Source organism: Haliotis rubra, unplaced genomic scaffold (genome assembly GCF_003918875.1).
Source record: "Haliotis rubra isolate DU_JTF1 unplaced genomic scaffold, ASM391887v1 Scf1274, whole genome shotgun sequence".
In the NCBI taxonomy this organism is placed as follows: Eukaryota; Metazoa; Mollusca; class Gastropoda; order Lepetellida; family Haliotidae; genus Haliotis; species Haliotis rubra.
Window position 1 is genome coordinate 27,030 of NW_025765197.1, and position 72,089 is coordinate 99,118.

General features: G+C 40.1%; 2 protein-coding genes and 2 long non-coding RNA genes across 4 annotated transcripts; 2 read left to right on the plus strand and 2 right to left on the minus strand.

Moving 5' to 3' along the window:
* Nucleotides 1-5,655: 5,655 nt before the first annotated feature.
* LOC124266716 lies at nucleotides 5,656-7,274 on the minus strand. Its single transcript, XR_006895824.1, has 3 exons — nucleotides 7,211-7,274; nucleotides 6,038-6,202; nucleotides 5,656-5,797 (listed from the first exon to the last, which is right to left on the minus strand). It is a non-coding gene; the product is annotated as an uncharacterized LOC124266716 (long non-coding RNA).
* Nucleotides 7,275-16,292: 9,018 nt separating this feature from the next.
* Nucleotides 16,293-32,057, plus strand: LOC124266712. Its single transcript, XM_046701509.1, has 8 exons — nucleotides 16,293-16,389; nucleotides 23,175-23,365; nucleotides 24,105-24,213; nucleotides 26,269-26,388; nucleotides 28,004-28,176; nucleotides 29,169-29,448; nucleotides 30,997-31,179; nucleotides 31,627-32,057. The coding sequence occupies exons 1-8, from the start codon at nucleotides 16,353-16,355 to the stop codon at nucleotides 31,692-31,694; spliced, it is 1,161 nt and encodes a 386-aa protein (XP_046557465.1). The 5' UTR covers nucleotides 16,293-16,352; the 3' UTR covers nucleotides 31,695-32,057.
* A 4,592-nt stretch (nucleotides 32,058-36,649) lies between these two features.
* On the minus strand, nucleotides 36,650-51,492 carry LOC124266713. Its single transcript, XM_046701510.1, has 8 exons — nucleotides 51,360-51,492; nucleotides 44,717-44,907; nucleotides 43,853-43,961; nucleotides 42,000-42,119; nucleotides 40,446-40,618; nucleotides 39,180-39,460; nucleotides 37,447-37,629; nucleotides 36,650-36,997 (listed from the first exon to the last, which is right to left on the minus strand). Exons 1-6 carry the CDS (start codon nucleotides 51,454-51,456, stop codon nucleotides 39,320-39,322), a joined length of 831 nt encoding a protein of 276 aa, XP_046557466.1. The 5' UTR covers nucleotides 51,457-51,492; the 3' UTR covers nucleotides 36,650-36,997; nucleotides 37,447-37,629; nucleotides 39,180-39,319.
* A 6,242-nt stretch (nucleotides 51,493-57,734) lies between these two features.
* LOC124266718 lies at nucleotides 57,735-59,562 on the plus strand. The gene is made up of 3 exons (XR_006895826.1): nucleotides 57,735-57,849; nucleotides 59,134-59,298; nucleotides 59,539-59,562. It is a non-coding gene; the product is annotated as an uncharacterized LOC124266718 (long non-coding RNA).
* Nucleotides 59,563-72,089: the final 12,527 nt, after the last annotated feature.

Below are 72,089 nucleotides of genomic sequence, written 5' to 3' on the forward strand. Positions count from 1 at the left end.
ACGTGTAATCTAACACAGTTTGAAACCCAGACATTTTGTTTGACTTTGTCATGTTGTAACCGTGTGAATGCATTATTTACTGGTAGTGGTACAAAAATGTAGATGCTAGTTAATGAGCAATAGCAGTTTTAAGTATAACATTCCGAACTAAAAGACTGTTTGTACAGTTTCTACTGTCGTTATATTGTATAAATCTCCACGAAATGTAGGAGTGCATGAAATATGAATGTTGTCATCGGTCGTTCGAATAAAGAGAGCTTTGAAGAAAACACGATTGCTGGACAACGTGATTTCATAAACAAACCCATCAATTGATTCCATTTATCGGGGCATGAAGCATAGTCGCCTTTAGTGTCTAGCATGGTGGCTAAAACCAATTCCTACTCGCATCTTTACAAGTCTGAAATAGGTCTTAACACTTTGTTTGGGTCTCAATGAGACTCTTCTCACTCTAGATGCTTGCCGTAAGAGGCAACTAACGGAATCGGGTGGTCAGGCTCGCTGACTTGATGGAGACATATAATCGTGTCCAAGTTGCGTAGATCGATGATTGTGGTGTTGATTGCTTCGATTGTCTGTTCCAGACTCGATTGTTTACAGACTGCCACCATAAAGCAGGAATATTCCTGAGTGCGGTGTAAAACTAAGCTCACTCACTCACTCACTAATCTTTTAAATCTGCAGGTATAGTCCTACTGACATGTATCAGTACTTGAAGATGGTCGTTCAGCCTTTGTACATTTCAATTGGAAAGAGATGAGATTATATTTGCCAACATAGACAAAGCGACCTGCGACTTTTTCACTTTGATGTAAACAAACCAACGTCTCTCAATAGCTACTGAAAGTTTTATTGAAGGTTTAGTTTACAAAATTTCCGATAGCAGCAGCTGGTTGATAAGACGTTGTAATAACTGTTGTTGCTGTTGTTGTTGCTGCTGTTGTTGAACGGGCAGAGCTGAAAACAAGCAAATATCAAACCAAAGTATATTTGTCCCTCATGTGGAGCGCGCATTACATAAACTTTTTGTTTATACAGGACACTTCATCACCCTATGCCAATGAATACACACGGGTGCGATGGATCGATATATACCCAAATATATGTGTATTGACTATTATAACTTGGTAAATATATCTTCAATGATTTCCTGGGCGTTGGGGTAACCTAGTGGTTAAAGTGTTCGCTCGTCACGTCGAAGACCCGGGTTCGATTCCCATTATGCGTACAAATGTGTGAAGCCCATTTCTGGTGTCCACCACTGTGATGTTGCTGGAATATTGCTAAAAGCGGCGTACAACCATACTTACTCACTCACTCACTTCACTGGCTTATACTGACGTCAGGTAATAAGAGCACAAGACACAACTTACGGAAACAGGTCCTGTTGTCGAAGGATGGCAGGGATAGGTTGGGGTTGCACTGACAGCTGAAGGACCCGGGAGTGTCGACGCATGTCCCACTGGGGAGATAGGTGCGGAGATTGGGCTCATAACTCACCCCACAGAGGTAATTATTTTCTGAACACTCGTCAATATCTGAAACAAAGGAATACACATTCATGAGTTTTGCTTGGATTGTTGCATACTGTAGTGATGAGAAATGTATTCCCTTATTTACGTTTTGGATAAGTAAAGGCTGTCAAATATACTTGATATGTTGGTTTACACATGTTGTGCTACTAAGTAGACGAAACTTTATGTTTGAAGAAGTCTTATGCATTTATGTTTTGTGTGCATCAAAAGCATTGGTCATAATTCCAAGGGAGCATTGTAATTTGAAAATAACTACAAATGTATTCCTTAAAATATTTGATGTTGCAAATGTGCACTCTCGTGGTCTTATTGTGCGTGAGGGCAGAAAATAAATAGACGTTTTGACTGCATAGTGAAAGTAGTACCGGTAGGTAATCAAATGGCAATATTTCTGAAACAGCCAATCAGCTGTCAGTGAAAACTGTATCCTTCGTTGGGAGGTAACAGAAAATATGCCATTAGAACCTGCATCTCAATTTTTTTGTGGCTAATAGATATCCACCATCACGACATTCACACACTTCGTTATCATAACAAAATGCATGTGTTTGAATTGATTCTTGGTTGTTCCTCAAATGGCGAGATTATGTGTGACTTACTGGAGCATACATTCGGGTCGATTAGAGTCGTCTGAAAACCTGTTGTACAGCTGCACGTTGGGATAATTGTAACTGGTGGCAGGACACAGACACCATTAAGGCAGCCAGCAGTGTCGCACAGAGCTGTCAACCAATCAAAGTACAATCTTAACTCACTATACATTTCTTCCTGACAAATCTTTCAAAGCATTTCTCCTGAGATCACTTCCTAACATGATAATGCATTTGTAACAATTCGTAAATGAACATTACATAAAAAAAAAGAAATAAATACATTATGTTTTACATTCACCTAAGTACTTACGTTTCACAGACAAATTTGCAGTTTGCAGGTTCCAAAAACAGTTGACCCTATCATATGAATGTATGATTCACAATGTACAACATACACTGTACCTAATGCTAATTCACAATTAGAAAAAACCATATAATCTTTTAATGACAATTATGTATATATAGGACTTGACAATGGAAATGTATATATCGAACTAAAATTAGTGGTCCCCTTGAGTTCCTTGTAATCGTAGGTTACTGTGATATTCCTATTAACATTGAGTTCTCGATAATACAGCCTCTAAAATAGACTAACACACAGTAGAGGAAACCTATAACACACTTTGAGTGTAAATGACTACCACTTTGTATAATGATACAATGTTGCACTTACTTTGAGCAGATGTTGACGGCAAGTATACCGCCAAGATAACAGCAAGGGTGGACAACGATGAGTACATGGTGTAAAACAGCGAGTGTCAGTGGACAGTGCATCTGTGCTAGACAGATATGGGCTTATATAGCTGCCCTGTCTCACGCGAAACAAAAGAATATGATTGGTGTTATTTCTCCTCGTCATGGGACATAAGAAGACATAACAATCACAGTACATGTATATAGATAGTTATGTGTGCACATCCATCATCTGTAAAAAACGATCTTACACCAGCAGTAGGTTTTTCTTCAAGGATATTGCAAAACGTCCAGTGACCTGATGACTGACCTCACATTCACACTTTACCACGAGCGTGATGCGATTGACCACAATAGTGTAAAGACAGCAGCATATCGAAACTTGTTGGTTCTGTTGGGAGCTCGTGTATCAGTAGTTGTTATCCCTCGGTGAAATATGTCCAATATACTGTTAATCACAATTATTCTCGCTCCCCACTGATATGAGCGTAAGTATAGTAACACGTAAGTATAGATGGATTATGCATTTTTTTAAAGAAATTGCAACAGTTAGATCACATCAGTGAGTGAGTGAGTGAGTGAGTTTTACGCCCCACTCAGCAATATTCCAGCTATATGGCGGCGGTCCACAACTAATCGAGTCTGGACCAGACAATCCAGTGATCAACACCATGAGCATCGATCTACGCAATTGGGATACGATGACATGTGTCAACCAAGAAAGTGAGCCTGACCACCCGATCCCGTTAGTCGCCCCATACGATAAGCGTGGGTTACTGAAAGCTAATATTCTAACCCGGACCTTCATGGGTCACCGATGCTTGAAGAGGAAGATCACATCAATGACTAGATAGATTTACATGTGAAACCCCACACGTTCCTATCCCTATATACGTAAGTACCTATTACTCACACCCGTTTGTATTTTACAATAATCGGTGTTCATCTATACTACTCCCTTTATTTACCCCCAAGTACGGAGACAACGACAACCTTTTCTGGGCCAAGGGAATCGGATGGATTGCACTCTGGCTTCTATTCTGCCTCTCCTTGCTGTGTCTGTGTGGTGCGTATTGAAAACTAATGGGTGCAGATTGAAGGAGCATAGATTGAAAAACTGACATGCGATTGGAATACTGTATCATAGAAAGTTAAATGCAGTGTAACATGCATTTATATTTCCAAACATTTTTTTGTATATTGGGGTTAAAAATCATGAGGTTTGCGACACTTTTTTCCATGTGTGTAGTTCTTGATCTGCATTCTTTCTTTCATACAACTGACTTTAATAAGTGATTTTCAGGAAGAACATTGATCTGGTGTTTTTTCTTAAGAAATACGAATGGCTATATCTCACGTCTGGCATATTTACCGAAGTTCTGCGATGCCAAGGCAGAAGTTCTAATGTGTCTGATTAGCAATAGCCCAGCAATATGGGGGCCACCAGGAATGGGCTTCATTCGTTTTACGCATGTGTGGGTGCATCAGTGGTTCTTATTTATACCAGTGAAGATCCGGGTTAGAATGAACCTTCAGTAACCCATACTTGTCGTAAGAGGCGACTAACGGGATCGGGTGGTCAGGCTCGCTGACTTGGTTGACACATGTCATCGGTTCCCAATTGCGCAGATCAATGCCCATGCTGTTGATCACTGGATTGTCTGGTTCAGACTCGATTATTTACAGACCGCCGCCATATAGCAGGAATATTGCTGAGTGCGGCGTAAAACCGAAATCACTCACTCACTCACTCCCTGTTTATAAAATGATCCTTCAATTAAATGATTACATGAATTTACCACAAGAGATGCTACATCGCCATTTTTCTATAAAAAAACAATATTCGTTTGTTACCATTCGTTTCTTACCATATTATATGTGTTGTGCGTGACTTGAACAATAATGCCCATGCACGAATGTTGAAGTGGGCGGTACGTTCTGACTCCTACAGTTAACTCGAATGAGTGTTCTGCACACTTCTGCATATTCGGATAAGATGGTGATTATGTTCCATTTCAGTGCGCGTACACAGTGTATGGTCTCCCTCTGTAATGTTCGCATAATACTAAGACGAACTGAAATTGGTCTTTTGCAAGGTTTGTCCTTTCATTAAGCATTATTTGTAATGCCATGTTAAAGCCTGGTAAAGTGAACCGTGACAAGAGTTGGTTTAAGTTGTAGCTTATTTTTAGAGAAATAACACACCTTAAATGATAACAATTCTAACTAAAACTGACTCTGATTTGCACATTTTGTACTCTAGTTATGAAGTATCGTTTCTAAAGAAATTGGAATTAATGAAATATGATCGTCGTGATCTGTGGTAGGAAAAAAGAACAGCTTTGAAAACAAACGATTGTCGGAGAGAGTTGTTTCGGAAATAAACCCTCTTGTCGCGTCTTACATGTATAATCGTTTCTAATGGCAGGAATGGATGCTTAAAACCAATTATTATAATCTTCATGTATATTTAACACTTACTTCTACTTTGTTAGTAACTCAGTTAGGTTCCGATAACCAAAAGATGACTTCATCGTGTTACCAGATTTGCAAGTGGGTCTGCCCTCTCCTCCTGAATTTAGGAATTCGGTTGATATCATGATAAGCGTTTAGCAAACTTCAAGCTGACAGTACAGTCTTATATGCACTGAAACAAACACCAATAGATGGTATTTCAGCTTGTGTACATTTCAAATGAAAAAAGATCAAATTATTTTTGTCACCGTGGTTAGGAACGCCAGAGCCCCATCTACTGTAACACTTGGATGTAATACCAATGAAGCATACAAATTTAACATACCACAATATCGACTGACATGTTTTATTACAATTTTAGTTTCCACAAGAATTTAGGAATATTGCCAATGCAAGACAGTTGTTATGACCCCAACAGGCCAAATAACAAGAGCTGGTTAAGTAGACGTTGAAACTGTTGTTGTTGTTGTTGTTGCTGCTGCTGCTGTTGAACAGGCTGGGCTGAAAACAGTCAAATGTCAAATCAGAATAGATCTGTGCTTTATGTGGAACATGCATTGTACGTCTATTTTGCACTCATACAATCTAAGGACTCTTCGGTGCCGAGATACCGGGTGATGCTATTACACATTATTCAAATATAATATATCCGAAATCATATACCGGTATGTATGTCTTGGTAATTTTTTTTCCACTGTCTTATACTGACGTCAGGTAATAAGAGCACATGACACAACTTACGGAAACAGGTCCTGTTGTCGAAGGATGGCAGGGATAGGTTGGGGTTGCACAGACAGCCGTACGACCCCGCAGTGTCGACACATCTCCCACTGGGCACATAGGTGTGGAGATTGGGCTCATAACTCACCCCACAGAGGTAATTATTTTCTGAACACTCGTCAATATCTAAAAAAACCCATAAACTTCATGAGGTTTATTTGAACTCTCAGCACTGCAACTTTCTGACAAGGGATTTGACAAAATTAAACATGCATTTGTCATGAATATATACTAAGGATGAAAAAATGACAAAACATCTTTTTGAAAACTCAAAATTTAAACTCGCGAATAGTGACCCATGGGCGGAAATGTTTCGTTCCGCTCAGAATTCATGTTTTGGAGGTTGTACTTGAATTAAAGTATGTTTAAGTATCACGACACAAAATTCAACTCATTTTGACTTAATTCGGCTAATTTAGAGCAATATTTAAAAATCTCGCCCATGGACGAAAAACAATTTTATCATAGGCGGGAATATTTACTTTAGCTTTTTTAATGTTTTGGACGCTGTAAATGAATTGGATTTTCACATGCAATAGTAATAAGAAATTTATGCTCAGCAAAAGTAAAGACTGTAAAATACATGAGAGTTGTCTGACATGAAGAATCAGCTGCCGGGCGTTGTGTCAAAATATCCATTCTGTTTACACAAAGAATTGAGGAATATTGTTTAACAACTTTAGAAATTGGGCAGGTGTGCGTCTAGTCTTTCAAATAACCGGTGTTGTGTATGACTGTGCAAACCGGTAGCTATTTAACTCATTGTTACAACATACACAAAGGATAACACCAGGTCATTGCGACATACATTCAAATATACACTTCGATATGACGACATACACACACGAACATAACTCGTTATCACAACATTCATGCCGATACGGGGCGGTGGGGTAACCGAGTGGTTAAAGCGGCCGCTCGTCACGGGACCCGGGTTCGATTCCCTACATGGGTACAATGTGTGAAACCCATTGATGGTGTCCCCGCCGTGATATTGCTGGAATATTGCTAAAAGCGGCGTAAAATTTCACTCACTGATGCCAATTCACACATTATTGTTGAAGTAAAATTAATGTGTTTTATCAAAACCTGGTGATTGACAAATGGCGAGGTTATGTGTGACATAGAACTTACTGGAGCACACATTCGGGTCGGTTAGAGTCGTCTGGAAACCTGTAGTACAGTTGCACGTAGGGACTATTGTAACTGGTGGCAGGACGCAGACGCCATTAAGGCAGCCAGCAGTGTCGCACAGAGCTGTCAACCAAACCAATAATACCTTTCTTATCAAAAACGTTTCATCCAAAAAACATTATAACTAATCAAAGCATTTATGCCGTAAATTATGACCATCAAAGATAAAGAAGAATATGTAATTATGCTATAATGTACTTCTTTCATACAGAGCATTCAGAATTCTAGAAAAGGAATTATGCTAGAATTAGAAGTCGCTTGTTTGATGAAAATGTTGTATATATTCATGCAATTTACAGCGTTGAGGTGAACTTGAGTACACTCTGTATATGATACTAATTCACAGTTCGAAATACATAGATATCATCGTTCAATGACAATTATAAAGGACTTTTATAGGGCGTGATCCAAGAAATTTGGCAGTCGAGAGGCGTTAAACTACGGATATCACGAACTGAAATTAGTAGCTCCTTTGAGATCGATAAAACCGTAGTTTACTGTATGATGTATTACATATATGTATGGTTCAGTATGCCTGTTAAAGCTGTGAATGCCTAGAAAAAATCGCGTGTGAATGACCTCCACCACGTATAATAATACTAAATTTAACTTACCTTGAGCTGATGTCAACGGCATGTACACCGCCAAGACAACAGCAAGGGTGAACAAAGACGAAAACATGGTGTAAAAAAGCGAGTCAGTAGACAATGCATCTGTGACAGACAGACATGGGGTTATATAGCTGCCCTGCCTCAGCCCCAAAAAGGAATATGTTTTTGTTTACTTCTCTCCTCGTCATTTGACATTAGATGTGCCCATAACTTTTAAATCACATCACGGAACAAGAGCAGTATATCCACAGCTATGTGCGTACATCCATCATTTGTTACAAGACATGCTCCGGTTATTACACCGGGATTAGAGTTTTCTTTCATGGTATTAAAAAAAATGTCGATAGAGGTAGATGACCTCCAGGTGACTCTGTTAGTGACGTCCCATTCACTCTTTATCTAGTACGTGATGTTATGAAGGCCTCAGGACATACATTCCAAGTTATTGATAGTCTGATAAATGCATTGCCACACAGTACCAGTTTGAATCTCATTGTTTAGTTAGCTTCTGATGACTGGATAGAGAGATTATGAGCGGAGTAGTTGTTGTGTGGGGCTTTTTTTATTATTGGAAATATCATACATTTATTTGATTACATTAGATTACATTATACAATAGCTGAGTTGGGGTGGGGGGGGTGGGGGTCTAATTTGAAACATCATACATTACATTACATTACATCACATTATATTACATTATTGAACAGCGATAATTATGATGTACTGTCCTCCAGATCGAACATATTTGATACGTAAACAGCGTTAGTCCTATCTGCACTGTATATTCAAGCATATTCAAGCGGATCAGTACTTTGAGAATAACAATCTGAAAACAGACCATTCCTGATCTAGTGAGAAATGTTCTTCTTTAAAACATTTTTTCCTTATAAAAATATTACTTTTCTCCAAAAGGTCGTTTCATATCATTTACTTTAATTTAGAACATCAAATCACAATCATCCAGACAGATGGTCTGTTCTATTCTTGGAGGATAGTACATTGTGTATTTCTTCAACTCACTAGCAACTGAAGACGTATTTCATTTAAATATATACTATCTGTGCAAAAGAATACCCAGTCTGGGCTGTACTCAGAAACAAAATGCGATAAGTGTAAAGAGAAAAATAGCTGTCAAAGCTTATGTAAATGGATCACTGAAAATCAGGGATGACACCAGATGTTCGCGACATGGGTAAGATTACTAAGAATGTCCTGTCCTACCGGTAGCATTGGCATAAAAATATTCATTGGAATGAAAGTACATTTTGTATGACTATTGCAACATATACAGGAATGAAAGATTAATTTATGTCTATCAATATTATTTACAATTTTCATTGTCCAAGAAATAATAGACGCTCGAAAATTATGTTCTTAAACTGATATTTCTCACTCAAAATTGTGTTACAGCTTGTCACATGTTTTATGTAAATATATAGTATTATATCAAAGATGTGTTTGTGAAATGTGTTCTTTGTACCACAGTTGTACTGCTCAGGCATTTAGCGACCGAACAGTTTCAAATTCATTCTAATAACTCCACCGATCACGATGCAACCGGTGTATTGTGGTTTGTCATAGTCTAATAACTCGTCTGTATTTAAACAAAGTCTGGTTATACATGTTTAAAGATATAAATGGGACAAAGCTCGGGTGATGTTGACCCGGGTACTGCGTTAAATGTCTGTAGGCGGTGCATCAGTGCATTGCGTCTGTTTATGTGAGCAACCCGTTTGTATGCAATTTCACATGAGGTGAGTCATATTACCTCCATACGTCTGTCTCACAGTCTCTGAACCACCATATTTTTTCTACCGGCTCAGGTTCTGAATCTCCCATCTCGCTTGGGCTCCTTTTCAATTTAAACGAGTTTATTTGTTACTATCAAAATTATGTACATTTGGAGAATCTCCCATTTCATTGGGGCGCCATTTCAATTGAAATTGGTTTATTTGTTGCTATCACAATTATGTATATTTAGAGAGTCTCACATCTCACTGGGGCTCCTTTTCAATTGAAACGGGATTATTTGTTACTGTCAAACTTATTTATTTTCGTAGATTAAGCGTTAGTCTACGCGATACACAGTCGGGTTAGATTTGTTTACATCAGTTGTTGGGGACAGCACCGATTTGGGATGAAAGTTAAAAACACTAGATAAACAATTCAGTTCAGTTTTAAATCCCAAAAGTGTCAAAACCTGTCCATAATAATAGGAAGGCCTTTTGTAAAAGCAGAATTGAAATAAAAGCAACACAATCCTGTCCGTAATTATATACAATTTATTCTAAAAAAATACCTTAAAATAATAGCAAACAAAATCTCCCCATAATCAAAAAAGGCTTATCACTCTTTTATAGATTCTTGTCGACACTGATATTATCACATTTTAGCACTCTGAGTCTTTATGGAAAGATCAAAATATGGGTAAGTCCTCCGCCCGTACCTCCACCCCTAAATTTTAACGATGAGGAAATATATATATTCAGGTAATATGACTTGATTTAAGAGGGGATAGGGGCGGAAGTTTTTGCATACTTTAAAAACTATATCAGTCGGTTTCGCTATTAATTTCCAGCTTATGTGTGTAATTCAGCGGAAGGGAAAATGTTATTTGTAACATCTGTTATATTTATGATTTCAGTTTCACACGTACTGCGTGCACCCCTCTAACAGGTGTCAAGTGGCGTGGTAGACTTGTTTAAGTCTCTAAAGTAGTAATTAATAGTTTAAATGAAAAATCTTTAAAAAAACATTAGTAAGAGACTTGGGTCCGTCTTGTCCGCTTATCTAGACTTGATGTTTAAAGGTTAGAATTACTATACATGCATGGGTTTAGCACTCAATACAACCTTGGAGCAAGGCTAGTGGCGCAGCTGCCAGAGCCGAAAACTGTGACTACCGCCGTGAGTGATCTCGTTACCGCTTGAGAGAGGGAGAGAGAGGGAGAGAGAGCGAGAGAGAGGGAAAGGGAGAGATGGATAGATGGATTTAGAAATATGATTTGAGAGCGAGAGGAATGGATAGATGGATGAATATATAGAGAGATGACTTGTTTGAGTGGCATTTTAGAAGTTGAGACATACAATATAGAACATATTTTAAGGAAAACAAGTTCTTTATTTCGTGAGTGCGACGTTTCGATACAGATTCTTGTACCGACACAGATTCAAGCAGGACAAAAGTACATGAATCTGTATGGAAACGTCGCACTCACTCACGAAAGAAGTTGTTATCCATAAAGATTGTTCAACATAGAGAGATGGTAAGATAGATATAGAATTATGATTTGAGAGAGATAGATAGATAGATAGATTTAGAAATATGATTTGAGATAGATAGATAGATAGACAGATAGATTTAGAAATATGATTTGAGATGGATAGATATATAGATAGATAGATAGATAGACAGATAGATTTAGAAATATGATTTGAGATAGATAGATATATAGATAGATAGATTTAGAAATACGATTTGAGATAGATAGATAGACAGATAGATTTAGAAATATGATTTGAGATAGATAGATAGATAGACAGATAGATTTAGAAATATGATTTGAGATAGATAGATAGATAAACAGATAGATTTAGAAATATGATTTGAGATAGATAGATATATAGATAGATAGATAGATAGACAGATAGATTTAGAAATATGATTTGAGATAGATAGATAGATAGATAGACAGATAGATTTAGAAATATGATTTGAGATAGATAGATAGACAGATAGATTTAAAAATATGATTTGAGATAGATAGATAGATAGATAGACAGACAGACAGACAGACAGATTTATTTCTGTAGTTCTAGGCCAGAGGCCCATAATACAAAATGCAGACAAATAGGTACATCGCATTATACATGCTTGAGTATATTAGATACAATGTATATAATGGATAAAACATTGTGATATCAGATTTCCTTTTTACTTACTTTATGTGACAAGGGAGACGTCCAAGACGAATTATTATGATTATGTTGTTGCATTACGTTGAATTTCACATTTTAATTTTTAATATCAGATTTACTAGTTACTTTCTTTATACGTACAAGGCAATTTAATGTATTTATGTTGGTACAAAAACTTAGCATAGTAAAATTCTCAAGACAATAGTTAATATGGATTAGCCTGACAAAATTATCAAGACTACAGTAACAGGTGTACAGGAAAGAAAGCAATCTTGTCAAAAAATGTACATGTCTCTCATATGTCAACATATTGATACAAGTACAGGCAAAGAGGTAACATCGTGTTGTAAATGCTTAACTATTGGTACTGTGAATAAAATAAATAAAACATTTTAATATCAGATTTACCTGTTGCTTTCTTTCTATGACAGAAGAAACGTATGAGGCAAGTTAATATGTTTATGTTATTACAAGAAATTAGCATTCTAAAATTTTCCAGACTGGTTAAAATTGTATGTGTCCAATATCTTCATATCTCTCATGTATTGAGATATTAATACAGAAATGCAAGTACAATGGTAACATCATATTGTACATGGTATTAGTACTGTGACTATAATGAGTTACAGATTGTAATATGAGGTTTGCTTCTTACTTTCTTTATATGATATCTTCATATCTCTCACATATTAAGAGAACATGAAATTCATCCTCCACTAAATGTAAGCCTTTAGTACAACAATAAGTACAAATCCTGTCAGCATAATTGATGTTTTTGTGCCTACCTAACTCAACCGCTAAACGGAAATTATTACATCTAAATTGGGAAATGACATGCTTGTAATAATATGGGATATCTACGCTTAAGTATCTTTCTACATTCAGCAATGACTTAAATTTACTATATACATTACACTTTGATGAATTGGATATTAAAGAATGCCAGTCTTGACATAGACTGTCATACAACCTTTGTTTGAAAGTAAACATAAATAAATTTACATTACCTACATCTTGGGATAACCATACAATACCAAAACCAAACTGATACAGAATGTTTTAACAGATGTGGCCACGTATTTCTACCAGCTTTATCCAATAACATAAGCATTTGATAACACTGATATGGCAACCTGTGAGTATTTTAACTGAAGCAATCTACACCAATATTTGACACATCTAGACATGTACTGATATTGTAGGGGAACTCTGCCACATTCACCCAGCACCATAACATCGCTGGTATATTTACTAACTTTCAAAAACCTTTTACAGAAGTATATTTGCAAACTTTCTATCTGTCTACAGTATGATGTGCCCCAGATCTCTGCTCCATAAGAAAGGATAGGACAAATAGCTGCATCAAAAATTTTGAATATATCTAAACTTGAAATTGCTCCAAATTTATTTTGATAGTTATACAATGACATACAAGCTTTTTGTGCTTGAGCAGAAAGACAGCACTGAGCCTTAGTCCATGAGAAAGATGGTGTAAACACAGCACCTAGGTATCTATATACATTTACTACTTCTATTTTCCTGCCCTTAAAAAAACATTTCTCATAGTGGCGTAGGGGACCACCTTTACGAAAAACCATAATTTTTGTTTTACTCAAGTTTATACTCATGCCTGTATCATTACAAAATTGCTCGAGCACATTTATCTTCCTCTGCAACTGTACAGCTGTGTCAGATAAACACGACACATCATCTGCAAACAGGAGGGCTGCAACACTTGGGAATTCATTTGTAATAAAGATACCATTACCACCACTACTATCAAACATTTGAGATAACTGATTTATAAAGATTACAAAAAGCAACGGACTCAAGATACAGCCCTGACGGGTACCGATATTACACTTAAAATGCCTGGATAGTCCCTGATCTGTCCTAACACAAGCAGATAGATTTGAATACATAGAGACAATTAGATTAAGAAATTTCCCTTTGATTCCCATGTTGATTAGACTTTTAAATAATACTTCATGGTCAACACTATCAAAGGCTTTTTTAAAGTCTACAAATATACAGTACACTCTACCACCCTTTTTTGATAAATATTTTTGTATCATCGCTTGTAAACAGAATATCTGGTCCACCGTTGAGTAGTTTGGCCGAAAACCGGCCTGGGTTTCAGACAAGACAGAGTTTATATCACACCAGCGTTGAAGTCTACTTTTAAGAATAGCACAACGCACTTTACAGAATGAGTCAATAAGAGATATTCCTCTATAGTTATCCGTCACATGGATACTGTTAGATTTGTGAATGGGACAGATTATACTAGTGCCCCACTGTTTGGGGAATGTTCCATTGTTCAACAAAGAGTTGAATATTCTTGTTAGGATAGGGGTTAAGTAATTTTTAGTTGCTTTAAGTAATTCACTTTGCAAACCATCTGGTCCGGGTGACTTACTGAGTTTAAGATTCTTTAGCCCCAAAAGTACTTCCTCCTCTGAGAAGGGTCTGTTTATACAACTGTCTGAGACCACTTCTGTATTTTGGTCAACAAAATATAATGTTGAATAATCAAGAGTAGCATTTTGCATGAAGAGCAGGTGCTCCAAGTGGTCACACCAATCATCCTGACTAATGTTTGTAGATAGTGAGTTGCTTTTTTCCCCCTTCTGAGAACTTTCCAAAAGGATCTGGGATTATTTCTAGAATTAACCAGTAACATTTTTTGTTGATTAAAGTGTTCTTGTCTAGTCCTTCTGTAGAGAGATTTAAACTCTTTACGTAGCTGTTTATAAATATCAAAACTATTTCCCAAAGTTCTGTGCAGCCTCAGTGCTGCATATTTTCTTCCTTTAGCACACTCTAAGTCTTTGTTCCACCACGGTGGTTGCAAGTCTCCAGCTGGGTTAATTAAAGATTGTTTAGTTTTATGAATTTTCCTCAAGTCACAGGCAGCAGTCTGGTACATGTTTATTAATATTGAGACACAGTTCATTACATTTTCTTCTGATTGTCTATATAACTGATCATAATCAGAGAGAAAGACATCCTGAAACTTATTTTAAAATGGCTGCACAGAGTTGCTGTTCCACACATATTTTATCCATGGATCACATTTAGTGTGCATAGATTTCTTGTTGCTACAACTATTTCGGTGACTTGGACATTGAACAGTACCAAAATTTTCCACTATCAAGGTGCAAGCAAGAAGAAAATGACAAGAGTCATCTCTATCAAGTATTTTAAAGTCAGTGAAATATTGAAATAAATCAGAAGATGCTAAGATATAATCAACGACGCTTGAACCGTTATATGTAGAACATGTAAAGTTACCATCAGCATCTTCGAATAGTCTACCATTAAGTGAGTGAATTCCGAAAGTAAAACAAAGATTTGCTAATTTGATACCGTAAGAGTTATAACACTTATCTCTACTTTTTCTATAAATATTAAATACATCCTCTGGATAGTCAACACAGTCATCCTGGATGTGAGTAAGATCATCGTTAGGGATAAAGTCAAGAAAGTCGCTCATTCTGGCATTAAAATTAAAGATAGATATAGAATTATGATTTGATATAGATAGATAGATAGATAGATAGATAGATAGATAGATAGATAGATAGATAGATATAGATAGATAGATAGATAGATAGATAGATAGATAGATAGATAGATAGATAGATAGATAGATAGATAGATAGATAGATAGATAGATAGATTTAGAAATATGATTTCTATGACACATGAATATAAAGCCGTGTCCATCACATTCCGGATTTCTTCCCGTACTCCGATGTTGTAGTTATTTGCGTCGTCATGGTTTAACGTATACAGCCATCACTATGACGACAGGTAATGTAATACTGTGCTGGAGATGCGTTACGAGACAGTGACAAGAAACTGGAGAACCGTCACCAACATACCACCACAACAAGGACAACACCATGCATGTTACTGTCTATATATGTTTTTAAATCTACAGAATGTGTAACGGGCGGTAGGGTAGCCTAGTGGTTAAAGTGTTTGCTCGTCACGCCGAAGACCCGGGTTCGATTCCCCACATGGGTACAATGTGTGAAGCCCATTTCTGGTGTCCCCCGCCGTGATATGGCTGGAATATTGCTAAAAGCGGCGTAAAACCATACTCACTCACTCACTCAGAATGTGTAACAAATATCTGTGCCTTGTGTAGTATGTACTTTCATTAACTTACCAGTATCAGAGACCATATACCGTATATGGTCTCTGTCAGTATCAAAATAAGAACTACATTAACAACGGAAAATTCTCTTGACACCTTTTGATACGACCCCACCCAAGCACAAGGTTTTCCTGTGTGAAAAAATAATCTCTCTCGTGTAAGCCAGTTGTCAGAGGAAAAGGTTTCCGTCACACCCTAAGCTAGCCTTGCTCCAAGGCTTAATTGAAGGCTGAGCCCATGGATGTATAGTAATTCTATCCATCGCCTTATAACTGTTCATTTTTGTCTTAAAGACTTGTGCAAGTCTAGCCCCACGCCTCCAGTGTACTGTAGTAGTACACAGCGAACCTCGTACACAGCGTGTGTCAAAGGTCACAGTCTGAAGCAGGATGCACCGTTCACAGGCACTGTGGCTTTGTTTTACAGGTACGTTTTACATGTTTTACACTATATACTTTATACACGTTGTAAGTAGCATGTAGCATGTTAGCTTTCATTTCAATTCACCATGAACAATTCCCATTGAGCTGACGTGACAGTGACTTACGTATGTAGGAGGAAACGGGGCGAGACTCCATTTTACCCCAACCATTCAGCCTTGTGTACAGAAGCTCAAATATACTAATGACCGGCCAATTAACGTTATTTTGACGTGGTGTGGTGTTAGTCTGTAGAGGTGGAAACGTGTATGACGGGGTGGGGGTGGGGGTTGCGTAGGAGATGATATAAGTATTGGAGTAGTTACATCGAGGAAGGGACCGGCATAAGGGACCGTCATTAGGGACCGTTCATAATTAATGGCGGTTGATGATTTCAAAGGGGGTCACACATTTTGTTCCGGGGAGTAAAGGGGGATCATCAATTGTGTACATACTAAGTATATAAAAAGTAAGCGTAAAATTTAGAGGGGGTTGGGAATGATTGGGTGGGTGGGGGTTAGTCAATGATATTGTACATGACATGCGGGTGTGTGTGTGTGTGTGTGTGTGTGTGTGTGTGTGTGTGTGTGTGTGTGTGTGTGTGTGTGTGTGTGTGTGTGTGTGTGTGTGTGTGTGTGTGTGTGTGTGTGTGTGTGTGTTCATTCACATTGAACATGCTTATCCATAGAATCCATCGCTTACAACTACAAAACGTGATAGTGTTTCATGGAACGCCGGTGTGAAATCAAGAACTGGTCCGTTGACACTCCACCGTGCATACATTCCAGCTGTACGACGTCCCCCTTCTTCCATACCCTGTGTCTGTGTGAGAGAAACCATAAAGACTGATTCCAAGACGAAGAGGTCACCTCATCTATATACCATGTGCCATTGACATTGTGACTTTTAGTGGACTGTGCTTTGTTCTGTGAATTTGTAATTGTTCTGTGCTTTCCACGATTGTATCCTACAGGTTGAGTGTTTATACCATTTAGTTCATTCTTTAAAGTACAATGCCTCTCTATTCGTTTAAATCTACTAAATCTGACGACGGGTCCTCCAGTCCATCCTGTTTTCCCTGGAGGGTCCTCAGAAAATCTAAACGTACAACTACCGCCACTCGCTCAGTCTCTCCATCAGCCTCCCCTCAGCCTACCGCCTCTGGCCCCGGTAATCACCCATGTCGCATTAAACATCCCCACTGTAATAACAGTTGTTGCTCTCCCCCTCAATGTTCCTCCCCGCCGGCAGACCGTCCCGCTGGCCATCCCCCACCCCGTGTCTGTTGCACAAACCTCCCAATGCCACTGTTTGATGGACATGATCCCCGCTCTGCATCTTCCTGGCTAAGCAGATTTCAGAAATTTGTTAATATTCAAAATTTCGCTGATGAAGAAATCATTAACGTTTTTCCTTTATATTTATCGGAATCTGCTCTGATCTGGTATGAAGTACTCCCCTGTAAAGACAATATGACATGGCCCGAACTCAAACAATCTTTTCTCAAATGGTATGGCCCCACATCTATCCAAATTATAAATCGTAAAAATGCCCTTACCGACAGGAAACAAAAAGAGCATGAGGACTTTCGATTATTTCTTCAATCAATTCGGCATGAGGCATCCCTTTTGAAATGTAACGATGACCAATTCATAAAAGACCTCATTTTCAGAAATTCCCTTCCTCATATCGTTCAATTTATTGCCACCAGACGCCATGACACTTTGTCCGATATGATAGAAAGTGCCCAGGTAGCAGAGGACACATATCAAATGTCTGGTATGGAGGGAATCATGTCTCTCATCTCATCCATTAAAGTTAAGCTGGACAGACTACATGAAGAGCAGCAGAAGCAAACTAATGACTTTCAACCCTCCCCCAGCAATGCATTCCCCCAACCCCTCCCTTCCCCTGCCATCACCCAGTTTTCCCCGTCCCACCACCTCCCATCCCATCCCCAGTGTATCATGCCCACAGACACCCATACATGTGCATCCACTGTGGGTTATACCATCTCAGTCCCCAGAGTGTCGCCTCCACATTCCCTCAACTTATTTCCGACACCACTTATTACCTTCTTTGTAAATGTGTTCCGTTTCATGTCCCTGTTCTGTATGCTCTCAATCGCAGCATACACCTGTGTGTCTATGTTACATCAAAGTAATTGTCTGTCCTCCTGGCCACCGCTTTCTAATATGTACTGGAGTAAATATCATGGGCCGTTGTTTGAGTAATGTTTGGAGTTGAAAGATGTGTTTAAAATATGTCTGAGATTGATTTGCCATGCTTTGCTTTTTATGGGAATGTTATGCCCATAAGCTGGAATATGGATATGATGTCTTAAGGACTTGAAAGTGTATTTTTAATGGTGTGACGAGAGTAGATGAGAACGTGTGTGATGGCGTATGTGTGTGTGTGTGTGTGAGAGTGAGAGAGAGAGAGAGACAGAGAGAGACAGAGAGAGAGAGATTTGCGCGCGTGTGTGAGGGCGAGAGAGAGTGTGGGGGGGAGAGGGGATTTGACTTATTTTATTGCGAAAATGATACAAAATGTTGGTGTGTGTGTGTGTGTGAATGTGTGTGTGAAAGAGAGAATTGACTGTTATTTTAATGTTAGAATGATACAAAATGTTGAGGTGTGTGTGTGATAGAGAGAGAGAATGTGTGTGTGTGTGCGTGTGCGTGTATGTATATGTGTATGTGTATGTGTATGTGTGTGTCTTCTAATAAAAGAAGAGTTTCATGTTTATATTACATGGAAGCTTGGCTATTTAGGAATTTGTTATTCATGCAAAGGATACAATGTGCACCTGAACATGAAATCCTTTGCCTGAATTTCTTGAATGTACATGTATTATGTTATACAGTGCTACGAGCTTATTATTCTGTCATATATGTTATTGTGTTAAACAGGAAAAAAATGGTTCCACGACACAAATCTTTACCTGTCCATACAAATTTTCAACAAATATTGTCATTCTTATGTCGATATTCCTGTCAGCAAACCTCGGCTGAAATCATGTTTTCAGTTTTGTGATTATCAGGGTGTGTTTTTTTAAACAATGTCTGTTTATTATAGAGCTTATCCCTACTACTGAGGAATTTGTGTAATTATTGTCACATCAACTAACATGTGATGTTAATTTGGCAGTTTTAAACAATATCATAACTTTTCATATTGAAGACATATAATTTATCTAATGTATTTTGTAACTTATTCGCTACCTCATTCACAATGCTTATAAGGACGCGGGGCACGTCCTTTTTCACAGAAAGGGCGTATGTCGTAGGCACTTTGATGGGGTATGGGTTTTATCGGGAAATATAGACATGTTTGTATATTCTCTGAGTTTAGTTAAAGTTGTGTTATCTAAATCTAAATCACAGTGCTGACAATATAAATGAAATATCAGCAGCTTATTATCATGACCATCAGCACAGCCATGTACAGGTCAGCTGCCTGCGTGTAATTAACCCTAATTAACTTTAGAGTATGGCCGGTTGGCCACGGAAGTTTAACATTGTGGATGTGTGATGGGAGAATACCGAGCGTGTCGCCCTGAGGTCGAGGTGTTAACTGGTATGGAATCTGTTGAAAAGTACGCTATATTTTTTCTCAGTCCACATACGTCAGTTGTTGCATACACGTCGAGGATTTACATATCTAAAGCTGAGAGTTCATCTGAGTTCAGGTCATGGTGGGTACGAATTGCATAGGACCTGAAAAATATAGTTATGACAACTCAATAACAGGTTTCAGTCCTGGCCTTGAGATATAAATACACCACATAAACAAGGCATTGTGAGTAAGTGGATCAACATAATGTCTGTGTTTCAGGGTTTCACACAGACTTTTAAAAATGGGAGTCATGGTGACTCACAATATTTATTTTTGGGAGTCATTTTCAATATTTGGGAGTCACGAAAAGTTAAATATTTCTTTGTGTTCATCATTCTCAGTATGTAAATGTATGTTACACCACCAAATGAAACTACAGCATTGTTCAGTTCAGCAGCCAGGATTACTGTCTCCTCTGAGTTCTCTGGAACAATCTGACAATATCATTCTTTGCTTATGAAATCGATTTTATTGAACTGAGTTGTGAGGGTCACCCATAAAACTTGCTTCAAGCTTGACTCGTATGATACTATTTTGAGAGTAGTTTACAAAATTGTTGCGTCGAATACTTAGGAATAACGCGTCATGTAAAACCTTGCTGTTTTCATTAATATTTCCTGCTGATAAATTATTGACGTGTGCGATGAGTGAGTGAGTATGTTTTACGCCGCTTTTAGCAACATTCCAGCAATTTCACGGCGGGGTACACCAGAAATGGGGTTAACACTTTGTACCGGTGTAAGGAATCGAACCCGGGCCTTCGGCGTGACGAGCGAACGCTTTGACCACTAGGCTACACTCTGGTCCTCAGTTTATTTTTTAAGTTATCGCTGGTGTTGCACGTTCATTGGTTATGCATCCCGTGAAGATCCGGGTCAGAATTGCTCTTCATCAACCAACGCTTGTCGTAAGAGGCGACTAACGGGATCGGGTGGTCAGGCTCGCTGACTTTGTTGACACATATCACCGTATCCCAATTGTATAGATCGATGCTCATGCTGTTGATCACTGGATTGTTTGGTGCAGACTCGATTATTTACAGACCCCCCGCCATATAGCTGGAATATTGCTGAGTGTGGCGTAAAACTAAACTCACCCCCTCACACTTAATTATTGGTTATATGGTCCGTTATCGGCTATAAATTCAGTTTTCACTTGTCCGTTCATTTAACAGTTTTGATGGACTGTTATTACTGTTGTTAGCGTTCCTGTCTGTTGTCAGCTGTTGTTAGTATCCCGGGATGTTATTGTTTGGATATGTACCTCTTCAACCAAGTCCATCAGTGGGTGCACAACACTTTATTCGGCGTCTAAATATACAATTACATGATTGTGCAGCTACGGCCAGACACCATAGAGGCAATGGTCAGTCTAGCCGCTGACCGAGGGTCAAGTTTTCTAACAACAAGAATCCAACGTATATACTGACTGACAGGTAGCCCTGTATCGTATTATGTTTTGGTCAGCCTGCACAGACTATATATCGGTGAATGATCTCCGACCTGCAGTATCCGGCATCTCACAATCGTAAATTTCCGTGGCTAATCGGCCATATTCTGAAGTTAAGTACGCGCAGCTGGCTAGCCTTGCTACAAGGCTGTACTGAATGCTGAGCCCATGGATGAATAGTAATTCTATCCTTCGAAGAGGCAAGTCTGGATAGGCGGACAGTACGGACCCAGTCTGTTATTTATTGTCATTTAGAAATTATCATTTAAACGATTAATTTTTACCTTAGAGACTTGTGCAAGTCTAGCAGCTGACCTGTACATGGCTGTGCTGATGGTCATGATGATAACCTGCTGGGGTTTCATTTATATTAACAGCCCTGTGAAGATTTAGATAACTTAACTCAGGGAATATACAGACATGTCTAAACTCTCTGTTAAAACCCATATCCCGCCATAGTGCCTACGATATTAGGGCTGAAAGGGTCGTTGTCGACACGGGTACTACAGACGTGTACCCCAGGTACGTTTCTGTACGCAGCCAAACTCAGAATACAGAAACGTACCCAAGGGCAATTCCATTCCGCAATGTGTCGTTTTCTTGATCGGAATTGTCATACTGTTGTATTAGATGCATTTGATTGCGTTATATAGGAAACGATCATACACAGTAACGAATATTTCATGATGCACAATAACATTCACAATCGGCTGAACGGGAAGTACTAAATACGGTTTCGGTTTTGGGTTGCGGAATATTGACTCGTCCGCAGTGTAGGGTACCGGGTACGGTTTTGTATATTGACTTTGCTTAGGGTACATTTCGTTTATCAGTTATTAGGCTGGGCTGTCTGGTTTAGACTCGATTTTGTACAGAACGCCGCTAGAGCTGGAAAATTGCTGTGCGCTGCGTTTGACAACACACAAACATAAGACGGGACTGTTATCGCGGATGAACAGGAATGCAGTTGTTCGGCCATAACATTTCCGAGTCCCGTGCTGGGATTCGAACCACGAACTTTCTAATCCGAAGTCGGACGCCTTGTCCACATGACCAAAGAGGTTAACCTCGTCAGCAAGCTGAAAAGGTAAGGATGTCATCTGTGGGATGACTCCACGCCCTGCTACATACTCACCCGTCAACAGAAGGCACGTCCCGAGCCGCATAGATGGGAACTGAGAATTATTTTGCTCAAATTCGATATGTACGTGCTCAGCCCAACGTTGGGCGCCCATGTAGCGGCCATAAAATTTCCGAGTCCCGTACTGGGATTCGAACCACGAACCTTCTAATCCACGAACCTTCTTGTCCACATGACCAAAGAGTTTAACCCCGTCAGCATGCCCCGCCACGCCCCGCTACACAGTGATTCACCGATCATCAAAATATTTGTGACTTGCTAATCACAGGGGGCGGTAGGGTAGCCTACTGGTTAAAGCGTTCGCTCGTCACGCCGAAGACCCGGGTTCTATTCCCCACATGGGTACAATGTGTGAAGCCCAATTTTGGTGTCCCCTGCCATGATATTGCTGGAATATTGTTAAAAGAGGCGTAAAACTAAACTCACTCACTATTAATCACAGGATCCAGGCACATCTCCTGGAAGCAACTCTGTAGGAAAAGCTGCGTGTCGTGGACTCCTGAGCCTATCATTATTTTCTGAGGACTTATTCACGTCTTCAATTATATAACAATGTAATAATACATTCCCGTCTCCATTTTCAGTCACTCTCGCCGTCCCGATAGTGGCTGGTGACGCCACATTTGTTCGGACAACTCTTCAAGAACATTTTTCAGAGGCCAGGCATCACGTGACCAATCCAGATTATAAACTCAAAACCAAAGAGTTTATTTCAACGGAATTCAGGAATTATGGCCTAGAAATGCACGAGCATTCCTTTACAGGTGAAAACCAGGTAATATGTAAATGAGTTATGATATATGCACATTTCCTTTCCCTGTTTACACCCTCAGTCCTGAATATATCTGGCAATAAAGAGCAATGTCGTAATTAATGTCACGATTAAATTTTGATCTGCAATACCATATGAGCCCAATTCTTTGTGCCTTAAAACAACGAAGCGAGGTGGAAATGTGTGACCTGGCTGTTTGTTTATTTATTTTGTTTGTTTGTTTGTTTATTTGTTGTTTGCTATCAACCACTAGTTTCTTTATACTACATAATTCGCAGTGCTGAGTCCTGACTTCAACAACATAATTCATAAGATTTTAAACTCAGGGCAACCTGTCTCTTCAACTACGAGATGTGAGGGATCTCAGTTGTTTTAATTCGGGCTGGCATTCCATTTCACGAGAGCAGGTGCGGTGCTGAAATTTCAAGCATTATATTTGGGTTAAATTTTGAAAGGTTTTTGGTAATTTTTATGATAAACTGTTTTAAGGCGTTGCGAAGAGCAGCGTTCACCACCACCCACCGCCTTCCGAAATGCAAGGATGGCCGCTGGTCTTGGGTTCGAATCCTATGTATACCCTGATTAACATTATGTGAGACCCATATACGTGTCCATGATCTCACCAAGTGGTAAACGTTTCATCTTTTCCTCTTAAATTAAACTGACACATTAGAATGAAAATACTGTTGATATCGGAGTTAGTTTCTGTTTATTCACGCACCTTTGATGCCTGTTTATGAAGGTGGCTGCTGTCAATGTTATCGGCATTCTGAGGGGTGCGATGTTCAACACCAGTGATGACAGGGTGTTCGGTATCGCGGCTCACTACGACACAATGAGAAACACATCAGGTGAGTAAATATGTTCTCGCAATGTTCCAAAGAGACCCGTGAAGATCCGGGTTAGAATTGATCTTCAGTAATGTTATCGTATATTCGGGCCCTGTCTCGCCCTGATTATTGGTGCCCGTGAGGATCCAGGGTTATAACTGGACTTCAGCAACCCATGCTTGTCGTAAGAGGCGACTAACGGGATCAGGTGGTCAGGCTCGCTGACTTTGTTGATACATGTCATCGGATCCCAATGGTATGGATCGATGTTCATGCTGTTGATCAGTGGACTGTCTGGTCCACACTCGATTGTTTACAGATCTCTGTTATAACAAACAAACAAACCTTTTTTTATAGGAACCATTGTGAATAAGACGCAGTCTTCCTAAAACACATGTTTGTCGCAAGAGGCGACCTTCAAGATGGGGTGATCAGACTCTTTGATTTGGTTGATGCATGTAATTGCACACTAGCTTGGTAGATCAGTGCTATTTGTCTCAATGTCTGGTCCAGACTTGTTATTTATGTACAGCTGAAATTGTGCTGAATGCGACATAAAACAACATGCAATCAGTAAGATTCTCATTCTGCCAAGATTATTGCAACAGTCTGCTTACACGTGCCTCCAAAACCCAGATAAAGCGCCTGCAATCTCTCCAAAGTAAAGCTGCCCGTCTTGTTACCCATTCTAAGCCCTCCTGTGATGTACATTTCGTTCTGGATTCCTTGCACTGGTTACGGATCCATGAAAGAATTGATTTCAAGGTACTCACTCTCGCTTTCCAGTGTGTTAGCTCCATGGCTCCCTCATACAAGTGTGATCTTCTCACACCATACACTCCTGCTCGTGCCCTCAGATCCAGTAACCAACACCTGCTGAATCCTCCACCATTCAACCTCAAGACATTTGGTGCCCGCTCTTTTGCTTCAGCTGCAACCACACTATGGAACTCACTTCCGCTTAAACTACGTACAATTCCATCTCTTCAAGTGTTCAAGCGTAACTTCAATATACACCTTTTCAGCCGATACAAACAGTAACTCTCTCCAAGAACTTTCCGGAGAATATGTAGACTACCCAACACTGCAGCCTTCTGCATTACCCAGAGGGTCAGAAGGGCTGTGCTCCCGGTGGAGAACCCGGGCACTCTCCTGGTCTCCACCAAGAGATCAGGAGGTACCAAACCAAGGGCACCGAGAACAATGGGGAGTCTGACGACAGTGTACTTGGGATGCACGCGAGACATTTCAAGGCGAGGTCCGCATATATTAGTATTCTTTTCCTGAATCTTGCCAGTCACATTGCTGTCAAAAGGGACAGAAAATTCAATAATACAAATAAATTCATTGGCTTTATCAAAAAGGACAAGGTCAGGTTTGTTGGCTGAAATTCTTCTGAGGCTGTATAAAGGCCTATTCCACAGAAGTTTAAAAGCATCATATTCCATGACGCCCTAGACATGTTCAGGGTCGTACCATGGATGGTCCTCGGAGTCAAAGCCACATGCATGGCGGAGGCGATAGTAAAAGCAACGAGCCATGCCATCATGTCTTTTCAGATATGCTGTTTGTGCCAAGGAAGGGCAAGGTGTTGGACAGTCTCTGTAAATACATTGCAAAGTCGGCATTTCATATTGATATTTTCTTTAAGAATCACATTTTGGCGATTACGAGTGGGAAGTGACTGGTCCTGAGCAGCAAAAAGGAAGCCCTCAGTTTCACATTTGAGACCAGCCGACTTCATCCAGGCGAAGGAGGGATTGCTATTCTGTTTCACGCACTGCATGTACACACGATGCAATGGCTTTACAGAAAGCTTCTCCTCAAAGGACCGACACTGGGCAGATTTGGTGAAGGACAAAATCAACCTCAAGTTTCAGATTTTGTCCAACAACCTTGGCACGCTTAAGATAGCTGTGGAATTCCTTAGTAGTAGTAGTAGTAGTAGTAGTAGTAGTAGTAGTAGTAGTAGTAGTAGTAGTAGTAGTAGTAGTAGTAGTAGTAGTAGTAAGATTGGAATACACTACCCACAATACATTGCGTCTATTACATTGGTTTCTTCTGTTATTTTACCAGGTGTCGATGACAACGGAAGTTCAATGGCGGCATTGCTAAGTGCTGCTAAAGCTTTGTCGACAAGTCAAAGGAACTATACCCTCATGTTTGTCGCGTTTGACCTGGAGGAATGGGAAGTTGGTGAGTACCCTGTGAAAAACGCTACAATACCTTGAAACATTGAAATAGAGGTCCAACACCTTGTGTGGCTCAAATGTAGTTTGCGCGTTATAACACCCAACACTTTCTCTGGCTGATACATTGTAGCAATGTCACACAATGTGTCTTTGATGTGTTAGTTAAATTGCTATCAAGCTGACAGGTTTGTCATATATCATGTGTATAAGAAGCCCCATACCTTGTCAACCAGTGAAGGTCCTGGTTAGAATGAACCTTCAGTAACCCATGCTTGTCGTAAGAGGCGACTAACGGGATCGGGTGGTCAGGCTCGATGACTTGGTTGACACATGTCATCGGTTCCCAATTGCGCAGATCCATGCTCATGCTGTTGATCACTGGATTGTCTGGTCCAGACTCGATTATACTGAATGCAGCGTAAAACTAAACTCACACACTCACCATACCTTGTCTGGCTGACACATTGTAGCAGTGTCACACAATGTGTCTCTGATGTGTTAGTTAAGTTGCTATCAAGCTGACGGGTTTGTCATATATCATGTGTATAAGAAGCCACATACCATACATTATATAGCCGCGATATATAGAGATGCCACACACTGTTTGGACTAAAACGTTGGTTATAGTGTTGAAACACGTTGATATCGAGGTCCAACCAGCTGAAACATTGTGGTTTTGTTATATAGAGGCCCCGCTATCTGGCTGAAACATTGCAGTTGTGTGGTGAAGAGGTCACAAAGATGAAACATTGTGGTTTTGGTATATTGGGGCCCCTTACTGTCTGTCTGAAACATTGCAGTTGTGTGATATAGAGTTCCAACCAGCTGAAAAAATGTTTTATTGTTATATTTACATTGAGACCTCGTTAATTGAACTGGCTTAAAAATTGCAGTTGTGTGATTTAGAGGTCCAGCTAGCTGAAACATTGTGTTATTGTTATATTGAGGCCCCTTACTGGCTGGCTGAAACATTGCAGTTGTGTGATATAGAGTTCCAACCAACTGAAACATTGTGTTATTGTTTTATTTGAGGCCCCTTACTGGCTGTCTGAAACATTGCAGTTGTGTGATATAGAGTTCCAACCAGCTGAAACATTGTGTTATTGTTTTATTGAGGCCCCTTACTGTCTGAAACATTGCAGTTGTGTGATATAGAGTTCCAACGAGCTGAAAACATTGTACATTTATTATTGTCTATGCAATATTGCATCTGTCTGATTATAGAGGTCACAAACATTGTGGTTTTGGCGTATATGCAGACCCCACACTGTCTGACTGAAACATTGTGGTTTTGTTAAATGCAGACCCCACACTGTCTGACTGAAACATTGTGGTTTTGTTAAATGCAGACCCCACACTGTCTGACTGAAACATTGTGGTTTTGTTAAATGCAGACCACACACTTTCTGACTGAAACACTGCAGTTGTGTGACAGAGAGGTCACAACGGCTGAAGCATCATGGTAATGCTATATTGAGGCCCGCATTGTCTGGCTGAAACATGGCAGTATTGATATATTTCACAAATTTCATTAGACCCACAGCCGCAGAAGACTTTCCTTCATCACAAACCATATATTTAAGCTGACTTACAGCTCCATTCATATTTGTATACATCAGATGCTGACAAGGCATGTACCTTTATTGGATGCGGAAGTGATGCCTTCATACGAGACTGGATCCCTACCTACTGGAACACAACCCCCGACTTTGCCGGCTTCATCGTTATGGACACTATCATGAACTTCAACGAGACCGTGGAGTCTCAGATACTCCCTGGACCTCTTGTAACGGTGAGAACAGAATTTAAGCAGGCCAGAAACATGTTATTGTGTGTTCGAACTCCGGTCGCCTGATTTTGCCTACTGTTTGTCAACACGGTACACATGCTCATGGTTTAACACAGGTAAAGGTCTAATATCTGCAACTACATCAGGTACTTTATGCCGCGACTACACCAACCACTCCACTGGTCAACTCACTCAATAAATGAGGTTCAGTTCCTCATGACCGGAAAGATCCGGGTTAGAACTGGTCTTCAGCAACCCATAATGGTCGCACGAGTGACTAACGGGATCGGGTGGTTACGCTCGTTGATTTGATCTACACATGTCATCGTATCCCAATTGCGTAGATCAAAGCTCATGCTGTTGATCACTGGACTATCTGGGACTCCTTTCACGAAGCATCCTTTACTAAGCTTAACCTTAATTCCCATTCTTTAATATTGCACTATTGCACAAAGGTTACCTTTGTGACTTACGATCACCATAGTGCTGTGTGAAAGGAGACCCTGGTCCTTACTCTATTATTTACAGACCGCCGAGCTATAGCTGAAATATTGCTGAATGCAGCGTTAAACAACAAACAATGGATGCTCATGCTTTTGATCACTGGACTGTCTGATCCATACACGATTATTAACAGACCGACGTTATATATATATCTTGAATATTCCTGACAAATGCTTTTATTGGGTTGAGTCCCATCCGGGATTCGAACCCACACCCTTAGCGTCAGCAACCTATTCGCCAGCACATAAAGTCAGCCGCCAAACCCACTCAGCCACGGCGACTGGCGATTAGGTGCCTGAATCTGAAGGTGTGGGTTCAAAGTCCCGGATGGAACTCATCCCAAAAAAAGTACTAGAATTTGTACTTTGCTAAGAAAGTGTAATCCCAAATATAACATATGTTACATTTGACCACTTTCTTACTGGCATTGTGTAATCACAGTTTCATCATGACCTTACAGAACTTACAATAGCAGCATTCCTTCTTTACAGCTGTTTCCTGAAGCCATCGAGAGCATCAATTCTGACGACCGTCAGGGGGACTTTCTGGCTTGCATCACACGCGCCTACGATGCTTCCTTGGCTCGGGTATTCCAAGAGGCATTCAACCAGTCTGGCGATGCCAAGTTTGAACTGGAGGTTTTGGACATTAAAACTTTAACGGGGCAGACACTCTCGGCTGTGGAAGCCTCTTTTTACGGGGATGCTCTCCGTAGTGACCATGCGCAGTTTTGGAAAAAGGGAATAAAGGCAATTTTTCTGACAGATACGGGTAAGTAATGGGTGCCGATGGACAGATGCCACGTTAGAACCTTTTTTCATGAAAAATGAACATTTTGATAATTATGGTTGTGGTCACCCGTCTCTGTGTCCAGATCCTGCTGTGCAAATACTCCTTAACTGTTGTAGAAGCTCTCTTATCGTGGAAATGCAGACATCTTTTATAAAACACAATTTGCTATAGAAGAGCACATATACAGAATCCACTCGACCAAATAGCCAAGACTCCGGGAACATTCTCTTGGGTGTACCTGGATGAGAAACTGAAAATAGATATTCACACCAGGCTTTCGCGAAAAGAATAAAAGGATATGCATGTCCTGCCTTACCAGTAGCACCCATCATTCATGGTCACACAAAACAACACGCATATGTTTGCTGTCGGCAGCTACACCACACACCATGTATACAAACAACTGATGGACCAGAATTTCATAAACAGGATGCATGTTATGGATACATAATTCCCCTCTCGGTTGAATGGATGAATCGCTTTACTTATGACAATATTTTCATGGATTTTGTCTTGAGATACTTTGATAATTCAAGGATTTGATCAAGGTGATTAGATCCACTGTACATGACTGTTATTGTCTTGGTTAGAGCTGTGACGACAAATCGTAGTATCGATAATCGTGATACTTTATCTGACGATACATATATCGATACTTTTTTCGTATCGTGATATGTATCGTTGACGTTAGAATTACTACTTTTCACTCGAAATTGACGAGTATATCAAAATTTACACAGTAACTTGCTATCAAAACATAAAGATAGCATATCGTGATATGCATCTAATCGAATCGAATCGCATCGTTCCAAGATATCGCGATACGTATCGTATCGTGAAATGTCTGTTTCGTCACACCTCTAGTCTTGGTTGATATCACCAGGAAGGACAGCCAAAAGTGACACTTGTTTACCACAAAATGGTGTACAGTACCATGAACATGTGTTGAGATTTGAATAATGTTTGATGTCTGACTCAACAATATTCAAGGTATATGGCGGGGGGTCTGTAAATAATCGAGTCTGGACCAGACAATCCAGTGATCAAAAACATGAGCATCGATCTACGCATATGGGAGGCTGATGACATGCGTCAGCAAGACAGTAAACCTGACCACCCGATCCCATTAGTCGCCCTTTACGACAAGCATGGGTTACTGAAGATGAATTCTAACCCGGATCTTCACGGGTCTCTTTGGAACATTGCGAGAACATACTTACTCACCTGCCGTGTTTCTCATTGTGTCGTAGTGAGCCGCGATACCGAACACCCTGTCATCACTGGTGTCGTACACTGGTGTTGAACATCGCACCCCTCAGAACGCCGATAACATTGACAGCAGCCAACGTCATAAACAGGCATCAAAGTTGCGTGAATGTACAAAGATAAATTCTAACCCGGATATTCAAGAATCCTTGGATAAGATATCAGTGGAGTTATAAAAGAGGGGAAAACTTTGTAGCGATTTTGCGTAGATACAGGATTCGTTTACAACATTGATATTTTATGATACTGTATTTACTTCAGCGAGCTACCGAGGATATATGCAGACATGCTACCATCAACAATGTGACGATATGAGTCGTGTTACCAACGGCATGATTTTGTCAGTTGTCAAGACAGCTCGTGCACTCGTAGCAACCGGAAACAAGATGGCGCCTGCACTTCCTGTCACTTCCACAACTGCATCTCCTGGACCAACAGGATCCGGTAATTCACTAATTTAATATGCTGATTGTTTATTAACTATTAAGAAGCAACTAACCTGCACATTACAACCTACATATGTTTGTCAACCTAAATGGATCTGCCCACCGTACTACTTACCTTCCTACGTTCTCCTGGTTCTCCTGTACCACTCAGTCTTAAAAGTGTATTATGACTTAACAAGTCGGAGAGAGTGATATAGATATAAAATGACCCATGGAAATTCACTAGCCAGTCGGGCCAGTGACTATGGGGATTTACTGGCCCGACTGGATTTTTACTAGCCACGGGCTTGCGGGCCAGCGGCTATTTAGCACACTGTTCTCAACCAATATCCCACCTACCATCCCTACTACTCGCCATACTCCCTCCTACCCCAACCACAAACCTTAACCTTTTGAGAAACTTTCTTCACATTTTGAAACTTATATTCACATATCTGTGTTTCAGGCGAACGCTTGGGGATTTCCAATATTCTGGGGCTTGTTCTGATGCTCTCAGTATTGATCAACGTGTAGGAACATCAACTGATCTTCATTACGTTATGATGCAACAAGGGCAACCCCACCGCCCCCAAAAGCTTAGATCGGCGCTCATGATATCGCTGGGCTGTCTGGTCCATTTCTATTATTTACACCCGCTGTCATTGCGGCGTTAAACAACAATCAACCAATGTTGACAGATAGATCCTGTCCCTTTGATTAATTGACACCATTGAGGGTTCGAATCCCCGATTCTATCTGATTATGATCCTTATTTAGTTTTTTGTCTTTTTAACATTGTTTTAGCTTTCATAAAACTGTAACTGGAAGGCAGCTATGTTTATCGTAATCGTAAAATTTCCATTGAACGACTGCATAAAATAAAAAGCTTCACAGAAATGTTTGTTTTTTTGTTCAAAAGCGCAATGGTCAGAGAAAACAGTTATGCATTTAGCAAAAAGCGCTTTACACTGCGTACACTTTTAAATAAATTCCATTTCAAATCTTTCAGAGTGGCCCTTCCGATATTTACAAAAACGTTCATCCAACTATCGCACGCTACAGATAAAGGGCAGTGACCTTTCCCAGTACAACGTGTCAGTCAGTCTCACTCCGGCTGATGAACGTCGACAGGTCGAGTGACCTCGAGTTCGGCACACGGGGATTGCAGACACTGCACAAAGCTTTTATTTTTTAGATTGTTTGAGAAATTGTTCTCTGAAAATTTGAAGTTAATTGGAAAGAGAAAGAAGAGCTGTTCCAATGTAATATATTGCTGCGCATGTAGGCATTAAACTGCACAATTCAATGCCACCACGGTCTCATCATAGATTTAATTATATGTTGTTTAAAGCCGTACTCAGCAATATTTCAGCGATATAGCAGGATCATAGATTTGATATATTAGTTTTTTATTTTGCTTCGGATTGTTTATGAATGAGTGAGCGAGCACAGTTTTACGCCGTTTTAGCATTATTCCAGCAACATCACGGCGGGAGACTACAGAAATGGGCTTCACACTCTGTACCCATGTAAGGAGTCGAACCCACGTCTTCGGCGTAACGAGCGAACGCCTTAACCACTGGGCTACCCAATCGCCCCAGGTCATGTATGAAAACAGCGAGTGGTATATATTCCCAGGCATTCTGTGTAAAATTAGACATGAAGTCAACATCGCTCGTTCAGCAGACTTATTCAAACGGAATTAAGCATTTTGGCACAATACAAATAACAAAAAATGAAACAAAATTACTAAAACATATAACGATAAATAGTGACTCAGAAGTTTTCAAAGTGAGAGACTAGCGCTTAATACCATCAGCAATTTTGTAACTGTTCGCTATGAGCGTTTTGAACGCCGTGTGCTACATTGGCTCTCACAGTGTTTGCTCGTTGGAGTTCACAATAACATTATGCAACTACGACTCTCGTCAAGAGTTGCAAATATCAAATATCAAATACTTTGACAGAATGGGCTACCTGTCACCTGCCATGCAAACACACTTGTCACTGATCATGAGCAAATAGTCTGTGTCAGTATACAGCTTGGTTCCTAAAGTACGGTCTTTTTTATTTTTCGTTTAAAATACTTACAGCGCATTTTCCCCTTTAAAACGCTCGTTTACCCAGGAAAGGATTCATTTGAAGATTTTCTCAAGGCTGATCCTGTCACGAATGTTTTATATGAACCACACGTGTTAAAACATCGAGATAGAAGCCTGTGCAAAAACTGTCTCTTATATCAGACAATATCCCGCGTTAATGCAGACTCAAAGATGCAGGTTAGAATTGATTCAGCAATCCACGTGACGCTTGTAAGAAGAGACTATGAAGGTCGTGAGAAAGGTTTATGCTTTTATGAGAGGCGCCTGGCAGGATCGGGTGGTCAGGCTAGCTGTGCATGTCATCGTCTCCCAACTGCGTAGATCTGACTAGTTCGCGGTCATAGATGTTGTATTGCTGAATACAGCGTTAAACAACAATACAAACAAATCCAAGGGGACGCCGCGCAAGTGTTTCTACACACTAGTTATGCATATTAGTCTGGTTTTATTGGATAAAGAGGGGTCGTCTCAAAAGAAAAGGATTATATAAGTTCACCAGATAAGATGTGTTATTATATGCATACATGACCGTATACACTGAAGTACATAAGAAGCAGTGGGGTAGCCTAGTGGTAAAAGCGTTTGCTCGTCAAGCTGAAGACCCGGGTTCATTTCCACACATGGGTACAATGTGTGAAGCCCATTTCTGGTGTCCCCCGCCGTGATATTGCTGGAATATTTGCTGAAAGCGGCGTAAAACTAACTCACTCACTCAGTCACTGAAGTAAATAATGGTTTTCCTAATTCATCATTGTTTTAAATAGGGCTGTGTATTGGCACATAAATTGTATTGCACTGTATTGCGATTCAGGTACCCGTATTGCGATAGGTACTGCGATAAATTGGGAACTCAAGTGTTTGACAGTAATTGACACTAATGCGCTTAATGTCGATCCTATTTTCCCACATTATTAGTCCCTTAACATACATGTCATGTTTCTGATAACATCAATCTCAAAATTAGGTTGCATAGTCATGGGTTCTATTTTCTTTTTATACAATTTACTGCATTACAGTATGCCGTTTTATTGTGGATGAAAGTGAGTAGATTTTAATTTAAACCATAAAGTTAATCACAAAAAAGTTCATGTGTGTTCTTTGTTCAATATAGCGTTTCTCAAAAACAATATTATAATACGTATCGTTTGAAAAGCGTATTGCGATATACCGCTATACCGGTAATACCGTGCAGTCCTAGTTTTAATGGGCACAATGTGTGAAGCCCATTTCTGGTGTCCCCCGCCGTGATATTGCTGGAATATTGCTAAAAGCGGCGTAAAACTAAACTCAGTCAGTCAGTCCTAGTTTTAAACATATTTTACTGGCCAACGATAGACACAGGAATTTGGCACAAGTGCACCATTTATGGTCGGCTTCTCCCTAAATACAGTTACACATATACTGTTAAATAATGGGGATGACAATTTGTAATAGAAGCTTAACATTGTGGAAACATATGTATACACATGAATACACAAAACGCCAAAAGAAACGTTCCCTCCTTCCTTAATGACGGAGGTACCTATCCTCAGCTGGCGCTGTGATGCGTGGACGTCCACTTCTTGGTCTGTCTACGGTGACCTCAGTCTGTTTTTAGCGCTGAATAAGTCTTATAACCGTGATACGGTGGCATCCGAGGGCGTTGGCAACAGCATTGTATTTCGACCCTATCTGCACCATCCAAATCACTATTTCTCGCTCTTCAGATGTCAATCGCGACTTACTTCTGGTACTTGTGTATCATATCATGCATTCGAGTCTCTCTTTATACCCTATAGAATCATTCTACACGTGAAATAAATGCAAATACTGCTTGAATATTGCTGCGTTTTGGCGATTTATATAGCTATGTGTGAACAGAAAATGGAAAAATGTTGCAAGCATAAATGTTCACAAAGATAATTTTAGATGTTCCTAAACACTCTTCACAATATCAAAGACACGATGTTCTTGTTTTCAGCAATGGAAATCAGCAGAAAATGTTTTAAAGGACTGAAATCTTAGGATTGATTCTTTTACAATTTTGCACACTCTACAACAGTTTTTCTTGTTTTAATAGTTGAAAAATGGTGACTTTATATGGTTTAGCTTTGTCTCAAAAGCAGAATTTTATTTGAACATACGAATGACCATCTGGCGGGGGACACAACTTGACTGACAGCAAATCATCTTGAAATTGTTATACCTTTAGGAACCAAGCTGTATACTGACACAGACTATCTGCTCATGATCAGTGACAAGCGTGTTTGCATGGCAGGTGGCAGGTAGCCCATTCTGTCAAAGTATTTGATATTTGATATTCGCGACTCATGACGAGAGTCGTAGTTGCATAATATTCCCTGCGCATAACACGTTTCTTTATTGCATCATTATTGTGAACTCCAACGAGCAAACACTGTGAGAGCCAATGTAGCACACGGCTTTCAAAATGCTCATAGCGAACAGTTGAAATATTGCTGATATGGTATTATATAAGCACTAGTCTCTCACTTTGAAAACTTCTGAGTCACTATTTATCGTTATATGTTTTAGTAATTTTGTTTCATTTTTTGTTATTTGTATTGTGCCAAAATGCTTAATTCCGTTTGAATAAGACTGCTGAACAAGCGATGTTGACTTCATGTCTAATTTTACACAGAATGCCTGGAATATATACCACTCGCTGTTTTCATAAATGACCTGGGGCGATTGGGTAGCCCAGTGGTTAAGGCGTTCGCTCGTTACGCCGAAGACGTGGGTTCGACTCCTTACATGGTTACAGAGTGTGAAGCCCATTTCTGTGGTCTCCCGCCGTGATGTTGCTGGAATAATGCTAAAACGGCGTAAAACTGTGCTCACTCACTCATTCTTAAACAATCCGAAGCAAAATAAAAAACTAATATATCAAATCTATGATCCTGCTATATCGCTGGAATATTGCTGAGTACGGCTTTAAACAACATAATTAAATATATGATGAGACCGTGGTGGCATTGAATTGTGCAGTTTAATGCCTACATGCGCAGCAATATATTACATTGGAACAGCTCTTCTTTCTCTTTCCCATTAACTTCAAATTTTCAGAGAACAATTTCTCAAACCATCTAATAAATAAAAGCTTGAAATTTGTGCAGTGTCTGCAATCCCCGTGTGCCGAACTCGAGGTCACTCGACCTGTCGACGTTCATCAGCCGGAGTGAGACTGACTGACACGTTGTACTGGGAAAGGTCACTGCCTCTTATCTGTAGCGTGCGACAGTTGGATGAACGTTTTTGTAAATATCGGAAGGGCCACTCTGAAAGGTTTGAAATGGAATTTAATTAACCGTGTACGCAGTGTAAAGCGCTTTTTGCTAAATGCATAACTGTTTTCTCTGACCATTGCGCTTTTGAACAAAAAACCAAACATTTCTGTGAAGCTTTTTATTTTATGTAGTCGTTCAATGGAAATTTTACGATTATGATAAACAAAATAAGGATCATATTTAGATAGAATCGGGGATTCGAACCCACAATGGTGTCAATTAATTAAAGGGGAAAGGATCTATCTGTCAACATTGGTTGATTGTTGTTAAACGCCGCAATGACAGCGTGTGTAAATAATCGAAATAAACCAGCTTCTGAGGGCGGTGGGGTTGCCCTTGTTGCCCTTGTTGCATCATAACGTAATGAAGATCAGTTGATGTTCCTACACGTGGATCAATACCGAGAGCATCAGAACAAGCCCCAGAATATTGGAAATCCCCAAGCGCTCGCCTGAAACACAGATATGTGAATAAAAGTTTCAAAATGTGAAGAAAGCTTCTCAAAAGGTTAAGGTTTGTGGTTAGGGGTTAGGAGGGAGGATGGCGGGTGGTAGGGATGGTAGGTGGGATATTGGTTGAGAGCAGTGTGCTAAATAGCCGCTGGCCCGCAAGCCCGTGGCTAGTAAAAATCCATTCGGGCCGGTAAATCCCCATAGTCACTGGCCCGACTGGCTAGTGAATTTCCATGGGTCATTTTATATCTATATCACTCTCTCCGACTTGTTAAGTTATAATACACTTTTAAGACTGAGTGGTACAGGAGAACCAGGAGAACTTAGGAAGGTAAGTAGTACGGTGGGCAGATCCATTTAGGTTGACAAACATATGTAGGTTGTAATGTGCAGGTTAGTTGCTTCTTAATAGTTAATAAACAATCAGCATATTAAATTAGTGAATTACCGGATCCTGTTGGTCCAGGAGATGCAGTTGTGGACGTGACAGGAAGTGCAGGCGCCATCTTGTTTCCGGTTGCTACGAGTGCACGTGCTGTCTTGACAACTGACAAAATCATGTTGTTGGTAACACGACTCATATCGTCACATTGTTGATGGTAGCATGACTGCATATATCCTCGGTAGCTCGCTGAAGTAAATACAGTATAATAAAATATCATTGTTGTTAACGAATCCTGTATCTACGCAAAATCGCTACAAAGTTTTCCCCTCTTTTATAACTCCACTGACATCTTATGCAAGGACTCTTGCGGATCCGGGTTAGAGTTTATCTTAGTACATTCACGCAACTTGATGCCTGTTTATGACGGTGGCTGCTGTCAATGTTATCGGCATTCTTAGGGGTGCGATGTTCAACACCAGTGATGACAGGGTGTTCGGTATCGCGGCTCACTACGACACACTGAGAAACACGGCATGTGAGTAAATATGTTCTCGCAATGTTCCAAAGATACCCGTGAAGATCCGGGTTAGAATTCATCTTCAGTAACCCATGCTTGTCGTAAAGGGCGACTAATGGGATCGGGTGGTCAGGCTCACTGTCTTGCTGACGCATGTCATCGCCTCCCATCTGCGTAGATCGATGCTCATGTTTTTGATCACTGGATTGTCTGGTCCAGACTCGATTATTTACAGACCCCCCGCCATATAGCTTGAATATTGTTGAGTGAGACATCAAACATTATTCAAATCTCAACACATGTTCATGGTACTGTACACCATTTTGTAGTAAAGAAGTGTCACTTTTGACTGTCCTTCCTGGTGATATCAAGGAAGGATTGGAGGTGTAACGATACAGACATTTCACGATACGATACGTATTGCGATATCTTGGAACGATACGATTCGATTCGATTCGATTAGATGCATATCACGATATGCTATCTTTATGTTTTGATAGCAAGTAACTGTGTAAATTTTGATATACTCGTCAATTTCTAGTGAAAAGTAGTAATTCTAACGTCAACGATACATATCACGATACGAAAAAGTATCGATATATGTATCGTCAGATAAAGTATCACGATTATCGATACTACGATTTGTCGTCACAGCTCTAACCAAGACAAAAACAGTCATGTACAGTGGATCTAATCATCTTGATCAAATCCTTGAATTATCAAAGTATCTCAAAACAAAATCCATGAAAATATTGTCATAAGTAAAGCGATTCATCCATTCAACCGAGAGGGGAATTATGTATCCATAACATGAATCCTGTTTATGAAATTCTCGTCCATCAGTTGTTTGTATACATGGTGTGTGGTGTGGCTGCCGACAGCAAACATATGCGTGTTGTTTTGTGTGACCATGAATGATGGGTGCTACTGGTAAGGCAGGACATGCATATCCTTTTATCCTTTTCGCGAAAGCCTGGTGTGAGTACCTATTTTCAGTTTCCCATCCAGGTAAGTCTTCTTTTACACCAAGGGAATGTTCCCGGAATCTTGGCTATTTGGTCGAGTGGATTCTGTATATGTGCTCACCTATAGCGAATTGTGTTTTATAAAAGATGTCTGCATTTCCACGATAAGAGAGCTTCTACAACAGTTAAGAAGTATTTGCACAGCAGGATCTGGACACAGAGACGGGTGACCACAACCATGATTATCAAAATGTTCATTTTTCATGAAAAAAAGGTTCTAACGTGGCATCTGTCCATCGGCATCCATTACTTACCCGTATCTGTCAGAAATATTGCCTTTATTCCCTTTTTCCAAAACTGCGCATGGTCACTACGGAGAGCATCCCTGTAAATAGAGGCGTCCAGAGCCGAGAGTGTCTGCTCCGTTAAAGTTTTAATGTCCAAAACCTCCAGTTCAAACTTGGCATCGCCAGACTGGTTGAATGCCTCTTGGAATACCCGAGCCAAGGAAGCATCGTAGGCGCGTGTGATGCAAGCCAGAAAGTCCCCCCTGACGGTCATCAGAATTGATGCTCCGGATGGCTTCAGGAAACAGCTGTAAAGAAGGAATGATGCTATTGTAAGTTCTGTAAGGTCATGATGAAACTGTGATTACACAATGCCATTAAGAAAGTGGTCTAATGTATAATGTTATATTTGGGATTACACTTTCTTAGTAAAGTAGAAATTCTAGTACTTTTGTTGGGATGAGTTCCATCCGGGATTTGAACCCACACCTATAGATTCAGGCACCTAATCGCCAGTCGCCGTGGCTGAGTGGGTTAGGCGGCTGACTTTATGTGCTGGTGAATAGGTTCCTGACGCTAAGGGTGTGGGTTCGAATCCCGGATGGGACTCAACCCAACAACAGTACTAGAATTTGTCAGTAATATTCAAGATAACTAACGTCGGTCTGTTAATAATTGTGTATGGATCAGACAGTCCAGTGATCAAAAGCATGAGCATCGATTGTTTGTTGTTTAACGCTGCATTCAGCAATATTTCAGCTATAGATCGGCGGTCTGTAAATAATAGAGTAAGGACCAGGGTCTCCTTTCACACAGCACTATGGTGATCGTAAGTCACAAAAACCTTTGTGCAATAGTGCAATATTAAAGAATGGGAATTAAGGTTAAGCTTAGTAAAGGATGCTTCGTGAAAGGAGTCCCAGATAGTCCAGTGATCAACAGCATGAGCTTTGATCTACGCAATTGGAAAACGATGACGTGTAGATCAAATCAGCGAGCGTAACCACCCGATCCCGTTAGTCACTCGTGCGACCATTATGGGTTGCTGAAGACCAGTTCTAACCCGGATCTTCCCGGTCATGAGGAACTGAACCTCATTTATTGAGTGAGTTGACCAGTGGAGTGGTTGGTGTAGTCACGGCATAAAGTACCTGATGTGTTGCAGATATTAGACCTTTACCTGTATTAAACCATGAGCATGTGTAACGTGTTGACAAACAGTAAGCATAATCAGGCGACCTGAGTTCGAACACACAATAACATGTTTCTGGCCTGCTTAAATTCTGTTCTCACCTTTACAAAAGGTCCAGGGAGTACCTGAGACTCCACGGTCTCGTTGAAGTTCATGATAGTGTCCATAACGATGAAGCCGGCAAAGTCGGGGGTTGTGGTCCAGTAGGTAGGGATCCAGTCTCGTATGAAGGCATCACTTCCGCATCCAAGAACGGCACATGCCTTGTCAGCATCTGATGTATACAAATATGAATAGAGCTGTAAGTCAGCTTAAATATAGGGTTTGTGATGAAGGAAAGTCTTCTGCGGCTGTGGGTCTAATGAGTCTTGTGAAATATATCAATACTGCCATGTTTCAGCCAGACAATGCGGGCCTCAATATATCAATACCATGATGCTTCAGCCGTTGTGACATCTCTGTCACACAACTGCAGTGTTTCAGTCAGACAGTGTTGGGTCTGCATATAACAAAACCACAATGTTTCAGGCGTTGTGACCTCTATATCACACAACTGCAATGTTACAGCCAGACAGTAAGGGGCCTAACTTTAGCAATACGCCAATGTTTCAGTCGGTGTGACCTCTATATCACACAGCTGCAATATTTCAGTCAGACAATAAGGGGCCTCAGTATAACAATTACAAAATGTTTCAGCTGGTTGGAACTCTATATAATAAGGGGCCTCAATAAAACAATAACACAATGTTTTAGTTGGTTGGAACTCTATATCACACAACTGCAATGTTTCAGCCAGCCAGTAAGGGGCCTCAATATAAATAAAACTATAACACAATGTTTCAGTTGGTTGGACCTCTATATCACAGAACTGTAATGTTTAAGCCAGCCAGTAAGGGACCTAAATAAAAAAAAAATAACACAATGTTTTAGTTGGCTGGACCTCCATATCACATAACTACAATATTTCAGCCAGCCAGTAAGGGGCTTCAATATAACAATAACACAATGTTTCAGCTGGTTGGATCTCTATATCACACAACTGCAATGTTTCAGCCAGACAGTAAGGAGCCTCAATATAACAAAACCACAATGTTTCATCTGTTGTGACCTCTTCACCACACAACTGCAATGTTTCAGCCAGACAATGCGTGCCTCAATATAACAAAACCACAATGTTTCAGTTGGTTGCACCTCTATATCAACGTGTTTCAGCCATACTGTGAGGGGCCCCAATATACCAAAACCACAATTTTTCAGCCGTTGTGACCTCTTTACCACACAACTGCAATGTTTCAGCCAGACAGCGTTAGGCCTCAATATAACAAAACCACAATGTTTCAGCTGGTTGGACCTCTATATGACGGTGTTTCAACACTATAACTAACGTTTTAGTCCAAACATTGTGTGGCATCTCTATATATCGCGGCTATAATGTATGGTATGTAGCTTCTTATACACATGATATATTACAAACCCGTCAGCTTGATAGCAATTTAACTAACACATCAGAGACACATTGTGTGACACTGCTACAATGTTACAGCCAGTGAAAGTGTTGGGTGTTATAACGCTCAAACTACATTTCAGCCACACAAGGTGTTGGACCTCTATTTCAATGTTTCAAGGTATTGAAGCGTTGTTCACAGGGTACTCACCATCTTCCCATTCCTCCAGGTCAAACGCGACAAACATGAAGGTATAGTTCCTTTGACTTGTCGACAAAGCTTTAGCAGCACTTAGCAATGCCGCCATTGAACTTCCGTTGTCATCGACACCTGGTAAAATAACAGAAGAAACCAATGTAATAGACGCAATGTATTGTGGGTAGTGTATTCCAATCATGCAGTGCGTGGAACAGAATAGCAATCCCTCCTTCGTCACTTCCCACTCGTAATCGCCAAAATGTGATTCTTAAAGAAAAATCAATATGAAATGCCGACTTTGCAATGAATTTACAGAGACTGTCCAACACCTTGTCAGTGGATGCCCTTCCTTGGCACAAACAGCATATTTGAAAAGACATGATGGCATGGCTCGTTGCTTTTACTATCTCCTCCGCCATGCATGTGGCTTTGACTCCGAGGTCCATCCATGGCACGACCCTGAACATTTCCTGGGCGTCATGGAATATGATGCTTTTAAACTTCTGTGGAATAGGCCTATATACAGCCTCAGAAGAATTCCAGCCAACAAACCTGATCTTGTCCTTTTTGATAAAGCCAATGAATTTATTTGTATCATTGAATTTTCTGTCCCTTTTGACAGCAACGTGACTGGCAAGATTCAGGAAAACCATACTAAATATGCGGACCCCGCCTTGAAATGTCTCGCGTGCATTCCAAGTACACTGTCGTCAGACTCCCCATTGTTGTCGGTGCCCTTGGTTTGGTACCTCCTGATCTCTTACTGCAGACCAGGAGAGTGCCCGGGAGAGGCTGCAGTGTTGGGGAGTGTACATATTCTCTGGAAAGTTCTTGGAGAGAGTTATTGTTTGTATCGGCTGAAAAGGTGTGTATTGAAGTTACGCTTGAACACTTGAAGAGATGGAGTTGTACGTAGTTTAAGCGGAAGTGAGTTTCATAGTGTGGTTGCAGCTGAAGCAAAAGAGCGGGCACCAAATGTCTTGAGGTTGAATGGTGGAGGATCCAGCAGGTGTTGGTTACTGGATCTGAGGGCACGACCAGGAGTGTATGGTGTGAGAAGATCACACAGGTATGAGGGAGACATTGTGTTAACACACTGGAAAGCGAGAGTAAGTACCTTGAAATCAATTCTTTCATGCATCCGTAACCAGTGCAAGGAATCCAGAACGAAATGTACGTCACAGGAGGGCTTAGAATGGGTAACAAGACGGGCAGCTTTATTTTGGAGAGATTGCAGTCTTATCTGGGTTTTGGAGGCACGTGTAAGCAGAATGTTGCAATAATCTTGGCAGAATGAGAATCTTACTGATTGCATGCGGTTTTATGTCGCATTCAGCAAAATTTCAGCTGGTACATAAATAACAAATCTGGACCAGACATTGAGACAAATAGCACTGATCTACCAAGCTAGTGTGCAATTACATGCATCAACCAAGTCAAAGAGCCTGATCACCCCGATCTTGAAGGTCGCCTCTTGCGACAAACATGTGTTTTAGGAAGACTGCATCTTATTCTCAATGGTTCCTATAAAAAAAGGTTTGTTTGTTTTTTATAACAGAGGTCTGTAAACAATCGAGTGTGGACCAGACAGTCCACTGATCAACAGCATGAACATCGATCCATACAATTGGGATCCGATGACATGTATCAACAAATTTAGCGAGCCTGACCACCTGATCCCGTTTGTCGCCTCTTACGACAAGCATGGGTTGCTGAAGTCCAGTTATAACCCTGGATCCTCACGGGCACCAATAATCAAGGAGAGACAGCGACCGAATATACGATAACATTACTGAAGATCAATTCTAACCCGGATCTTCACGGGTCTGGTCTCTTTCGAACATTGCGAGAACATATTTACTCACCTGATGTGTTTCTCATTGTGTCGTAGTGAGCCGCGATACCGAACACCCTGTCATCACTGGTGTTGAACATCGAACCCCTCAGAATGCCGATAACATTGACAGCAGCCACCTTCATAAACAGGCATCAAAGGTGCGTGAATAAACAGAAACTAACTCCGATATCAACTGTATTTTCATTCTAATGTGTCAGTTTAATTTAAGAGGAAAAGATGAATAAAAATGCACTTTTTAAACGTTTACCACTTGGTGAGATCATGGACAAGTATATGGGTCTCACATAATGTTGATAAGGGTATACATAGGATTCGAACCCAAGACCAGCGTCCATCCTTGCATTTCGGAAGGTGGTGGTGAACGCTGCTCTTCGCAACGCCTTAAAATGCTGACAGTTTATCATAAAAATTACCAAAAACCTTTCAAAATTTAACACAAATATAATGCTTGAAATTTCAGCACCGCACCTGCTCTCGTGAAATGGAATGCCAGCCCGAATTAATACAACTGAGATCCCTCACATCTCGTAGTTGAAGAGACAGGTTACCCTGAGTTTAAAATCTTATGAATTATGTTGTTGAAGTCAGGACTCAGCACTGCGAATTATGTAGTATAAAGAAACTAGTGGTTGATAGCAAACAACAAATAAACAAAGAAACAAAATAAATCAACAAACAGCCAGGTCACACATTCCCACCTCGCTTCGTTGTTTTCAGGCATAACAAGGATTTAGGCTGATATGGTATTGCAGATCAAAATTTAATCGTGACATAAATTACGACAGTGCTCTTTATTGCCAGATATATTCAGGACTGAGGGTGTAAACAGGGAAAGGAAATGTGCATATATCATAACTCATTTACATATTACCTGGTTTTCACCTGTAAAGGAATGCTCGTGCGTTTCTAGGCCATAATTCCTGAATTCCGTTGAAATAAACTCTTTGGTTTTGAGTTTATAATCTGGATTGGTCACGTGATGCCTGGCCTCTGAAAAATGTTCTTGAAGTGTTGTCCGAACAAATGTGGCGTCCCCAGCAACTATCGGGACGGCGAGAGTGACTGAAAATGGAGACGGGAATGTATTATTACATTGTTATATACTGTGATAGGCACAGGAGTCCATGACACGCAGCTTTTCCTACAGAGTTGCTTCCATGACATGTGCCTGGATCCTGTGATTAATAGTGAGTGAGTTTAGTTTTACGCCTCTTTTTAACAATATTCCAGCAATATCACGGCAGGGGACACCAAAATTGGGCTTCACACATTGTACCCATGTGGGGATTCGAACCCGGGTCTTCGGTGTGACGAGCGAACGCTTTAACCAGTAGGCTACCCCACCGCCCCCTGTGATTAGCAAGTCACAAATATTGCATGCTGACGGGGTTAACTTCTTTAGTCATGTGGACAAGGAGGTTCGTGAATTAGAAGGTTCGTGGTTCGAATCCAGCAGGGGACTCGGAAATTTTATGGCCGCTACATGGGCGCCCAACGTTGGGCTGAGCACGTACATATCAAATATGAGCAAAATAATTCTCAGTACCCAACTATGCGGCTCGGGACGTGCTTCTGTTGACGGGGGAGTATGTAGAAGGGCGTGGAGTCATCCCCACAGATGACATCCTTACCTTGTCAGCTTGCTGACGAGGTTAACCTCTTTGGTCATGCGGACAAGGCGTCCGACTTCGGATTAGAAGGTTCGTGGTTCGAATCCCAGCACGGGACTCGGATATTTTATGGCCGCTACAACTGCATTCCTGTTCATCCGCGATAATAGTCCCGCCTTATGTTTGTGTGTTGGCAAACTCAGCGCACAGCAATTTTCCAGCTCTAGCGGCGTTCTGTACAAAATCGTGTCTAAACCAGACAGCCCTGCCTAAAAACTGATAAACGAAATGTACCCTAAGCAAAGTCAATATACAAAACTGTACCCGGTACCCTACACTGCGGACGAGTCAATATTCCGCAACCCAAAACCGAAACCGTATTTAGTAGTGAAAACAGAATTTATAACGGACAATATAACCAATAATTAAGTGTGAGTGGGTGAGTTTAGTTTTACGCCTCACTCAGCAATATTCCAGCTATATGGCGGAGGTTTGTAAATAACCGAGTCTGCACCAGACAATCGAGTGATCAACAGCATGAGCATCGATCTATACAATTGGGATCCGGTGACATGTGTCAACCAAGTCAGCGAGCCTGACCACCCGATCCCGTTAATCGCCTCTTACGACAAGCGTTGGTTGATGAAGAGCAATTCTGACCCGGATCTTCACGGGCTGAATAACCAATGAAGGTGCAACACCAGCGATAACTTAAGAAATAAACTGAGGACCAGAGCGGGGGCGTTGGGGTAGCCTAGTTGTTAAAGCGTTCGCTCGTCACGCCGAAGACCCGGGTTCGATTCCCTACACGGGAACAAAGTATCAACCCCATTTCTGGTGTACCCCGTCCGTGATATTGCTGGAATGTCGCTAAAAGCGGCGTAAAACATACTCACTTACTCATCGCACACGTCAATAATTTATCAGCAGGAAATAAACTCTGTCAAAAAAGAAACGCAACCCCTGTATTTTAGAGATTTTGATCTGAAGTTTTAGGACGACACGGCATTTTTATTATTTAAGACAGAAGTCTGAAATTTGGCAGAATAATAACCCAGATGGGCATGTTTAAAATTGTCATTTCAAAAGTCATCTCACAGACACCAGTTTGTCACCAGGGGGGCGTCTTTCTCAGTATCTCGTATGAGCACCACGCGCTGCAATCACTGCACGGCATCTCCTTGGACAAGAACGGATAAGACGCCGGATTCTTTCCTGGGGAATGGCTCTCCACTCCTCCTGCAGTGCAACGGCGAGCTGTTGCAGCGTCTGTGGCGGCGGCTGACGTTGACGTACGCGTCGATCCAGAGTATCCCACAGGTGTTCAATAGGGTTGAGGTCTGGTGATTTAGAGGGTCATGGCAAGACATTGATGTTGGAATTCTGCAGAAAGTTCATTGTTGCACGTGCAGTATGAGGCCGGGCGTTGTCCCGTTGAAAAATCTGTGTCTGTTGGTCAATAATCGGGAGAAGGTGAAGCTCTAACACGTGGTTGATGTAACGTTGGGCTGTCAGGTTCCCTGGAACGATCACCAAGTCTGATTTCTGGTTGTATGAGATGGTTCCCCAAACCATGACGCTTTCTCCGCCAAATCTGTCCACCTGTCGGACGCAGATGGGCGCAAAACGTTTATGACGTCTCCTATACAGACGCTGTCTTCCGTCGTGACGTTGCAAAAGAAAACGTGATTCATCAGAAAACCAGATTCGCCTCCAGTTTTGTAAAGTCCGTATCCTTACGTTGTTGCACCACCTGAGTCGTCGGCGTCGATGTAGGGGGCGTAGTACAGGTCCAACAACTGGTCTACAGGCACGTAAACCCGCTTCTTTCAGACGGTTCCTAATCGTTTGAGCTGACACTCTCCTCAAACCTGGTATTTGTGTGGCAGTCACGGTTGGTAGGGCATGCCGATTACGCAGGTGATGGACCCGGATGTACCGATCTTGAAGGGGTCGTGATTCTTGGCCTTCCACTTCTCGGGCGATCGTTGGTCAAATTGAAGTTGTTGTAGCGGCTCCAAAGTCGGGATATCGTTGTTTTGTGAACATTTAGGTGCCGTGCAACAGTTCCAAAACTTTCTCCGGCTTGAACACGACCAATGGCGATATTTCGGTCGGCAGCACTCAATCGTGGCATTTTTAACACAGCTTTTCGGCGACAAATGAATGAATATAATACGGCAGCACATGGGCTTTTATACACCCCTACATTAACTGCCATTTTCATGATTTGCATGTGTTTTTTTTGTGCGAAGTCACCATGAGGGTCATTTCATGCGTTGTGACGGAATAAGCAATAAAATACACTTATGCGTACAAATGCAGTTGTTTGGATGGTAATCTTCATTAATTACGTGTATCATTTCAATACATTCGAATAAAATTCAGTTTGGAAGCAATAACTTCATTCAAACGAATTTTTCATATCTGAGGACAGGGGTTGCGTTTCTTTTTTGACAGAGTTTATTAATGAAAGCAGTTTAACACACATTATGTTTATCGACTTACACACAATGCAGTGTTTATTTTGTGTATTTTAAGTCTCAAGGCCAGGACTGAAAACTTGTTATTGAGTTGCCATAACTATTTTTTTCAGTTCCTATGCAATTCACACCCACCATGACCTGAACTCAGATGAACTCTCAGCGTGAGATATGTTAATCCTCGACGTGTACGCAACAACGGAAGTATGTGGACTGAGAAAAAATATAGCGTACTTTTCAACAGATCCCATACCAGATAACACCTCGACCTCAGGGCGACAACCAAGGTATTCTCCCATCAAAAACACTAAGAAACGACGGAGTCAGCCTCAGACGAAGTCACGAACTAAGGGACCGTTCGTATTTTATGGTTATTTATGGTTGGTGGGGTGGGGGTGGGGTGGGCGTGGGGGTGATGATGATTTCTATGGATAAGCATGTTCAATGTGAATGAGCCCCCCGCATGTCATGTACAATATCATTGACTACCCCCACCCACCCAATCATTCCCCATCCCTCTACGCTTACTTTTTATATCTGTACAAAATTGATGATCCCCCTTTACTATCCGGAACATAATGGGTGACCCCCTTTGAAATCATCAACCGCCATTAATTATGAACGGTCCCTAATGCCGGTCCCTTATGCCGGTCCCTTCCTCGATGTAACTACTCCAATACTTATATCATCTCCTACGCAACCCCCAAACCCCCCCCCCACGACCCCCACCCCGTCATACACGTTTTCACCTCTACAGACTAATACCACACCACGTCAAAATAACGTTAATGGGCCGGTCATTAGTATATTTGAGCTTCTGTACACAAGGCTGAATGGTTGGGGTACAATGGAGTCTCGCCCCGTTTCTCCGACACACGAGAGAAGAGGAATGAAGAAGAAATATAGTTTATTAATGTGTCACATGCTGCAGAACATTAAAAAAAGACGGTACATTATTGCAAGAATTTAAAAGCAGCATCCGGCCAAAAGGCCTATGAGACACAAATGTCACAGTTGTATAAAACATTAGTAATAAAATCACACCCACACATACACACACGCAGCCGAACCGTATGCACAAACACAAAACGCATACACCTTCACACACCCACATACAAGCACACACACACACACACACACACACACACACACACACACACACCCCTACAGACAGACACCTACAGACAGACACAGACACAGACACAGACACACACACACACACACACACACACACACACACACAGACACTTACGATTTCTTACCTAAAATGCATAAATTACATAAATAGCAAACATGTTGACCTTATTATCAAAGTACATTGTAGAGTTAACTATTCTACAGAAATATTCCGGCGCCTAAACATAGTATGGATGAGTGCGGCAAGGGGCTTTACGAACTGGTTATTTGTAAGTAAGAATACCATTTTATCTACTGCTGACATAGATTGGAATGTAGGATGGATACTGGTTATTTCCTTCCAAAGATTATATCTGAGATCTGAATAATAATCACAGTTAACCAGAAAATGTAATTCATCTTCAACGGCATTGCTACTACAGCGAGTACACACCCTTTCATGAAGGGGAGACTTCGGACGAGAATATCTACCCAATTCTACCTCTAATGGCAAAGTGCCAAAACGGAATTTGCTCAAGATACTACGATGTGACCTAGGTAGAATTGTTTCAACATAATGTTCAACTTGTTAAAAAATCTTTAATAAGTACGTAATTTATTTCCATTGTCCTGCCCTTTATCATTCTAAAGCCCAGAAAACCAATCAAAACTGTCTAGCGCCTTAAGGTGTTCTTTAGCAACAACAAACTCCTCATGTGAAATACTAAACAGATCATTTATAGGTAAATGAAAACTAACTAATAATTTATGAGCTCCAATAAACCAAGATCTCCTCCAATTAAATGACCCTCTGCTAATAACGCTGGGTATTCTGCTAAATTCAAGTAACTGAAGTTTACGCCAAAGACGAAGAACATCAATTTTTTGTTTGGTATACTGAGAAACCCAGCCCATTTCGCCACGAACTGCTAAATTTGGAGTTTTTCTAGCGACGGCTAAGAAGAATCTGGCTGCCCGATGTTGAACTGCATTGATACAGCTATACTGCCGTGTTCCCCAAATAGCGGCTCCATACGAAAGAATGGGCTGAACAAGATTATCATATAACTTATTATAAACTTTATAATCCATACCACCAACTGCCTTAAACTTACAAAATATCACACCCAAAGCTCTATTAGCACACTTAGCTATTTCCTTATTAGCAGTAACATTTAAATCAAGATTATCATGCAGCCACAGACCCAAGTACTTGTAAGCACAACAGTAGGTAATGACCTCACTACCCAATGAAAATACAAACTCTGAGCGTTTAACAGAACAAGGACGGTAATGTACAACTTTAGTCTTATTGATATTAACCAAGATCCTCCAACATGAACACCATCCAGCAACACAGTCTAGCATACGCTGTAAGGATTGCTCATCAGGTGCTATCAAAGCAACGTCATCAGCATAAAACAATGAACTCAACATATCTCCATCAATATTTATACCACAATGTAAACTGTCTATTTCATTGGCTAGATCATTAATATAAACTCAAAAAGTGTCGGCGACAAAACACAACCTTGTCGTACACCCGAGTTTACATCAAACGCTTCAGTGAAGCTATCATGCATTAATACGAACTCGTGACAAAGTGCCCTCGTACATCGACTGGACTGCATGGAGAAACTTTCCATTAATACCCGATTTCAACAATTTATACAATAAACAATTACGATTAACCTTATCAAAAGCTTTCATGGCATCAATAAAACAAACAAACGTAGATTGTTTAGATAACTTTCTGTTATTAACAATGGAGAAGAGGCTATATAAGTGTTCCTGTGTACTACGTGAGGAACGGAATCCATTTTGGACTTCAGCCAATAAACCATTAGCTTCTAGCCACTTGCTAAGGCGCATATTTAAAATGTCTGAATAAATTTTACAAGGCACACATACTAGCGAAATGCCTCTATATCCCAGAGGATCACGTGCATCGCTGTCCGTTTTCTTGATTGGATAGATGATGCTGTTTTGCCAGAGTTCAGGACACACACCATTTTCAAAACAAAAGGTCATCAAGGTAAAAAGAAGTTGTATGCACGTATTATTTTTTAAGAGACTCAGCTGGGAGCAGGTCAATACCAGCAGACTTTCCACGTTTAGCGCGTGCCACCGCGCACTCGACTTCTTGGAAAGTGATCGGCGAATTGAGATCAGTTGTATCACACGTAAGTCACTGTCACATCAGCTCAGTGGCAATTATTCATGGTGGAGTCGAAATGAAAGCTAACATGCTACATGCTACTTACAACGTGTATAAAGTATATAGTGTAAAACATGTAAAACGTACCTGTAAAACAAACCAACAGTGTGTGTGAACGGTGCATCCTGCTACCAAACGGACTCAGACTGTCTATGGGGTTCATTTCAAAACGGCCACAGTTCATCGGCTGACTACTACAGTACACTGGAGACGTGGGGCTAGACTTTCACAAGTCTTTAAGACAAAAAATGAACAGTTCAAGTCATATTTATTTTAAAATAAGGCGATGGATAGAATTACTATACATCCATGGGCTCAGCCTTCAATTAAGCCTTGGAGCAGGGTTCCCTTAGGGCTTGACGGGAAGCTTCCCCTCTGACAACTGGCTTACACGAGAGAGATTATATTTTCACACGCAAAACCTTGCGCTTGGGTGGGGTCGTATCAAATGCTGTCAAGAGAGTTTTCCGTTGTTAATGTAGTTCTTACTGGATACTGGTGAGTTAATGCAAGTACATACTACACAAGGCACACATATTTGTTACACATTCTGTAGATTTAAAAACATATAGACAGTAACATGCATGGTGTTGTCCTTGTTGTGGTGGTATGTCGGTGGCGGTTCTCCAGTTTCTTGTCACTGTCAACTTCTTTATTTCATGAGTGCGACGTTTCGATACAGATTCTTGTACCGTTGTCAAGAAGGACACAGAATCAAGCAGGACAACAGTACAAGAATATGTATGGAAACGCCGCATTCACGAAAAAGAAAGAAGTTGTTATCCATAAAGTTTGTTCAACATAGAGAGATGGTAAGATAGATATAGGATTATGATTTGATATAGATAGATAGTTAGATAGATAGATAGATATAGAGAGATAGATAGATATATGAATAGATAGATAGATAGATAGACAGACAGATAGATTTAGAAATATGATTTCTATGAAATATGAATATGAAGCCGTGTCCATCACATTCCGGATTTCTTCCCGGATACTTACTGGATACTGGTGAGTTAATGAAAGTACATACTACACAAGGCACACATATTTGTTACACATTCTGTAGATTTAAAACATATAGACAGTAACATGCATGGTGTTGTCCTTGTTGTGGTGGTATGTCGGTGGCGGTTCTCCAGTTTCTTGTCACTGTCTCGTAACGCATCTCCAGCACAGTATTACATTACCTGTCGTCATAGTGATGGCTGTATACATTAAACCACGACGACGCAAATAACTACAACATCGGAGTACGGGAAGAAATCCGGAATGTGATGGACACGGCTTTATATTCATGTGTCATAGAAATCATATTTCTAAATCTATCTGTCTATCTATCTACTATCTATCTATCTATCTCAAATCATATTTCTAGATCTATCTATCTATCTATCTATCTCAAATCATATTTCTATCTCTATATCTATCTATCTATCTATCTATCTATCTATATCAAATCATAATTCTATATCTATCTTACCATCTCTCTATGTTGAACAAACTTTATGGATAACAACTTCTTTATTTCGAGAATGCGACGTTTCGATACAGATTCTTGTACTGTTGTCCTGCTTGAATCTGTATCCTGCTTGACAACGGTACAAGAATCTGTATCGAAACGTCGCACTCACGAAATAAAGAACTTGTTATCCATAAAAAATGCTCTATATTGTATGTCTCAACTTCTAAAATGCCACTCAAACAAGTCATCTCTCTATATATTCATCCATCTATCCATTCCTCTCTCTCTCTCAAATCATATTTCTAAATCCATCTATCCATCTCTCCCTTTCCCTCTCTCTCGCTCTCTCTTCCTCTCTCAAGCGGTAATGAGATCACTCACGGCGGTAGTAACAGTTTTCGACTCTGGCAGCTGCGCCACTAGCCTTGCTCCAAGGCTACACTGAGTGCTAAGCCCATGCATGTATAGTAATTCTAACTTTTAAAGAGCAAGTCGGCTAAGCGGACAGGACGGACCCAAGTCTCTTACTTATGTTTTTTTAAAGAAATTATCATTTAAACTATTAATTACTACTTTAGAGACTTAAACAAGTCTACCACGCCTCTTGACACCTGTTAGAGGGGTGCACGCAGTACGTGAGAAACTGTATTCATAAAGTAATCTTTTCCCTTCCGCTGAATTACACACATGAGCTGGAAATAGCGAAACCGACTGATATCTTTTCTAGACTTCCACCCCTATCCCCTCTTAAATTAAATCATATTACCTGAATATATACTCTCCCCAAAAAGAAACGCATCATGAAAATAGAAATTTCATGTAGCAATGAATTAAAACGTGATTCATTTTAGAAAAGGTTTTGCTCTGTTTATGAGTCCTATGGTGTTTATGTGTTGAAACATCACAACAAAACGCACCATCCGTAAAATACCCGTATTTAACAGCATGATTTTCAATTTCGGCGTGTAGTGTCACAGAATACACAATTCACATGCAATGCAATGCATGAAGGGTATAAAAGGATGATCGCCGTCTGTCGATTATTCACTGTATTTGGAATATTGTTGACGAACGCAAAATGCCACGTCTAAGCGAAGCCAACCGTCATATCGCCATTGGTTTGCTTGAAGCTGGCCAGTCTCAACGTGCAGTTGCCCGACGCATGAATGTTCACCAAAGCACCCTTTCACGGCACTGGGAGAGATATCGCCGGCAGAATGCGGTAGCAGATGCCCCCCGTAGTGGGCGACCTCGAGCGACCACTACGACAACAACATCGTCGACATCGAGTTCAATGGTGCACCAACGTTCAGGCCTGGAACCTACCGAATTGGCGTAGAATCTGGTTCAGTGATGAATCACGATTTCTATTGGAACGACGCGATGGAAGAATGCGGGTGTACAGATGTCGACGTGAACGTTTCGCCGACGCTTGCGTTCCCCAGGTGGACAGATTCGGCCGGGGAAGTGTTATGATGTGGGGAGCGATCAACTGTCGTAGGAGAAGTGATTTGGTTATGATCCAGGGCAGCCTGACAGCTCAACGGTACTGTGACGAAATCCTACGCCCACACCTCCTTCCGATCATTGATCACCAGAGGGAGTTGTTTCAACAGGACAATGCCAGGCCCCACACTGCACGTCACACTAGAGACTTCCTCCAGAACCACAACATCAATGTGCTCCCCTGGCCCTCAAGATCACCGGACTTAAACCCGATCGAACAACTGTGGGATGCCCTGGACAGACGAGTGCGACGCCGTAACCCTCAGACCCAGACACTTCAGCAACTCGCACTACAGGCACTACAGGCAGAGTGGGCTGCGACTGGGCAACACGAGATTCTGAGGTTTATTCATTCGATGCCTAGGCGATGCCGTGCAGTTCTGGATGCCCACTCAAAATAAACATAAACATACGCTTGAAATTCCTATATGCGTTTCTTTTTTTGGAGAGTATATATATTTCCTCATCGTTAAAATTTAGGAGTGGAGATATGGGCGGAGGACTTACCCATATTTTGATCTTTGCATAATGACTCAGAGTGCTAAAATGTGATAATATAATGTCGACAAGAATGTATAAACGAGTGATAAGCCGTTTTTGATTATGGGAAGATTTGTTTTGCTCTTATTTTAATTTTGTTTTAGAATCAATTGTATATGATTACGGACAGGATTTTGCCGCTTTTATTTCAATTCTGCTTTTAGAAAGGCCTTCCTATTATTATGGACAGGTTTTGACACTTTTGTGATTTGAAACTGAACTGAATTGTTTATCTAGTGTTTTAACTTTCATCCCAAATCGTTGCTGTCCCCCACAACTGATGTAAACAAATCTAACCCGACTGTGTATCGCGTAGACTAACGCTTAGTCTCCAAATATAAATAAGTTTGACAGTAACAAATAATCCCGTTACAATTGAAAAGGAGCCCCAGTGAGATGTGAGATTCTCTAAATATACATAATTTTGATAGCAACAAATAAACCAGTTTCAATTGAAATGGCGCCCCAATGAAATGGGAGATTCTCCGAATGTACATAATTTTGATAGTAACAAATAAACTCGTTTAAATTGAAAAGGCGCCCAAGCGAGATGGGAGATTCAGAACCTGAGCCAGTAGAGAAAATATGGTGGTTCAGGGACTGTGAGACAGACGTATGGAGGTAAAATGACTCACCTCATGTGAAATTGCATACAAACCGCGCCGGTTGCTCACATAAACAGAAAATTGACGCACCGCCTACCGAAATTTAACGCAGTACCCGGGTCAACATCACCCGAGCTGTCCCATTTATAGTTTTAAACATTTATAACCAAACTTTGTTTAAATACAGAAGAGTTATTAGACTATGACAAACCACGTCACAATACACCGGTTGCATCATGATCGGTGGAATTATTAGAATGAATTTGAAACTGTTCGGTCGCTAAATGCCTGAGCAGTACCACTGTGGAACAAATAACAGATTTCACATACATATCTTTGATATAATACAATATATTTACATGAAACCATGTGACAAGCTGAAAAACAATTTTGAGTGACAAATATCAGTTTAAGAACATAAGTTTCGAGCGTCTATTATTTCTTGGAGAATGAAAATTGTAAATAATATTTATAGACATAAATTAATTTTTCATTCCTGTATGTCTTGCGATAGTCAGACAAATTTACTTTCATTCCAATCAATATTATTATGCCAATGCTACCGGTAGGACAGGACATTCTTAGTAATCTTACCCATGTCGTGAACATCTGGTGTCATCCCTGATTTTCAGTGATCCATTTACATAAGCTTTGACAGCTATTTTCCCCTTTACACCTAACGTAATTTGTTTCTGAGTACAGCCCAGACTGGGTATTCTTTTGCACAGATAGTATATATTTAAAAGAAATACGTCTCCAGTTGCTGGTGAGTTGAAGAAATACACAATGTTCTATCCTCCAAGAATAGAACAGACCAATTGTCTGGATGATTGTGATTTGATGTTCTAAGTAAAAGTAAATGATATGAAACGACCTTTTGGAGAAAAGTAATATTTGTTTTAAGGAATAAATGTTTTAAAGAAGAACATTTCTCATTAAATAAGGAATGGTCTGTTTTCAGATTGTTATTCTCAAAGTACTGATTCGGTTGAATATGCTTGAATATACAGTGCAGATAGGACTAACACTGTTTACGTATTAACTATGTTCGATCTGGAGGACACTACATCATAATTATCGCGGTTCAATAATGTAATGTAATGTAATGTAATGTAATGTAATGTATGACGTTTCAAAATAGACCCCGACCCCCCAACCCCCAACTCAGCTATTGTAATGTAATCTAATGTAATCTAATAAATGTATGATATTTCCAATAATAACCCCCAAAAAAACAACACCTACTCCGCTCATAATCTCTCTATTTAGTCATCAGAAGATAACGAGACAATGAGATTCAAACTGGTACTGTGTGGCAATCCTTTTATCAGACTATCAATAACTTGGAACGTATGTCCTGAGGCCTTCATAACATCACGTACAAGATGAAGAGTGAATGGGAGGTCACTCACAGAGTCACCAGGAGGTCATCTACCTCTATGGATATTTTCTTTAATACCATGAAAGAAAAAGTCTAATCCCAGTGTAATAACAGCAGCATGTCTTGTAACAAATGATGGATGTACGCACATAGCTGTGGATATACTGCTTTTGTTCCGTGATGTGATTTAAAAGTTATGGGCATATCTGATGTCAAATGACGAGGAGAGAAGTGAACAAAAACATATTCCTTTTTGGGGGTGAGGCAGGGCAGCTATATAACCCGATGTCTGTCTATCACAGATGCATTGTCTACTGACTCGATTTTTTACACCATGTTTTCGTCTTTGTTCACCCTTGCTGTTGTCTTGGCGGTGTACATGCCGTTGACATCAGCTCAAGGTAAGTTAATTTTAGTATTATTTTACGTGGTGGAGGTCATTCACACGTGATTTTTTTCTAGGTATTCACAGCTTTAACAGGCATACTGAACCATACATATATGTATACATTATACAGTAAACTACGGTTTTATCGATCTCAAAGGAGCTACAAATTTCAGTTCGTGATATCCGTAGATTAACGCCTCTCGACTACCAAACATCTTGGATTAAGCCCTATAAAAGTCCTTTAGAATTGTCATTGAACGATGATATCTATGTATTTCGAAATGCGAATGAGTATCATATACAGAGTGTATTCAAGTTCACCTCAACGCTGTAAATTGCATGAATATATACAACTTTTTCATCAAACAAGCGACTTCTAATTCTAGCATAATTCCTTTTCTAGAATTCTAAATCCTCTGTATGAAAGAAATACATTATAGCATAATTACATATTCTTCTTTATCTTTGATGGTCATATGCGAATTTACGGCATAAATGCTTTGATTAGTTATGATGTTTTGGATGAAACGTTTTGATAAGAAAGGTATTATTGGTTTGGTTGACAGCTCTGTGCGACACTGCTGGCTGCCTTAATGGCGTCTGTGTCCTGCCACCAGTTACAATTGTCCCTACGTGCAACTGTACTACAGGTTTCCAGACGACTCTAACCGACCCGAATGTGTGCTCCAGTAAGTTATATGTCACACATAACCTCGCCATTTGTCAATCACCAGGTTTTGATAAAACACATTAATTTTACTTCAACAATAATGAGTGTATTGGCATCAGTGAGTGAAATTTTACGCCGCTTTTAGCAATATTCCAGCAATATAACGGCGGGGACACCATAAATGGGTTCCACACGTTGTACCCATGTAGGGAATCGAACCCGGGTCTCCGGCGTGACGAGCAGCCGCTTTAACCACTCGGTTACCCCACCGCCCGTATCGGCATGAATGTTGTGATAACGAGTTATGTGCGTGTGTGTATGTCGTAATATCGAAGTGTGTATTTTAATGTATGTCGCAATAACCTGGTGTTATCCTTTGTGTATGTCGTAACAATGAGTTAAATAGCTAACGGCTTGCACAGTCATACAAAACACCGGTTATTTGAAAGACCAGACGCACACCTGCCCAATTTCTAAAGTTGTCAAACAATATTCCTAATTTCTTTGTGTAATTAGAATGGATATTTTGACACAAAGCCCGGCAGCTGATTCTTCAGGTCAGACAACTCTCATGTATTTTAAAGTCTTTACTTTTGCTGAGCATAAATGCGGGATACGTTTATTATTACCATTGCATGTGAAAATCCAATTCATTTACAGCCTCCAAAACATTAAAAAAGCAAAAGTAAATATTCCCGCCTATGATAAAATTGTTTTCTGCCCATGGGCGAGATTTTTAAATATTGCTCTAAATTAGCCGAATTAACTTGTTTAAGTGGCATTTAGAAGGTGGTGTGATGAACAACAAGGAGAGTTCTATGGATATACACCTTCTTTAATATGATATGAGCGACGTTTCGGTGTAGCTACTAACATCGTTATCATTTGCTTGATAACGATGTTAGTAGCTACACCGAAACGTCGCTCATATCATATTAAAGAAGTGTATATCCATATATATAATAGAACTTGTTGTTAAGCCGAATCAAGTCAAAATGAGTTGAATTTTGTGTCATGATACATAAACATACTTTAATTCAAGTACAACCTCGAAAACATGAATTCTGAGCGGAACTAAACAATTTCGCCCATGGGTCACTATTCGCGAGTTTAAATTTTGAGTTTTCAAAAAAATCTTTTGTAATTTTTTTCATCCTTAGTATATATTCATGACAAATACATGTTTAATTTTGTCAAATCCCTTGTCAGAAAGTTGCAGTGCTGAGAGTTTCTGGACTTTTGAGTGTCCAGAATTAAATTGTCACGTGTTCAAATAGACCTCATGAAGTTTGTGTTTTTTCAGATATTGACGAGTGTTCAGAAAATAATTACCTCTGTGGGGTGAGTTATGAGCCCAATCTCCACACCTATGTGCCCAGTGGGAGATGTGTCGACACTGCGGGGTCGTACGGCTGTCTGTGCAACCCCAACCTATCCCTGCCATCCTTCGACAACAGGACCTGTTTCCGTAAGTTGTGTGATGTGCTCTTATTACCTGACGTCAGTATAAGACAGTGAAGAAACATTTACCAAGACATACATACCGGTATATGATTTCGGATATATAATATTTGAATAATGTGTGATAGCATCACCCTGTATCTCGGCACAGAAGAGTCCTTAGATTGTATGAGTGCAAAATAGACGTACAATGCATGTTCCACATAAAGCACAGATCTATTCTGATTTGACATTTGACTGTTTTCAGCCCAGCCTGTTCAACAGCAGCAGCAACAACAACAACAACAGTTTCAACGTCTATTTAACCAGCTCTTGTTATTTGGCCTGTTGGAGTGATAACAACTGTCTTGCATTGGCAATATTCCTAAATTCTTGTGGAAACTAAAATTGTAATAAAACATGTCAGTCGATATTGTGGTATGTTAAATTTGTATGCTTCATTGGTATTACATCCAAGTGTTCCAGTAGATGGGGCTCTGGCGTTCCTAACCATGGTAACAAAAATAATTTGATCGTTTTTCTTCTGAAATGTACACAAGATGAGATACCATCTATTGGTGTTTGTATCAGTACATATAAGACTCTACTATCAGCTTTAAGATTGCTAAACGCTTATCATGATATCAACCGAATTCCTGAATTCAGGAGGAGAGGACAAACACACTTGCAAATTTGGTAACACGATGAAGTCATCTTTTGGTTATCGGAACCTAACTGAGTTACTAACAAAGTAGAAGTAAGTGTTAAATATACATGAAGATTATAATAATTGGTTTTAAGCATTCATTCCTGCCATTGGAAACGATTATTCATGTAAGACGCGAGAAGAGGGTTTATTTCCGAAACAACTCTCTCCGACAATCGTTTGTTTTCAAAGCTGTTCTTTTTTTCCTACCACAGATCACGACGTTCATATTTCATCAATTCCAATTTCTTTAGAAATGATACTTCATAACTAGAGTACAAAATGTGCAAATCAGAGTCAGTTTTAGTTAGAATTGTTATCATTTAAGGTGTGTTATTTCTCTAAAAATAAGCTACAACTTAAACCAACTCTTGTCACGGTTCACAAAAACAGGCTCTAACATGGCATTACACATATGTCAAAACATGAACACATAACACCGGTTCTAAAGAGGCTTCATTGGCTACCTATCAAGCAACGGATCAATTACAAGGTCCTGACCTTTGTCTTCAAGTCACTGCAACAAAAGGCTCCAGTTTATCTGCAAACTCTAATTGCTTTACACGTCCCCAAAAGATGTCTCCGTCTAGCTCATCTTATGCAGCTCGATGTTCCCAAAACAACAAAAACGTTTGGTGATAGAGCTTTTGAGAAAGCAGGGCCAGTTCTGTGGAACACTCTCCCTCTGGACATTAGGAACTGTGCCACACTCAGTTCCTACCAGCACAAACTCAAAACACATCTCTTTGCAAAAGCCCACCAGTAATCCTTTTTGGAAAGGGCGCTATACATGTGACTAGTTGTATTTTATTATCACCATCTTATCCGAATGCGCAGAAGTGTGCAGAACACTCATTCGAGTTAACTGTAGGAGTCAGAACGTACCACCCACTTCAACATTCGTGCATGGGCATTATTGTTCAAGTCACGTACAACACATATAATATGGTAAGCAACGAATGGTAACAAACGAATATTGTCTTTTTTATAGAAAAATGGCGATGTTGCATCTCATATGGTAAATTCATGGAATGTTTTCATTGAAGGATCATTTTATAAACAGGGAGTGAGCGAGTGAGTGAGTCCGTGAGTTCGGTTTGACGCCGCCCTCAGCAATATTCCAGCTATATGGCGGCGGTCTGTAAAAAATCGAGTCTGGACCAGACAATCCAGTGATCAACAGCATGAACATCAATCTACGCACTTGGGAACCGATGACATGTGTCAACCAAGTCAGCGGGTCTGACCACCGGATCCCGTTAGTCGCCTCTTACGACAAGCATGGGTTACTGAAGGTTAATTTTAACCCCGATCTTCACTGGTATAAATAAGGTGGGCACTGATGCACCCACACATGCGTAAAACGAGTGAAGTCCATTCCTGGTGGCCCCCATATTGCTGGGCTATTGCTAATCAGACACATTAGAACTTCTGCCTCGGCATCACAGAACTTCGGTAAATATGCCAGACGTAGTATATAGCCATTAAGAAAAACACTAGATCAATGTTCTTCCTGACAATCCTTTATTAAAGTCAGTTGTATGAAAGAAAGAATGCAGATCTAGAACTATACACATGGAAAAAAGTATCGCAAACCCCATGATTGTTAACCCCAATATAATAAAAATGCATTTTATACTGCATTTTACGTTCTATGACACAGTATTCCAATAGGATGTCAGTTTTTCAATCTATGCTCTTTCAATCTGCACCCATTTGTTTTCAATACGCACCACACAGACACAGCAAGCAAGGAGAGGCAGAATAGAAGCCAGAGTGCATTCCATCCGATTCCCTTGGCCCAGAAAAGGTTGTTGTCTCCGTACTTGGGGGTAAATAAAGGGAGTAGTATAGATTAACACCGATTGTTGTAAAATTAAAACGGGTGTGAGTAAGAGGTACTTACGTGTATAGGGCTGGGAATATGTGGGGTTTCACATGTAAATCTATCTAGTCACTGATGTGATCTTCCTCTTCAAGCACCGGTGACCCATGAAGGTCCGGGTTAGAATATTGGCGTTCAGTAACCCATGCTTGTCGTATGAGGCGACTAACGGGATTGGGTGGTCAGGCTCACTTACTTGCTTGACACATGTCATTGTATCCCACTTGCGCAGATCGATGCTCATGCTGCCGCTCGTATCAGTGGCGAGCGAGAATAATTGTGATTAACAGTGTATTGGACATATTTCACAGAGGGATAACAGCTACTGATACTCGAGCTCTCAACAGAACCAACAAGTTTCGATATATTTACACTATTGTAGTCAATCGCATCACGCTCCTGGTAAAGTGTGAATGTGAGGTCAGTCATAAAGTCACTTTGGTTGGGAGGTCATCTAGCTCACTGGACGTTTATGTAATATCTTTGAAGAAAAACCTACTGCTGGTGTAAGATTTTTTTTTTACACATGATAGATGTTCACACATAACTGTCTATATACTGCCGTTGTTCTGTCATGTTATGGACAGATCTTATGTCCCATGACGAGGAGAAATAAAACCAATCGTATTCTTTTGTTTGGGGTGAGACAGGGCAGCTATATAAGCCCACGTCTTTCTAGCACAGATGCACTGTCCACTGACACTCGCTGTTTTACACCATGTACTCATCGTTGTCCACCCTTGCTGTTATTTTGGCGGTATACATGCCGTCAACATCTGCTCAAAGTAAGTGCAACAGTGTATCATTATAACATAGTGGTTGTCATTTACACTCACGTGTGATAGGTTTTCTCTACTGTGTCTTAGTCTATTTTAGAGGCTGTATTATCGAGAACTCAATGTTAATGTTAGGAATATCACAGTAAACTACGATTTCAAGGAAATCACGGGGACCACTAATTTTAGTTCGTTAGACACATTTCCATCGTCAGACATCTGCGATCAAGTCCTATATATACATAATTATCAATAAAAGTTTACATGTGAATTAGGTGCAGTGTACATTGTACATTGTGAATCATACATTCATATATGATATGGTCAACTGTTTTTGGAACCTGCAAACTGTATCAAATACATTTGTTGAATGCAAAACATAACGTATTTTTCTCTTTTCTATCTAATGTTCATTTACAAATTGTTACAAATGCATTAACTTGTTAGGAAGTGATCTCAGGCAAAATGCTTTGAAAGATTTTTCAAGAAGAAATGTATAGTGAGTTAAGATTGTACTTCGTTTGGTTGACAGCTCTGTGCGACACTGCTGGCTGTCTTAATGGCGTCTGTGTCCTGCCACCAGTTACAATAGTCCCTACGTGCAACTGTACTACAGGTTTCCAGACGACTCTAACCGACCCGAATGTGTGCTCCAGTAAGTTATATTTCACACATTACTTCGCCATTTGAGTAACAACCAAAAAACAACACAAGCCCATTTATTTTGTAATGATAACAGGTGTTTGAATGTCGTGATTGTGGTTAATTATTAGCTACAAAGAAAAGGAGATGCAGGTTCTAATGGTATATTTTCCGCAACTTTCCTAGGAAGGATACAGTTTTCACTGACAGCTGATGGGCTGTTTTTGAAATACTGCCATTTATTTACCTACCGGAACTACTTTCACCATTCATTCAACAAATCCATTTTTTCTGCTCCCTTGGAGTTATGACCAATGCCTTTGATGCACATAAAACATAAATGCATAAGACTTCTTCAAACATGAAATTTCGTCTACTTCGTAGCACAAGAAGGGTAAACGAATATGTCAAGTATTTGACAGTCTTTACTGTTCCGAAAAGTAAATTACTATTTCTGTGTATGTCTTTGTTTCAGATATTGACGAGTGTTCAGCCAACACTTACCTCTGTGGGGTCAGTTATGAGCCCAATCTCCGCACCTATCTCCCCAGTGGGACATGCGTCGACACTGCCGGGTCCTACAGCTGTCAGTGCAACCCCAACCTATCCCTGCCATCCTTCGACAACAGGACCTGTTTCCGTAAGTTTTGTCTTGTGCTCTTATTACCTGACGTCAGTATAAGCCATTGAAGTGAGTGAGTGAGTATGGTTGTACGCCGCTTTTAGCAATATTCCAGCAACATCACAGCGGTGGACACCAGAAATGGACTTCATACATTGTACCCAGGAGGGGAATCGAACGAGCGAACACATTTACCATTAGGCTACGGCACCGCCCCATAAATAATTGAATACCTATTTGCTAAGATATAATAGACAGTACAAATATTTGGGAATATACCAATCCATCTAACCAGTGTGCTTTCATTGACATAGGGTGATGTAAATTAGCTGAACTGTTCCGTGTAAAAAAATGGTTTGTGCAATGCACACTCCACATGAGGGACACATATGTCATGATTTTATATTTGATTGTTTTCAGCTCTGCCCGTTCAGCAACAGCAGCAGCAGCAACAACAACAACAACAGTTATTACAACGTCTTATAAACCAGCTTCTGCTATTGGAAATTTTGTAAACTAAATCTTCTTCCTTAAAACTTTTCAGTCGATATTGAGAGATATTTGTTTCTTTGTATCAACGTGGAAGAACGTCACACATGCTGGCCAATTAAATTTGATCTTTTTTCCATGTTACATACACACAGGATGAACGATCATCTTCAAGTACTGATATATTTCCGCAAGACCGTACCACCAGGTTTCTAGGATGACTAATACAAGTTATCGTTTATTAGCCGAAAACATGACAAGTTAAAACGTTTAGCAACTGAATTCAGAAGGGAGGGCAGGGACACTGGCCAATCTGGATACGACATATTTAGTTACTAGATCCTCATTCAGACCCTAAGAAAGTGTTAAGACCGATTTATGACCCGTAAAGATGCGGGTAGGAATTGCTTCCTGCAACCATGCTTGTCAACAGAGACGACTATGCTTCATGCAACGATAAAAGGAATCAACTGATGGGTTGTTTAATGAAATCAAGGTGTCTAGTAATCGTTTTTCCTTCAAAGCTCATCCTTCCTCGGAAGACCGATCATAACATTCATGCACTCGTACATTTTGTGGAGTTTAATATAGTTCGCATTATTGTGCTTAAAATTATGCTATTTCTCGCTAATTCTCTATTGTCTAAATTTCTGTAAGCATTTGAGTACCACCAAGAAACAAAAGTTGCAAACTGTGTTAGATTATGTGTATGTCATTGTTTTGTAGAAATGAAATCGAACTGACCGTCGACAGGATCAACAATGCAAATAAATGACAATTCAAACAACACTGTTGGTTGGCTTGTTTATTGTTTTACGCCGCACACAGCAGTATTTCAGCTATATGGCTGTGGTATGTAAATAATCGAGTCTGGACCAGAGAATCCAGTAATGAACATCGATCTACATAACTAGTATACGATGACATGTGTCAACCAAGTCAGCGAGCTTGACCACACGGTCCCTTTAGCCGCTTTGTGGGTTACTGCAGACCATGGGTTACTGAAGGAAAATTCTAACTTGGATGGTCACAGCCTCATTCACGTAGGCCACTGTACCAGGCTGTAACATGGCAAAGGGTGAAATTAAGGGAAAGAACATACCTTGTAAAAGAACAATTTCAGTTGGTTTCCATATTGTTCGAACATTACAGAGAGAAAAGCTACACTGTACAAACGCTTTAAAACAGAACACAAACACTATCTGATCAGAACGTTACAAGAGAAGTTGTGCAGAACATACCTTCTAGTTGCTATTGGAAAATTCATCCCGACTATATACCACTTGATACTAATGTTTGACCAATCTTTTGGTCCTGAGCATTATCGGTGACATCACCTATAATTCCACCATACTGTACCAATTCCACCAATTCTAGTTTTGTTTCAAACAAGTATCGGACCGCCTCCGTGGTGTAGTGGTTAGAGCGTCCGCCCGGAGAGCGGAAGGTCGCCGGTTCGATGCCCGGCCGCGTCATACGAAATTACGTTAAAATATGGTACTTGTTGGTTCCTGCCTGGCGCTCGGCATTAATGGGTACAACAAGGACTGGTCGGCTCGGAGTCAGTATAATGAGTCTGAGTGGGGTACTCATGCTTAACTGCGGCATGGTATCTCAGTGAGCTGGCACTATAAAACCAGTTTAAGTCTGGGCTAGTACAAGCAGCCTCACCTTCAAACAAATGTCACACCACATACAATATTAACACATGGTAACCATTGAATGTTGTTTTATTCATTTATTAAGGTAAAAAAATGTCCAGCATGTCGACATAAGAAAAATCAATTCGATCTTTTCATTTAATGAGTCGTTTATCACTCAGGTAGAGACGGACCAATTTTAACAACGTGCACACATATGTAAAGAAAAGGAAAACATGAATTAGAAATATCAACGTACATTTATTTCTCTATTTCTTTTTTTTACTTCATCTATTGTACTAGTTTTAAATAATCATACCTGTACATTCTTGGGAGGTTTTGTTCTGAGTTGCTATATAGTGAGCCCAATCCTTTTCATTAGAATACAGGTTGTGTAAACTGAAGACGAACTGATAAGTGAATAGACTATTTATATATAATTGCACTCCTGAGCTCGTGTCTACTTTTTCAGCTCAATGTGATGTTGACAGTTCCCAGGTGAAGATGATGTTACTTAGACATAGACAGAGGATATTATATGAGTGCCCATGTCATATTATGTTTACGACACGAGTGCCTAAATGTTGGTATTTCCCGAGCGAGAGATATACCGATATTTAGGCACGAGTGTCGTAAACATAGTATGATATGGCCTCGAATATAATATTCTGTTTATAACCCTAGTCGTCAAATTGAGGAAAATAAAACGAAATCTACTTTCAAACACAGGCTGGCTACCCGCCGTCGCCGCATGTAGAACGCAACGTCACAGAAGAAACGTGACGGCATAGCCTTGTTCATGACGTCACGTCACCATGACAAAGTGATATTTTGCCCTAGGGCATCGTATGAAAAATATGAACCCCGATATGTTCGCCCTCGTAGGTAATAAAAAGAAATATGCACAAAAAGAAGTCCTTGAAGATGTACTTCGAAGGACTTATCCCTCCACCTAGGAATAGCGGAGTAATCACAAGCATCAGACTTTATATCCCATAGCTAGCATCCCAGTTCCTTAGTAATTAAGCCAGACGTGGAGTGTATTAATTCACATCTCTAAAGAAAAGCACTGGTTGCGGATCTATATCCTTTCTAAAAGATGGAGTTAAACTCAGTTGTTACGTTAGAAAAAAAACAGAGTCAAAACTATACGCATGGAAATAAAAAATGAACACGTGAAGTTTATCAACACTTGCTTTCCTGTACAAACCTGGATACGTGTTGGTAAATCATGTAGCGTTAATATATCATTTGTCTTCGTTTTTCAATGATTGAATTTTGTGTGGTTTTGCCATATGTGAAGTGACATTACAAACGGCTGTGAGTAAGAGGTATGTCGGTATTCAACTAGGAATATATGTCGTGTTTCACATGTAAATCTATCGCTAATTACTGTCGTGATCTAAATCACATCTGGGAAAGGCAGAATAGAAACCAGAGTACCATCCTTCCGATTCCCTTGGCCCAAAAAGAATTCTCGTTGTCTCCCTACTTGGTTGTAAATGAGTGAGTGAGTGAGTTTAGTTTTACGCCGCACTTAGCAATATTCCAGCTATATGACGTGATCTGTAAATAATCGAGTCTGGATCAGACAATCCAGCGATCAACAACAGGAGCATCTATGTACGCAATTGAGATACGATGACATGTGTCAACCAAGTCAGCGAGCCTGACCACCCGATCCTGTTAGTCGTCTCTTACGACAAGCATGGGTTACTGAAGACTTCTTTTAACCAAGATCTTCACGTTTGGCCGTAATATAGGGAGTAGATGGACACCAATTGTTGTAAATACAAACGGCTATGAGTATTTCCGTTACATGTACATGTGTTGAGTTTTACATGTAAATCTAACTCTAATGACTTACGTGATCTAATTGTCACAATTTATGAAAAGATCCACAATTAGTGAAAAACGTGTTCTCCTATCTTTGTGTGCATGTTTTGCCCTCAACTCTCTTGCTGGCTGGTATTAGAGATGGTGAATACTGAAAAATACAGACTACCTATAGTCCGTTTGGCTCATAAGCGGACACATGAATTGCAATCTAACTCGATATATGTATACAATATACAATACTCAATGAAACGCTGATCATAATCAAAACATCATACCAGTTCTGTGAGTTTTTTTTTGCAGAATTTATGTCCGAAAAAAACAACAGTTGTTTAACAAACTATCATTAAAATTTTGACACAGTTCACTATTTGTTACGGGAGAGGAGTGCAAAGTCTAGGAACAGCCAGGTGTACGTGAAGCACGTGCACAAGTGCCGACAAAGTTATTGATTCATTTACCTGTGCTGTGCCCTCTGCAAACTGGTTTATCAAAAATATTTCCGTCAAAACATAGTTACAATGTTAGAACAATGCCTTTCAACTACATGTATTTAAAAACATTGACTAATCAATTTTTTTTTAAAAGTTGTTCATGAAATGTTACCGCGGGAAATCACGTCGGAATGACGTAACACGTTCACGTCATATTTTCGCAGTTTGCACCATATTGATTTTTTGTTGGATACAAAAGATAATTCGGCTATCAGTGGCAATCAGTATGTATTCAATCAGAGTTCAAGTCAGGCGGATATTTGCCGCTATTACGTTCGGTTTTCGATCTAGTTTTCGATCTAGTTTATCGTCATTACTTTTGATGGAAAGGTGGGAAAGGTTGCATCTACCTTATGACATGAAAATGGGGAATCAAAAAGCATTCAATTACTTTCTGGCCGACCTCACTGTAGGCTATTAGTTACTGTCATAGTCTAAATATGTTATTAAAGATGAATTTTCAGTCAGAAATGACCGACACGTACGCATACTTGTTAATTACCGTAACACTGACTAAACTAAATGTTGATCATGTGCATGCAGGTTGCTGGGGTTTTGTTTGTCTAACATTCCCACGTTATTTTCAGTAAAAGTCTATATTATTAATGGTGTTCACATCGTGTATTCTTCAAATTTCCAAAAGGAGAGCCATAAATAAATAAATTGGCAGTGACTGGTCCTTGGCATTCGATTTTGGATCACCATGTTTTTTTCATGATACAATATTAATTATTGCAATTTACTTATAGTTTGGCATGAAATGCATGTGGACCCGTTTTTTTGTAAATATCTCTTCATCCAATGACCCAATCGATCTCAAACTGTGCAAGTAGATGTTTTGTCAGACAACCTAATCACATAGTAAATCACCGATTTTATGCATTTGTATTAAAGAATCTGTCTATGTAACTGTCAACAGTGCTGGCACACTCTGAGAGTGTGGGTTCGAATCCAGGATGGGACGCAGCCCAGGAAAAGTACAAGAATCTGTACTTTACTAAGAAAGTGTAATCCCAAATATAACATATGTTAAACCTCTCAGTGACAAACCTGTTTTTACATTCGATAGTAATTGATAGTAAAATCAATTTTGAGAAGAGAAATCATGTATCATTTAATCACATCAAAGTTCTATTTACCCACAATCAAACTTCTAAGTAACGAACCTATTTCAGGCTCACCCTGCTCTACTCACTACACAGTGGACTGTTCCACTATACCCGTAGGTGATACCCAATTAACCTTCTAGTTCAGTGTCTGTCAATTAGGTGTCTGTCAAATGGGTGTCTGTCAATTGGGAGATAACCATTACCAAATTAGGCATTCATGGATTATCTCCCATTGTGTGCTGGTGTCCCTCAAACACTTGCATATGCATAGATGCTACAAGACTTCATCAACTGATTCTTGTCTCTTGGTTTGAGTAAATACCATACATTCATTTTTCATTATTTAAAAAATTGGATAACAGCAAAACCAAAGAAGAAGATTCTGAAGTAATTTCGAAAAGTGTAAGAGTTTTCTAAAAAAAATAATAAAAAGTGCTGAGTACATGTCTGCCATTCTGTTTATTTGTTTTTTTTTGTTTCCTTGTTAAGAGTAACAATGTCTATTTTCAATAGACATGTAACCTTATTGTTAACGATGAGTGTTTTACTGAAAAATTAAAACCACATCTTGACAGAAAATATTATTACAACGTTTCCTGAATCTTAAACATTCACATGAATTAAACGTTTACGTAAGCCTTTTTGGTGGTTACTTAATTTTATAGTGAGAGGGTGAGTATAGTTTTACGCCGCTATTAGCAATATTCCAGCAATATCACGATGGGGACACCAGAAATTGGCTTCACACAATTTCTGAATTTTATAACCAAACGTTCATAGAAAGAAATGTTTCTGGAACCATACAAAATCATGTGAATAAAACGTTTTAAAAACATGTCTGGAACATTTCACAACATGTTCAGAGGATTTCTTTCACATTATATCTTGTTTGGATAAACATATAAAATTGTATTCACATATAAATTGTGGTACATGCTATCAAATATAACAAACATTTGTTCACCGTGGAGAAGTGAAGTGAAGTGTGCAAATACTATTTAATATAGCATACACAGGACTAATGCAGTGCCTATAAAGTATGCCAACGGTGGGCCGATGCACGGTCAATAAACTAAGCCGATGTGCAGCCGATGTAGGGCCGAAGCAGGGCCATTGAAGTTTGCCAACGTTGGGCCGACGTCGTTCCGATGAGCAAAACGTCATCGGCCCGATGAAGATTGCTGACGTCGGGCCGATAATGCACACGACGTCAGGCCGGTGTCGGGCCGATGATGGCATGCTACTAGGGAAGGATACATACATATACCCACTCTCCGTATTTTAACCCCGCCATCTACACTTACGTGTTAGTATCCGAGATACTATAGTTATAAGCAGGATTGTAATCACCCCATCTTACGACAGTATCAGTAGGGATTAAAAATATATAGGATATATTTCACAAGCGAGTTCTTAACAGAACCGGACCGCCGTGATGTATAGTAGTGGTAAGAGCGTCCGCCCGGAGAGCGGAAGGTCGCAGATTGGATTCCCGGTCGCGTCATACCAAAAGACGTTAAAATACTTGTTGTTCCCTGCCCGGCGCTCGACATAAATGGCTAAAACAAGTACTGGTCGACGTGGAGTCAGTATAATGTGTCTGTGTGGGGTAATGATGGCATCTCAGTGAGCTAGCCCCATACAAACCAGCTTACATGTCTGTGGTAGTACAAGCAGCCACACATACACAATATGAGCGAAATATCCTTAGTTACGACTTTAAACCCCATTTCGACTCATCTTAAACAGAACCTACGTCACGATCTTTACACTATTGTAGTCAATCGCATCACGTTCCTGGTAAAGGGTGAATATGAAGTCAGTCATAAAGTCACTTTGGTTGGGAGGTGATTTACTTCAACGGAAGTTTTTCTTTGTTATATCCTGGAAGAAAGACCTATTACTGGTGTAAGATTTTTTACACATGATGGATGTGTACACATAACTGTCTGTGTACTGCTGTTGTTCCGTGATATTATTGACGTATCTTATGTCCCATGACGAGGAGAAAGTAAAAAAAGATATTCTTTTGTTTGGGGTGTGACAGGGCAGCTATATAACTCCATGGCTATCCAGCACAGATGCACTGTCCACTGACACTCGCTGCATAATAACATGTATTCGTCGTTGTTCACCCTTGCTGTCATCTTGGCAGTATACATGCCGTCAGCATCTGCTCAAAGTAAGTATAATATTGTATTATTATACATGGTGGTGGTGATTTACACTCGAAATGTGTCATAGGTTCCTCTGCTATGAGCTAGTCTATTAAAGAGACATTTGCACATACATTCCAATCGAGAACTCAAGGAATATCAAATTAAAACTACGATAATAATGAACTCAAGAGGACCAATAATTTTAGTTCGTTGTACGCATTTCGCCTGTCAGACATCTTCAATCAAGTCCTATACATACGTAATTGTAATTGAAAGGTTACATATATTTTCTAAAAGTGAATTAGCATTAGGTACAGTGTACACTGTTTTTTACCTCAACAACATAAATCACATAGTCATATGATATAGACCACTGTTTTGTTAACCAGCAAACTGTATCTAATCAATTTAGAAACATAAGTACAATGTGAGAATGCAAAACATAACGAGTTTATGTTTCT

Excerpts from the sequence above, each read along its gene's own strand:
- LOC124266713 (XM_046701510.1), bottom strand. The coding sequence starts at position 51,456 with ATGAACTGTGGCCGTTTTGAAATGAACCCCATAGACAGTCTGAGTCCG. Across the intron at positions 43,962-44,716 it reads CCTTTACAGGTGAAAACCAG|GTGGCTGCTGTCAATGTTAT; the intron begins GTAATATGTAAA and ends CTGTTTATGAAG. Across the intron at positions 39,461-40,445 it reads TCCCTGGACCTTTTGTAAAG|CTGTTTCCTGAAGCCATCCG; the intron begins GTGAGAACAGAA and ends CCTTCTTTACAG.
- LOC124266712 (XM_046701509.1), top strand. The coding sequence starts at position 16,353 with ATGCACCGTTCACAGGCACTGTGGCTTTGTTTTACAG. Across the intron at positions 16,390-23,174 it reads ACTGTGGCTTTGTTTTACAG|TCACTCTCGCCGTCCCGATA; the intron begins GTACGTTTTACA and ends CTCCATTTTCAG. Across the intron at positions 26,389-28,003 it reads CCTGGAGGAATGGGAAGTTG|ATGCTGACAAGGCATGTACC; the intron begins GTGAGTACCCTG and ends TGTATACATCAG.